Source organism: Aplidium turbinatum, chromosome 18 (genome assembly GCF_918807975.1).
Source record: "Aplidium turbinatum chromosome 18, kaAplTurb1.1, whole genome shotgun sequence".
Taxonomy (NCBI): Eukaryota; Metazoa; Chordata; class Ascidiacea; order Aplousobranchia; family Polyclinidae; genus Aplidium; species Aplidium turbinatum.
The window spans coordinates 6,519,797-6,583,666 of NC_137489.1; the positions used below are offsets into that span (position 1 = coordinate 6,519,797).

Below are 63,870 nucleotides of genomic sequence, written 5' to 3' on the forward strand. Positions count from 1 at the left end.
TAAAATCAGGAGACGCAATACGCCTCTCACAACCACCCAAATTACGTGTAGCTGGGAGATCAAAAACTAGCGGCGCAGAAAATTGTGAAGGGGGCAAAACATTACTTCTGATAGCGGCCCCGTGACCTGTACGCTCTGGGGGAGGAGTTCGGCTATAATTCGCAGGCCTTGGCTCTACAGCCTTCGGAAGACCCTTAGCCGCGGCCCCGAGACCTCCTGAAACAGCTGGAAAACGTGTAGATTGCACTGGTCCACTTACAGATTGAACAGGCGTCTGGAAAAGGTTATGTAAATTAAACTGCGATTGATGTTTATTTCTGGAATGGCTAGAAGAGCCCTTCTTAGAACTACGCCGGGAGCCCAACTCTGATCGAAAGTCAGCTAAAACTACCTCTTTACGTTGTTCAGCCCTCAACTGAGCGTCTTTGAGTGCGAACTCAGCAGCTCTCGCTTCTGCTCTCGCGGCGGCCTCAGCAGCTCTCGCTTCGGCCTCAGCTCTCGCAGCGGCCTCTGCTCGTACGGCCTCAGCAGCTCTCGCTTCGGCCTCAGCTCTTATGGTCTCAGCTCTCGCCATGGCCTCAGCAGCTCTTGCTTCGGCCTCAGCTTGTATCTGGAGCTCCTCTCGTCTTAGCTGTAGGTTAATTTGTGCCACTATCCGAGACGAACTCGTAGACATCCTAGTGCTTACATTTGAGGCGCTATCCTCAGGATGTATGTCAGCATCCAACATATCTGAGAACTCACTTACTTTTTGTTCAAGGTTATTTTTTAACGAGTTAAATTCGGGGTCTACCCTATCACGAAGTTCTGCCAAGATTGCAGAGTTAACAATTTTAGTCAAAAGAGCATGGAAATGTCGTAAATCCTCTTCCAAAGTAGAGAACTTAGATCTAAAATTTAACAGTTCCTGCTTATCACTCAAAGAACCTAGGGCTAGAGAAAGTTCCCCAATTTGAGTCAACATATCCCTTCTAAGATGCCGGGCCTCTCGAACTGACTTAGCCTCATCGTTACTGGGTCCCTCCCCAGAATGGCCTGCCCGACCGCAAAGAACATCATCAGGCTTAAACTCAGTCGAGTCGACGGCGGTCGAGTCCTTGTCGCCACCGAGTGTAGACATATTAAATGTTGGGGCTAAATTTAACAATTAAAAAATTAAGTTACACAAACACACAAAATTAAGTTATAAAAAACTTAACTGCAAAGACCGTAAAAATACAAAAAGAATTTAAATGCACAATACCGTAGTTGTACGGGTATATGAAGTCCTAGAGTTCCACAAAACTTGCTTGGATTCGTTCACTTGAATCTTCAAGCACAGATCGATTGTCTTTAATCTTTTTTCTGCAAATGAATGTTAATGTTGTTTTTTCTTCAGAACCAACAAAGAAACGCCTTTAATTTTTAACTTGAAGTTCTTCAGTACCAACTGAGAAGAAATGGCTTTAATCTTTTGCTTCTGTAGACTACCAACCAACAAGATCTTCTTTTATTATTTTGCTTTAATTTCTTCTTGACCTACCAACTGACAAGAACTCGTCTTTTATTATTTATGCCTTCAAGTGCTTCTTGGCCTACCAGCTAACAAAAACGTCTTTTATTATTTATGGTCACAGCGGTAAACCATAATCTCTTCGTGGGAAAATTGTAACATAAGATTCCCGAATCCGTTCGTCTGTATGTAATGACCGAAAAAGCAACACTCCTTCGAAACGTCTTTTCAAAATTGTATTTCTGTAAAAATAGCCTCAAAGCTGTCGAAATTGGATGCAACGCCGTACACCACTAAAACTTGTCACTACAGAACAGATTACTTAGATAAAAGACGGAAAATTTGGCCAGCTAGCAAGCACCAAGCAAGCAGTTAAATATGCGACTGACTTCCAACAAACAATTTTACGAATGACTAGAATAATTTGCGATATCTCAAATGCACGTAGACAGTAACTGTGACGCAATAATGAAAGACATTGTCACGCAATTCAAACCGTTGTTCAAAGGTAGTGATGCAATATTTCATCAGGTCTTACGACCGATGGTGCAATATTTGGACATTTTCTAGCAATTTCCATGACGTAAGATGCCAGCTAGGTTAAGTAGACCATAATGGTTTTTATATGACGTTTGATTTGGTGAAAATTGTCGGGAACAGCAGCCTACCATGAAACCATTATTAAAATGTAAACCGCCGTCGCATTGTATCGTTGTATATATTCAATTTTTATGATTATTGCACTTTAATATAGCATAATGGACCTGTGCGAACGTATATTTTATAATTTTTCATCATGGTGGGTAGCCCACTTCATGCCCACAGAAAGCCCAGAAAGTTTATTTCAAGAAATGAAAATAAATTCCCAGATACATTTTCATGATATGATAACATTATTAAGATAAATTCAATAAAAGATGTCGGGAATCGGTTGTAAAGAAAAAAATATGAAGTAGGCCGCGCACTTGGGGCCTAATCGGAAACATCAGATAAACTCACCTTAAGCCCACAAGCCCACGAATGCCCATGGAAATCCCACGTGGGCCCCACGAACTCTTGCTGACTGGGTAAATGGATGTATGCTCACGACATAGGCGAAGCACAATTTGATAGATTTTTATTTTTGATTTGTTTTGGAAATGCTCTCAGAGCGCACCAAATTGGAAGTGTTTTTCAAAAATTTCTGGGGGAGGCCCCCCACTCCCCCAGACAACCCGCTGGAAGTGTTGCCTTCGGCAACACATCTTCCGGCTTCGCCCGACAGTTACGCCCTTCGTGCCTACTAGTAGGCCTACTACCTTGCTGCAGCATATTTCCAAGTTGCTTTCCCAACGGTTTAAGCCACCGAACGTCACTGCTATACATGAAGATTGCATGATAGAATTAAGCTAACTATACGGGACTTAATCACGGAAAGCGGCGATTGCTGCAGTGCTACCAACTTATGTTTGTGTATTTTTGAAAGTTCTGTTTGTGATTGATTGATTGAATCTTTATCCTCGGACTGGGAAAGCTTCTTGCAGAGCTTAATTCTGGCAGTTTCACATACTTGTAGAGGCTTTGAATTACTGACGCAGGCCTGGGCACCGAGATTGACAGAGTGAAGTTTCCGATTGTTGAAGTCTTGTTGCCGGGGAACTATTCCATCCATTAGATGCCGCTGAATGGAGAGCAGTCCTGAACGTGCGTTGCTCAAGCGCACACCCCGAGAGTAGAAAGCTGTTACAGTGCTACTTGTTCAGTCGATAAGTTGTTGTTCAGCCAGAAGAGCTGAAAAATAGAAGCTTGAACGAGCCCCCCCGGAGCCCCCCTACATCAAGCATTTTCATATTTTGGGGGTCTGAGCAGGGGTGCATTCCTAAAATTTTTTTGGGGGGGCTCTAACACTTAGCTGTGTTGTTATAGACAAAGTATGTATAAGTAATTGGTGTAGGTTAGCCAACAATGTTTACCTTTTTAAAAGGAAACACTGTTCAGTATGTTTTTACTTCTGAACATCATGTCGAAAAACAACCCATGCTAAAACATAGCTTGAAGTACAGAAAAAGGTAGAAGCAACAAAACGTGAAAGCGTGGTTGAATCCGATATAAAATTATAAGTTTGAAATTTGGCTTGGTTGCTACACTGCAATCTCCTTTGCTTTTTTTTTACTGCGTAGGCCTACACTTGAAACTCGATTTGCATGAGCTAATTCCAATCTCTTAACTCAATTGTAAACTTATTTGTATGAGCCAATCCTAAGTACACTTGCAAAAACATTGACTGCAATAGGAAAGTAAGGAAATGCAATTCTTGAAATGAGCGCTTGTGGTTGCAGATTTGCTATATAAGAACCAATAAGCTGCCAATGTGACAGTTACACTAAAATCTCATTTAGTTATTAACGAACAGTTTAAAAAACTTCAATTACAGCAAAAGTATATTCCAAGTTGGTGCAAACGAGATTACACAAAACAAACAGCCTGTCTGCCAGGTCTTTGGTTTTATGGGCTAAGTTTAAAGCACCACGACAGTCCTTGATTTTAGCCAGCAAACAGTTTTTGCGGAGATCTGAGTTCATTCATATGGGTAGCTTAGAATGCTTAACTTGAACATCCACAGCCGACCGATGAGTCTGCAACCACTTCTGAGTTGCCGCAGTGCCATTCCATAAATGAGGAGGTGGTCCATTGATGCTGATGAACAACAATGCTGAAACAAGTGATATGGTCAGCCGTGATCGTAGCTGTGTGATGACCAAGTTCATTTGTGAAAACCCACGTTCGGCTTCAGCAGAACTTATAGCAATTATGTTTAGTAGCCTACTACGTTCTTGAGCAACTTTATCGTATCTGGTATATGACAAGGATTGTCAACATACAATCGAAAATCGGAAATAGGAGTGATGACATGAAATCTCTCCTATATTTTTCGTAATCTCTGCTCCCCTTCTTGCCATGGAACTTCGACTGCAGCAGGCCATAACTCTGGTACAATAATTCCCAGGCTCTTCACAGAATTTTCATTGTTGGTGTCCACCATCCTGCTTCCAATGTTCTCAACCAAAGCTTAAATAAACTGATTACGATCAAAAGAAGGGTAGGCTAGTCTCTACGTCGAGCTTTGAACTGGTCCAATGTTGTGCCTTTAAAGGAGTAGTTTTTTGTACTTCCGGGACTCAAGTTAACAACTTCATCAAACGAATACTTTCCTTCTTGAATAGCTTTTTTTATTTGAAGTAGAGAATTAACAGTCCATTTGACATGACGATTAGCTACTACAAAGTTGATATTCCCAGTCTGGAGAGCTTCTGACAAAAGTGATAATTGGCGATTGCTATCAACTTATGTTCGTGTGTTTTTTTGCAGTTCTGTTGTGAGAAAGCTGTTAAAGTGTTACTTGTTCAGTCGAGAAGTTGTTGTTCAGCCAAAAAAGCTGAAAAATGGAAGCTTGAACGAGCCCCCCCTGAGCCCCCCCTACATCAAGCCTTTTCGTTTTTCGGGGGGCTGAGCCCCCCCGAGCCCCCCCAGGAATGCAACCCTGGGTCTGAGCTCCCACGAGCCCCCCCTCCAGGAATGCAACCCTGGTTTTAAAGTTTGTGTTTTGTCGCTTCTTTCTTTTTCTAGATCTTTGCTATGTTGACGTGTATTGTTTTTCCTGTGATGGTCAGAAATAAAAACAACTGAACTGAGAAAATCTTTATCCTCTGACTGAGAAAGCTTCTTTGAAAGCTGCTTTGATATAAAGTTACGTTGATAAGGCGATGATAATAAGACTCTCAATTCCAATTGGTTCTGACTTACCCCTGACAGGACGAATAGATATGTCATGGAGAAATTCGAAACGTTGTTTTGCGAGAAAAAGTAACACCTCTAAACAGTTGTAATGGTAGGCTACACAGTACACAACAGCTGCTTTTGGAGTTGTGCAATCTAACAACACACGTATTTTAAGGTTTATTTTGATTTCGACAGACTATTATAATTTTAGCAGGTTTTTCCTAAAATATGCACAACTTACAATATTGTTTCTTTTTATCACTATTTCTTGTTTACAACAGTATTAAAATTTCCTCATGTTGCAGAGAGACTTCCAACTCTAGCAACTTTTAGAAGACCAGTTTTGTTTTCTTGAAAGATGCATTATCGCTTTTATGATTCCCTGCCGCCAAATCTCTAACATAATCCGGTTTGGCTATCCAAGCGTGAAAAAGTCTTCAACCCTGACGTTTAGTATGTTTCAAAGATGTACAAAAACAAACGCAAGCAAAACAAAGAAAACGTACTATAGTCCGGAGCTGGTGAGTTTGACACATGCTGAAATACTGAGTTGAACTTTTTTGTAGAAATACTGTACTTAAAGGGGTTCTATAGAATTTTTTTTTATAGATGTTCCACCTCCCAAACCCTGGGTAACATTCCGATTTTGTTCGGTTTCTTAAGTCGATAAAATCGGAAAAATTTGGAAAAAATCTCGATTGGTCCAAGCATAGGCATGTTATATATCATTTTAAAGAATTTTCTGTCCAGTTTAAGAAAATTGAGGTTTTAAAAGTTTTAATAAATGTAAGTTTAAGTTATTCACAAAACCCTCTGATCAATTTATCCATGGCCACCTAGTAGATATGGCCGGCTATGTCACATATGAAGGCCTTTTTACAACGGGCCGATAGAAAAATACTTGAAATTTTGACGAACAAAGAAACTGCTCTTACTGGCATAGGGTAGGTATAACAAGGCAGATATTTTTTAGACTTGTTAGGCGTTTTTAATGCATTTAACAGCCTGACCTTACATTTAGACATATTGCATTACCAAACTACATAATGAATGGTGCAAATTAACAATTTGTAAATGAACAAACATCTCAAAATAAGCAAGGACATGTGTAAGGACATGCGAAAATAATGATATATATATGTTTTATTCAATGAAGTGGGGGGAACTACAAAGACGATAATGATCATGGTGACGGAAAAAAGACATCCCATAACTACAATAGAATCTTAAACTACTTTTGCCTTTGCTTAAATGCTACAATGTTATTCTTTCTTTTTGACTCATTTATAACCTTTTGGTAATTATTATAATAAATATTAACAATACTTTTCGATGCAAAGTGGTTGCCCCAGACCACCTGTGTGTCACATGCAAACTTTACACCGGAGAAAATATATTTTTTGAAAACATAGGCTACTGCATAGCTTTTCGACAAGGCAATCCACATTTGCGTACCTTTTCTTCAACAACATCTAAAGCAGCAAAAGCACTATAAACAAAATCAGAAAGTGGCTGAGAAGACACATTGAAGCCTCCCCTTGACAAAAGCTGAAAGTACAAAGGAGCTTTAGCTGCAGAATCAGCTGAAGTAAACTTTTGCACATTGCACATTTGGAGCGTTTAACAAGTTTTTTGCAATATAATCGGCTATTGTAAAGCTAACTTCTGCACTATTAGAATATAATGTTGCATTAAACATTTCATTGGCAACTTCATCCACATCTTCCTGAAACTTTTCAAAGCTTGAAATGCATGGATCATTTGCAGCTAGATCCTCTTTCCAAAATTGAATATCCCTTTTCAACAAATCTTTTTGCACATGCAAATTTCGATCTACTAACAGCTTCAGCAAGCTTGGGAAAGCCAGACAACTTGTCAGAAATATTGTTGTAAAAAATCAAAAAGTTTTATTCCCGACAGTATAGCCTACTGAAAACCATCTGGGCAGTGTGCCTCAGTTATGTCACTGAAAATAAGATATTCTGTTTTTCTGCGAAAAGTCTACCAGTTTATCAAGTTGTTTTATATGAATTTTGGTGCTTTTCGTGGAGGTGCTGCTGGAGTTGGTAAAGCTGATGGAGTGATGGCGTTTTAATGCTTGAATTGAGTGAACTGTTGGAACTGGATTTAGATGCCACTTGAGGTTATTTTTTTTACAATAACTTATAATTTTCTCTTTAAAATGTTTCATACACAAAACAGACTTTTTGTAGGCTCCCAGTTACATCGGTTAACAAATTTTATCCGTTGCGGCAGCAACACTACACTATATCCAGAGGAAAAGCAAACTTAGAAATATTGGTAACATAAGTAAAGTAGCCTGATTTGCAACCAAACGCAACGCATTTGTTAGGCATTTTGTCACTTACCGTAATTCCTATAAAATGCAATGAAACAACCAGTAGGGTGGAGTGAAAAAAATAAAAATCACTAATTCAAAAAACGTCCCCTCTCAATAGTTGCCTTTGGTCCCAAAACTAAGTTTAAAAGTGTTTTTGGGAAGTTGCCTCGAATACTCAGGTGACAACCTTGACGCAAAGGTCATGAGGGGGTCAAATCCCATAAAAATGCCATAACTCTGTGAGCGGTGATGTCAGAGAGCTAATTTTGATGCCAAAAGAAGCAGAATGTGCACTTTCCTATCTGTCTCAAAAGAAGTTTTTTTCGAAATTTTGCTAGAAATATGGTTATTTGCACAAAATGTAATTTTCAGGTCAAATATGAATAACATATGGCATTATGCACAGTTTAACATCACCATAATAAGTATGATATATCTCTAACCAATGAAACACACATTTGAGTGGTTTTAGAGCAAGCACAAGCACAGGATGGTAACAACAAACAAATATAAAATTGGGTTTCATAATATTACAATAGCTTAGACGACAGACGTTAAATGCCAGTTTTATGCAGGGGGGAATGGTATCGGCAGGAGGACCTAAGATTGAAATTGCTTTTTGGTATTGTATTGCTTCATCAGTTTTCGTGACCGAATCTTTAGCCTAATCAGACCGTCACGTCTGTTGAAGCCAGCTACTGCTGATGAAGCTTCGGGTACAAGCTTTGTGTGGCACTCCACAGCTTAATTGTGGCATGGGTGGCGCATAATGATTTTTTCGATCACAGATGGACCGAAAAATTTTCTGATTTTTTCGATGTTGCAGTTACTCAGGTGTGGAATTGCTGGTGGTTCGTTGGTTTGGTCAGAATTTAAGTTCACAAGTTTGTAGTAAGATTTAGCATGATTGAATTTTCTCACATGGACAGAAGCTACGGATTCTTCCCCATTGGATGGCTCATTTTGGACTGGTGCAGCTTCGCTTTCAGGCACTTCATTTTCGATTGAAAATTGTTCAATGACCCCCCTCAACTAAGGATTTTGTTCACAGCTAAATGACGAAAATTATGGGTACAGAATCTGTATGGCCGTAATGTTGGGCACTGTTGATGAAGATCTCGAGCTTCTCGAAGTTGGAGGACTTTCCCATGCAAGGTGGCTGACCTTGGCCTGTCGCATAACCCGTTTCTATGTTTCTATACAACGACCAACCACAATATTGACAACAATTGCAGAATTTTGCATTAGGGTTTACTTTCCGGCATAGTTTGAAATCAAGCACTACCACACGATCACAGATGGACCGAAAAACTTCTTCAATATGCTACAAAGAGTCGTCAAATTTTCGAACAATAAAGTCAAGAAGATTGCACTGGATGTCCTTAAGCAAAATGCATTCTTTGCGCACCAAGAAAACATTCTCTTGGGGATGTTGGCAGATGAAACAGTTCGTCATTTAGCTGTGAACAAAATCCTTAGTTTGAGAGGGGTCATTGAACAATTTTCAATCGAAAATGAAGTGCCTGAAAGCGAAGCAGCACCAGTTCAAAACGAGCCATCCGATGGGGAAGAATCCGTAGCTTCTGTCCATGTGAAAAAATTCAATGTTCCAGCAATCAACGTTCATGCCAAATCTTACTACAAACTTGTGAACTAAAATTCTGACCAAACCAACGAACCACCAGCAATTCCACACCAGAGTAACTGCGACATCGAAAAAAATCAGAGAAGAAAAGCTCATTATGCGCCACCCATGTCACAATTAAGCTGTGGAGCGCCACATAAAGCTTGTAACCGAAGCTTCATCAGCAGTAGCTGGCTTCAACAGACGTGACGGTCTGATCAGGCTAAAGATTCGGTCACGAAAACTGATGAAGCAATACAATACCAAAAAGCAATTTCAATCTTAGGTCCTCCTGCCCATACCATTTCCCCCTGCATAAAACTGGCATTTAACGTCTGTCGTCTAGGCTATTGTAATATTATGAAACCCAATTTCATATTTGTTTGTTGTTACCATCCTGTGCTTGTGCTTGCTCTAAAACCACTCAAATGTATGTTTCATTGGTTAGAGATATATCATACTCATTATGCTGATTTCTTGTGGAGTGATTATGTTATGGTGATGTTAAACTGTGCATAATGCTATGTGTTATTCATATTTGACCTGAAAATTACATTTTGTGAAAATAACCATATATCTAGCGAAATTTCGAAAAAAACTTCTTTTGAGACAGATAGGAAAGTGCACATTCTGCTTCTTTTGGCATCAAAATTAGCTCTCTAACATCACCGCTCACAGAGTTATGGCATTTTTATGGGATTTGACCCCCTCATGACCTTTGCGTCAAGGTTGTCACCTGAGTATTCGAGGCAACTTCCCAAAAACACTTTTAAACTTAGTTTTGGGACCAAAGGCAACTATTGAGAGGGGACGTTTTTTGAATTAGTGATTTTTATTTTTTTCACTTTACCCTAACAACCAGTCCATCATCTACTTGAACATGTGAACTTCAGATCATGACCAATTCGTGGTCATGTATAATTGTATAGGCTATCCTACATGCCAAGATATGCATTACGATTCATACATTGGTCAAAGAGTTACAATATTTTGCTGACAGAAAACGATTGGTTCATCTGGTTTAGTTTTGCAAACATGAAGTTAACCTGCTTTCCTTTCGTCAACTGACTACAAAGTTAAAGTAGGCTACAGTAGCAATTAAAAAGTATGAGTATGCTGAAGTGAAGATACAACTTTGCCTGTAGCCACTGCATATCAGAAGCTTGATTTGCTCAGTAATCAGCTGCATAATTTCGGTACCGTGCATTACTTTTCTGTGCTATGTTGCTTGAGAATATCACATGAAAACTAACTGCACAAGTGCACATATTGTGCGACTATATTGTTTTCCTTTTCACTCTAGTTGCTAGACTTGCCTATGATGTGACTAACTGCGTATGAGTTTACTTCATGGTTCACTCCCATCAAGCAAAATGTCCAGCTGCGCAATATTTCAGCTCTCAATTTACAAACTTTCCTTACATTGAGTCAACGTCCACAAACCTGCGATTCATGTCTACATACTCATAAGGCAAAAGTAATGTGTTTTGTCTGCCGAACTGCTACGAAATAGTCGGCCCGGTATTTTAAGGCTTCAAAATGTGACATAGCCGGTCATCTCTACTAGTATGGTCATGATTTATCACATTCACTCTCATTATTCAATTTTATTTTTTGCTGCTGGCGCTAATATGTACAGAATGACAAAGTAAACATACGAATTTGACACCAACAAAGGGGAAAGATGGCAAAACCCAAAAGTTAAAAATATACATCGATAAAACAGTACTAGCTAAACTACCACTATCTTAAAATTGTGCTATCTTAAATTAATACCGTATCATACTGTATAATATTTGTTCTTTTTTTTTTTTGGCAAACTGTGTAAAATAAAGTAGGTATGAATTTATTGTATTGTGAAGTTCATTTTAAACTGCAGTAGAATGTCTTGTCTTCATCACTCTAGTTTGGAATATTTGAATATCACTAACAAGTTTATCAACGTTCTCGTTCAGCCCAAGCAAGTTCATAAGTTTTTCGGTACTCTTTTTGTCCATCAGCTTCACACCACACATTGCCCTCACCATCGTTATCTCAATTCTTCTTAAAATCGCCAATTTGTTTTCCCGTAAGTACCGTACCATATCTCACTTCCGTACAGCATTACAGATCTCATGCAACTAGTATAAATGCTCCCTTTCATTTTCAATAGAAATCAACCACAAAACAACTCTCAACACTCTGAATTTTACCCAACCAGACCTTAGGGTACTCTTGCAGTCACTGTCGCTTCACAACCACTTTACATGAAAAGAAAATTTTGTAAATGCAAAGCGAAATGCAGTGTATTGACTGCTTGCCTGTGCTGCATTATAAAAAGAAAAAACATTGCTTGTTTTGGTATTGTTGCTTTTGAAGCCATATTCTTGGACTGATAAAGTCTTTGATAGGTTATTACAGGCAATTTTGAATACACATAGCCGGTTGCCGGGATTGGCAGAGTGAAGGGTCTGATAGTAATTACCGGGGAATTAGTACTCCATCCACTAGGTGCTGCTGATTAGAGTGCATTTCTGAAATGCATTGCTCAAGTGCACACCACAAGAGCCAAACTAACTCATATGTGAACCATAAATTGAAAGAAGTGCAGGCTGCACTTCTTTCAATTTTGGGCTTATTTTGTCATAAAGTAAGTTAGATTTACAAGATGGAACTAGGTTTTAGTGCCATGTGGACAGCAACTGTGTTGCCATTGGGAAAATTTCAAACTTGTTGAGTTTGGTTTATTTGTAGCAGGTTCTGATTTTTACAGTACCGATATATTTTATAATTTTGCAATTTTGAGAATTGTTTTTAAAATATGGAAAAGCAATGCCTTATGCTCCAAGACACACCAATATATGTTGTCATTCCAGCCTCAGGGCTTGGACTTCGTTGTAAGATGAATCCTCCAAAACAGTTTCAGTTAGCAGGGGAAAGGCCTATTATTTCTCACACTATTTCTGCTTTTGAGAGGTATGGTAATTTTGTATCAATATGACATATCAACATCAATTTACGTAACTTATTTTATGACCAAATTTATTTCACTGTATGGAAAAATAAATGGCTTGGGTGAAATGCAAAAAATGTGTTTTAGCATTCCAAAGTGCTTCTTTGGCATGAAACTTGGCTATTGATGAAACGATGATGGCTGTGAAACTTGGCTATTCTTTGGCATGAAACTTGGCTATTGATGAAACGATGGCTATTGTTATGAATAAATGTGTTTTTAGTTAGTGGAGTGCAATAAAAAAAAAAGACGGAGCTGGTATACAAGTCCCCCCCCCCCCCCCCCTTGGCAACTCATGACAAAGCGGAATTGACCAAAACATGTGGATTGAAGTGTGTGAACAGTAATAGTAAAGTAGTTTTACCCTATATGTTTGGTTGAGTGAGACTGTCTTTGTAATGAGTTACCAGGGGGGAGGACTTGTATACCAGCTCCAAAAAAAAATATTAAAACTTTAATATTTTTCAAATGTTTTATGTAACAGGATATCCTTTGTAAAGACAATCGTAGTCACCACACCGACATCAAATGAATTCACATGTAAGATGAACAAAATTGTTGAGCAGTGGGGACATAGTAAAGTAAATTTAACCATGGGAGCGGATTCAAGACACAGGTTTATAATTGTTTATGTTAATAACATAGCCTGTCTATAATGTATGTGCATGTGCTCGAGAAAAGAACTTTGAATTTTGTAGATGCTCTGCTTTTTTAAAAGTTATTTGGTAGAATTAATACGGTATATAAGGAATATTATTTGTGTGAAATGTTCCTGCATAGTGCTTGTCATTTTCAGATCAATTTTTGCTGGTTTGCAATGTTTGAAAAAAATCCTACAAGTTGACAATCTTTCAGAGGATCTCAATTGTGATCCTGTTGTTATCATTCATGATGGAGTTCGGCCATTTGTTGACAAAGAATCCATATGTAATGTGGCAATAGCAGCTTTGAAATACCAAGTGTGTTGTGAAAATTAGGATATATATATTTATATAGTTAGTGATGATATCAACAAGAAGTAAAACTTTTATACAGATAACACCTCAAATAAACATGACAATTATAGTACTAACAATCTTTGCAACAAAAAAAATTAAGAAACTCATCTTGTCATACAGTGGCGTATGCAGAAAGTTTTCATTGAGGGGAGTTTGAAAAAAATTCATGAGACCAGTCTGATCGTAACTGACATTTGGTTCACGGCTGAAACAAAAGTGGGCCTATGAAAGGTCACTAAATGTACACTTGTCATTGTGGTGATGATTAGGGCTACAAGATGGTCGAGAAAACTTCATGAGCATTAGCATACATTTTTTTTGTGAACAATTTGTTGGTTAATGCAAAAATGCAATTTAAATTGTTAATGCAATCCATTGTCGATTCAGAATTTGGCCCATGTTTCCTGTGTAGTTCGAAGACGTTTTTCATTTGAATTTCGTTAAGATTGCATTATGTAGCGAAAAGGAATTTAAAATATGGTTCTCATTGGCATTTCATATTTCTTTTCAGCGCGTTACGAAACCAAGTTAATGAGATCTCGAAATCAAAGAAGATAAAAAAATTTTCTGTCAAAATGAAACAAAACATTGTTTTAAAAACGTTTCAATGTAACATTATTGCTCATGCTTCTTCTTCTTCTTTCGTTTGAGACTAGATCAAATTTCAGGGCAGGTGGTGGAGAGCCAGGTGAGTGTAGCTTCGTCCAGCGTTGCTATACCATGCGTTCCATTTGGTGCCTTGTAGATGGGACATTCGAGAACGACATGGTCAGCAGTTTGTTCCTCCGCGCCGCATTTGCAGGCCGATGAGGGAGCCAGACCCCACTTGTGCATGTTGGAATGGAAGCGACCGACTCCGGTTCGGATTCTGTTGAGCTTGACCCAAGTCGGCCGAGGAAGGTCCATACCAGGGGGCGCGCTCATGCTAGGACCTAGGAGATGTCCAATCAAACAGTGGAAACTGTTGCCTACTAAAAAATATGCTAGCCATCAGCGAAAAACAAACCAGTTATTCAAGTTGGTGGTAAGCCTGGGTCCACAATAGCCTAACAGTGTAGCTTCAATCAGCTGTACTGAACTTATAAACAACAAAAGCAAGCAAATAATTTAGAAATTTCTATGCCAACTACTCAATTTTTTCCTTTTTTGTTTTGTTGCAGATAGTTTCTTGGCTATAATTGCTGTATCACAACACAAATACATGTTTACAAAATTTTATTTATATAAAAACTAAGAAAAATAGAGAATGATGCATTTAAATAAAGCCATGATAAGCCGTAAAACACTACAAAAATTTCAAATATCAAGCTCAATAAGGGGGGTTTAACTCCCCCTCCCCCCTTGCGTACCCCACTATTGGTCATAATATTTTAATATGCTTCAGTGAAAGTTAAATGCTATCATTATATAACTATATGATACAGTGTGTTTCTATACTTTAATTTTTCATCATTATTTCACGAAGCACTAAAGATTATTATGATTTAAAATCAATAGACTTATGGTACCATGGTTCTAAAGTAAATGAATTGATCGTTCTCAGGCAGTGTGGGATTGCTACAGTAATAGAGCTAAACAATTTTATTCCTGTTTCTGCATTTTTTTCCAAAAAAACAATAAACATTTGTTCTTTAAGCCTTTAACTATTCTTTGGTCACATTGAGTTGCAGCAACAGTGGGCTAATGGCCATTGAAATAAATGGAAAACAAATATAAACAATTGCAAAAATCAAGGTGAACAATTAAACATTTACTAGGGAGTGGAAGATTGTGTGATTTCAGATTTGTCTACTTAGCTTTTGTAGTGGAGTATAAATAATTATATCAGCAACATTATTCTCCTTCAGGCAGCTGGTGTTGTACGACCATTAATATCAACAATTTTGTCAATGGATGAAAATAATTTCCTCAAGTCTACTTTGGACAGAAGCATGTATTGGGCAAGTGAAATGCCTCAGGGTTTTCGTTTCAGCAAAATTTATCAGGCTTATGTAAAAGTAAGTGGATAAATTATTTTTTGATATCACATGGTGTATACCAGGGGTGGGCAAACGTTTCGACTCAAGAGTCCAAAAATTCTCAAAATTTAGCATTTGGGCCATACAAGATTACAAGTATGTACTGGAAAAAGAGTGTATACGATAGTTTTGTTTTAATGAGTTTTATGAGCTAATATTGTATATACTACTAGTTGAATGAGCTAAGTTATTGTACAATAATTTACTTTTGAAACCTGTATCCTTAAAGCAACACACTTTGCATCAGAATTTGATTCAATAGCCTGCCAGTATGAATAATATTCTTATCTTAGGTGAATTTTTTGCCAAAGCTTAACAATTTTGTGTTGGACTTCACATCAGAACAGATCTGAAATGTCTATATGTGTTAAGATCTGTGTGTTATGTTGAGAGAAAGTCACCTGTTCTGTAATACTTTAGATAGAGCTTAGCAGTTAACTAGACCAGGGGTAGGCAAACTTTTTATCTCGAGGGCCGCAATCAGAATCGGAATTTGATCGAGGGTCGCAGTATGTATTAAGATTATAATCCCAAAACATAAAGTCCAAAATAGTCAAGCCACAAGCTTTTATTTGTTTTTATAGTGACGAAAGAAACGGAGATTTTATATACAGTACACGACACGTGTTACATAAAAGATATAAAAAATGTTTGTCTCAATTATTTAGTTGAATACAACCCGCATCAAGATAACACTTTGCCAGACATACTTTGAGCGAATTAAACAAAACACATCTGTGAGCGAATTAACATAATCAGAAAAACTGTCGCAATCGGCGCTTTTCTCTCTACCAACACCAAGAGTCTTGGCCTTGATCCAAGACTAAAACGAAAAGGAAGTCTCATGATGCGACAGGCCGAAGTCAGAAATTTCGATTGTGACGTAATCGGCTGTGTAGCAATGGCTGCTTTGACAGTAATAATAAACATGCATTCATGGTTTCATGCAAGATCACAATGTGGCTGGGGAAACAAACTACTGTACTACAGTACAATGCGACAAAAAGACTAGGCTACAATTTATCCTTATCAAGATGAAATAAGTATATGAAGAAAAGGTTTAATTAAGTCTTTGTAGTAATTAAAATTTTCAAGCGATTTTAGGATTATTTTTTCTAGATAATTGCTTCAGGCTTTCGCGGGCCACACAGAATGTTGTTTCGGGCCGCATTGGGCCCGCGGGCCGTAGTTTGCCCACCTCTGAACTAGACTATTAGCATATGTTTGAAAATCTATAAATAAATATTCAAAAATATCTAGCAGTGACAAGATAAAATACATCCTTGCAAAGTTGCAATGACATGTCGATTGTGTATAACTTCCATTTGTTTTGTGGGATCAACTAAATATGTGCATGAAGACAAAACATAAATTGGTTTGATGCATTAGTTGGTATCAACATCTGGTGGGCCAGATTTGGCTGGTAGGCTGTAGTTTGCCTATGTCTGGGATTGTCTGGTGCATATAAATGTACTGCAATCTAGGCTACATCTTCTATCTATATAATATAGTTTTTCAATTGTATTTTCAATCCACAAGTAGATACATTCTTCAACAATCGAGTTATATATTGAAAGGTCCCTCTTGGTGCCCAGGGTGGTAATCTGGAGTACATACAAGAAATTAGTCGATAGTTTAGGGCTTTGTGTCATGTTGGCATGGAAAATTGGGCATTTTGTGTATCCCATCTCACCTTTTAAAATTTGATGTAGCCAACACTGGTTCAGAGTCAGTTTAGTGTTTTACACTTCGTTCCAGGGGCGTTTGCTCCCAGGAGAAAGGACTCCAATGGCAGAACCCTCATTTCAATATGAGATACTGCAGCTGTAATATGTTTTATTGCAGTCTTCAGAAAAAGAGTTAGAGAATGGCACGGAATGTTTGAAACTGGTAGCTGAAAATACAGGCACAAAACCAAAAGTTTTGCATGGCAACGAAAACTTGTGGAAAATAACTCACAGCAAAGATGTCATGTTAGCCCGACATATCTTTTCACAATGTAAGTGACAAAGGCTGTCCATTAACTTTGTTGATTTATATAACCAATTTTCCGATTATGGGTAAACCTTAATTAACACCAAAATACTATTGTGTACAGTACTATCTTTTTGCCTGAAATTTTCGCATAAACCAAGTTTTCCTGTGAATTTGATTTGTTTTAGTTTTCTAGTTGCGGAAAGAAACACTTTTGTTGTTCCTCTGAACGGCAGTTGCAAAGATTTTGCCAGACACATATTTTCTGAAAGTTGGAAATTGTCAGTCAACATTAAAAGTGAGTGAACGCACATCTGCAGATCACATATACTACTTATGTAAAAATGTTAACATTTTCAAATACCCGTACAATCGTCGTTTGTAACCGGCTATTCGTGTTTTGTTCATCCACTTGGTAGCAAAACAATGCAGACCACTTGCCTTGCGTAGCTGTTTTTCTACCTTGACATTGCTATACTTTTTTTTATAAATAATAATTGCAGAAAATTTGTTTATGCAGCAACAGCTTCAATTTTTTAAAACAGAAATAGAAGTTAGGGAAAAGCAAGTAAAAATTTCTGGGAAGACTAAACTGATCATCACAATAAAATATTTTCTCTGCCATTAATGTATAACGTCGACACATAGCCACGAGCTCACTTTAACTGTTGCAAAGTGTAACAATTTTTACTATTTGCCAGGAAATAATCTTTTTATAAGCCATTGTATTGGGATTTTTTAGTTTATTTTTCAGTTTGTCAACGTCTGCAAACGTTGAATCAATGTAAAAGAAATGACGGATTTTGTTGTCTGGAATGTTTAGCCTACTGCTGCTATTTCTTCACAGCGACACTTGTAGACCTCAGTGATCTGGATCTTGCAGAGTCTTGCCCAATGAGCGCGGTGTTTATTACGAATGGAGTGACTACTTGGAAAGATAGTTTGGACGATATCTTCCAAACAATATGCTATGATAATGTAAAAAGGTACTATATTTTTTGCAATATCACTTAAATTGGGGTTACTTTTCTTTTAAAAAAAGTATGCTATTATGCAATCATCTCATTTTTGCACTCAGGCAGCAAGCAATGCAACAGCGAATATTGCTTGTGATTTTCTGCCTGCACCAAACCATCGATGCATTTCAGCTGGATCATAACGCCTTGCGGCAATACTTTCAGCAAACAAACAAGTGGTTGACGAAAAACGAAATATTTCTGTACGGTTTAGTAATGGAAAAAGCTCATGACCTTGGTACGTATAGTATTTCATTTGCTTGCAATAAGTTACTTTTGTCATTGGTACATTTCAAACAGCGCGGCTCTTTGTGACAAAAATCCACTATTTTAGACAGACAGCGTATTCCTACTGCTGCGTTGAAAATTTAACCCATTCAATGTAATTTAATTTTTGCTCCTTGTCGACTTTGCGAAGAACTTTTTGCTGTGCGTTTCACATCATATTTTGTATCACTCAGTCAAGGTCGATTTTTGGAAAAAAGACGTTCGATTGATTTGATAGTTAGTAGCATTGTCCTTTTTGTTTCAACAGAACCTGTCCGTGGCTGCCTATCCAAGTTGCTTGGAGAGACAAATTTAGAATTTGCTGGTCAAGTATTTTATTTCTAGCTTGGCTTCTACCGTTAATAAAAATTGCTATAGCCTAGACAACGTGTCTTGGCGTCCTTGCATGATCTTGACAAGTCATGGACCCTTACCTATATGTTACTGAAGTCTTTACATCAAGTTGAATGTTGTGTAGTGTAGTATACCGTTACGTGCTAGATTTTTTCGTATTACCTTTTCTAATCATACTGACACAACCGCCGTGAAATTATTTGTTGCTGCTCGCATTGTTTTATTTATTAATGTTAGTGTTTATGTCTCGTTTAAATGTGATTACTGATTACGTCATCCATCGTCATATTACCTAACATTACTGATGCTGGTACAGTCGAATTTTACTTAGTTGCATTTTGTTCACTGATAATTTGGTAGCTGTATGAACCACTGAAATTATGAGAAAAACGTGTTTAAAGTTGGCGCAGCAGTTAAATAAAGCGACACAATTACAAATTAACAAGTAGATAAAATCAGCCAGGTTCGGAAATTTGTTCACCACAAATGTGGCTTCTTCGGTATCTTGCCTCAATAGCCCAACGGGTTATCCTATTGATGAAGACTATGGGCAATGGGCATACACTTCGCATTTTCCCAAACTTATCAAATAGCCTAAAAACTGGATTTCAAAACTGGATTTCAAAACATTAAAAACTGGATTTCAACAATGCAGCCGCTACATTACTAAGAAAATTATTTATAGGCCTAGTTAATTAGAGTTTTATATTGTCAAAAAGTTTATTGTAAATTTAGAAAACAGTTAGCAGAGATGTAGGCTACGTCTACGCCGCATACATGCGGCGTAGACTTTTTGTTTACGCTAACGCTTGCGGCCACATTTTTTTGGATAGTTTGCGCTTGAGGCTACGCCGTAAAGTTTTCGCGGTTTTTTAGCGCAAAGCGTCAACGCATACTTTTTAATGTATTTTTTTCGCTACAACACGCCAATAGGGAACGTTCAAATATTACGTAACGCTTTTTTTTCCGAATTTTTGACCCCCCCCTCCCCCATGTAACGCCAACGTAACGCTTTTTTCAATCCCCCCTCCCCCATGTAACGCTTTTTCAGTACGAATTCAGCACAAAAAACTACCATTCTGTACTCGAAAGCGTTGCGTAACAGTTTGCTTGAACCCCCTCCCCCCCAATGTGACGCTAACGTAACGCTTTGCATAAACCCCCCCCTCCCCCTCGAAGGCGTTACGTAATATTTGAACGTTCCCATACCTTCCAGCGCTGCAGTTAAAAGAATGTTTTCAATGGGCAAAGACATATTGGAACCAAAACACAGCAAAATGTCAGATGATCACTTTCAGATGCTTGTGTTTCTTCGTGAAAATTCAAAATAAAACTTGTTTGTTTTGAGTGGTTTATACCGTGTGAATGTTTGGCACCTAGCAAACAAAATGAGTTTACGCTAGTGTATGCGCTGACGCCGCCAACTTTTTTTACAAGTTACGTTGACGCATACGGCGTATGTTTTTTCAAACGTTTGCGTTTACGCTGACGGCGTCAATATTTTTTGAATGCGCGTACATCACTGACAGTTAGTAGGCTAATAATTTAATAAAATTGTAGTAGCCTAACCAAAAAGTACCGTATGGTAAGTTATTAGGTACGGTAGTTGTAGTTCCACTTGCGCTGTAGTCCAATTCAAAATGAAAGCGTGTGTGTTGCCAGGGGCGCCGGAACGGTTTTTGACTGGGGGGGCAGGATTGTAAAAAAAGGGCACTTTTGTTGCTGAAAGACCAATTTTTTTTAAAGATTTAGGATAAGATATACCGTACCAATAATGCTCATCATCGAGTAGCCTAATAATACAAGTGTCCGGTATACAATGAACAAGAGCTATCCACCCCGATAGCTCAGTTGGTTAGCGCGTGACTTCTGGAACAAAGAAGCTTCAAGATCAAGCGGCGCTGGTTTGACTTTCGGGGTGTGTGCTTGAGCAACGCACTCTCCATTCAGCGGCATTTAATGGATGGAATAGTTTCCCAGCAACAAGACTTCAACAATCGGAAACTTCACTCTGTCAATCTCGGTGACGCGTGAGCGATTCAAAGCCTCTACAAGTATGCGAAACTGCCAGGATTAAGCTCTGCAAGAAGCTTTCCCAGTCCGAGGATAAAGATTCAATCAATGGCACGGAAGGGCATCATGCTATGTTATAATGATGTAGGCTAATTAACCTTCTGTGATACAGAATTTTTTTCGTGAATATTATTTTGAGGCAAAATTGAAAGATTATAAAAGGGAATAGCTGAAATTGTTATATCGTATTGCAAAATGTGCTGTAGCTTACATGACCATAAAAGGGCATCGTTGCTCCCCTGCCCCCCCCCATTCACAGAAAAATTGAGGGCAGGGGGGCATTCGCGTTTCCGGCGCCCCTGTGTGTTGCAAACTTGTGATGTGACCAGAAAGTAATATTTGCAAAAAATGCAAATGCTGTTTGATTTTGTGTCAATACATTTGTACCATAAAAGCAAAAGAGGCCAAACACAAGCATTAAGTGGCTAGAAACATGGAGTGACCCTAAGCATATAGGCCAAGGTATGACAAAAACATCAAGTAGCCTAATGAACGAAATGCTGCACGAAAAAATTGCAAGTGTAGATTCTAAATTAAATACAGTAATAATAAGTTTAGACTACCTACTTTAGTTGTTAAGAGAAATATTTTAGATTAAAATATATCAATGTGCTTTCGTTCAGTAGGCTATAGCGTTGTGCCGACGGTTGTTAGGCCCATGGGCTACAACCGTACTTTTTCTTTTCTGAAAATAGATAACTTAGTTGTAGCCTAATACTCAGTCAAAAAAGTACTTTTAGTACAAAATGTAAGACTAAAATGAGCAACTTTTTGATCAAAACATTCAAAAACTGTGTTTTACTACTACGATTTCAATTTGTGAAGTAGTTTGTTTTCCACGTCACGCTTAATTGTTCGGCTGCGGGAAAGGTCTATTTAACTAGTAAACATGAGCATGCAGTGAACATCCAGGCCTAATGCTAATAGAAAAATGCAGGTTATCATAACAAGGTCAATTAAATTACTATCAGTGCCAATTTTAATTTTACGATATATAGAGATTATTTACGATAAACAGAAACCCTTCTATTGTCAGACGTAATAGAAGCCTTCGTATCCCCTGCTTTAGATATCCCTGCCAAAACTTTGCAAACTCTTAATCTGGATTTGTGAATAATTGCCAAAACAAATTTGCATTTCTGGTTTAAATATAAATATTTCTGTGATTCAACAATTAATACAATAAAACTTCGAGCATCAAAATCAAATGGAGTTGTTCTGCGGCATAATGTATTGTCCGGCCAAAAATCATAAAACTTGTCATGCGAAAATTAATTATTCATCCGTAACCGTGCGGTTGAGTGACTTGATTGTGTTGTTGTTCTTGCGTCATCAGCGGAAAAAGATGGACCAAGGCCAAGCTTTTGAAATACAATTGACGTGGCCTAACCATAGACATCTTATTATAACTAGACCGCGCATCGTCACTTCTCTCGTTTACGATTTTTGAAGAAAGCAGGTTCAGACGTCAGCCATTATTAGTGTACCTATTCCGCGCGTTTGCCAATGCTTTTGTAGGGACCCGTAATGAATTTTCATTGTTTTGAATTCAATTCAATTTATTTTTCCTTGTCAGAATGCAAAACAAATGATATTGTGAAAAAGAAATACAGGAACAAAACCAACAAAAGGAAAAGGTGGCAAAACTATTATGGTTTAAGACGTGCATGAACGGATTTAATATTGCGGTATATGAATCGATAAATATACAGTAGTTAAGCACGGCCACCAAACCTGATACTTTAAAACAAGTAGAAGTAGATGAATTAATTAGTTAAGAATCAGTCGCCTCCTCGTTCCTGAAACAACTGGAGCGCCAATTCTTAAAGCAATGAGAACACGACTGAACACAACTTAACTTTCTACAAAATGTAATTCTCCTATAATATTTGCGTTTCTTAAAAAACTCAGTTGTTGTGAACAAATAATTGACAAAACAAATAGTTTTCTATGCAACAACACAACCGCAGCTTTTACCAGGATTCTGTTCAATAGAGATTGATGGCTTTCGATTTTCTCCGTTGTAGCAAAACGTTGCATTATGACGTAAATTCGTGTGATTTCATCAACAATAACTTTTAAAGAAATAGCTTCAGTTTCAAGTTGCTGTGAAATAACAACTAATAAATATCTCCGCAATTCACCTAGTATGACGAAATCTTTATATGATTTCACCTTTGCTGTTCTACAATCGCAAACATATTGTTAGAATTTGTTAATTTATGCTGCCAAAATGTGCGCAAAGATAACGTTATGTGCAAGGTGCCGCTTTGAACTGAGTTCACACACTTTACCTGTTCAACCCAGCTTCTTATCATTTAAAGATAGAAGTGGACTTTTTAAACCTTCTTTCAGTGTTGTATATATTTGTGAAGAAACTGAATTATGCATTAAACGGTTACTAACTACCACAGCTGGGAGATTACCTCTTCATCCAGGCATTGTGGAAGCTATTGCGGTAGCTGTGCTTGGAAATATAAACCATTCCAAGATATTTACTAATCTCACGGATCTTGTGTTTGAATGCACCGTTACCGATAATCACATTTTTACGCTAGTCAAAACTGTGTCCAAATGTTATTTAAAAATTAGGTTTTACCACATTGGTAAGGAAACCTGCAAGCAAATACAAGGCAAATTGGTTCGTAAAACGCTTAACAAAACAGTACTTTTCAAACACCAATAAACTACTTCCTTTCGACATCACATCAGTATTGGTGAATATTTAATTTGTTTTGATTTTGTTGAGCTATAGGCCTACGTTATAGCCGCTATAATATAGCGTATCATTTGCTTAGGTTTGATGTAATACACTGTTTGTTGCTGTTTTTACAATAGGCTAATCATCAGCTCAGCTGTAACGCCAAATTGAATACGGTAAGAGTTCTGCTGAACTGCTGGAAATGATGCATTCAGTGTATCGTATACGTGCTCTCGCATCGCAGTGTTTTTGCTTTATATTATAGACTGTATGTATAATTCTGTGCAATTTAACACATGCTTTTATTCATTTCATAGATGAATAAAACCTCTATTACACCAAAGTTCTAAATTATAGTTAACAAGTTAGTTTTCTGCAGAAGCGCAACCAGCTCAGAAATGTTATCGTTAACAGCGCAGCTTTCACGCGAGTTTGAGACACTAACAATGGCCGCCGCCTTTTTTCAATTTCTTCAATCGAAATACGAGAAGCGCAGTCTAGTTATAATAAGATGTCTGTGGGCCTAACTTTTAGGCTGAATTTAAATAGACGTGCAAAAAGATTTAATTATATACTGAACGACAGTTTTACAGCTAAAATATCCTGAGTAAAAGAAATTAATTTTTTTCATAATGCAATAGCCTAATATGCTGTGTAAATAATTGCAGTCAATCAAGAAAGTACCGTGAGCTTTCTAAGGCAAATTTTCATTGTGCATACTGTATGATACCTTTATGTATGATGCATTATGTATTGTATAATAACTATTTTTATATGCTAGAATGTATATTGGGACGCTGTGCGATACTACTGGGGCTTTGAACTGTTTTATTTTGCTTCAGGGTTGAGTACGGTAACCTTTTTAGGTGCTGGTTTAGGATCGGCCGCCTTGGTTAGTGACGTCACAAAAATCTGCGACGTCATGCAAAAAAACGCAACTACTTTTAGGAAGGGTGCAAAAACGCGGAATAGAAGTAAAAGCGGAATGCCTATTGATTTTTAAATATTTGTAGGCATTATTATTGATCTAGCGCTAACTTAAACTGTTACTATTTTGTACCAATTCTCAGCAATTCATTTTTACAATAAAAATACTTGCTTTATTAACGTAACAACTTTCACGTTTATATGTTATCTACAAAACGAGCAATCGTGGTTCAGTATAAGCCGCCCACAGTTTACTGTGATCGATGAATACTGCCTCCACCAAGTATGCTGTAGCTTTCTCATTTCTGCTCGGATTTTAACAATTTTACTATCGTTGGATGGCATTATGCTTCATCTACCCGAATGGATTAATTGCCAATCTAAAGTAGGCACTATATTTATGTAGCGCTAACTTAAACTTTACTATTTTGTACCAATTCTCAGCAATTCAATTTTTACAATAAAAATACCAAACCAACACAAATTAAAAGAGTATGTTTTGTTTTATTAACCTAACAACTTTCACGTTTATATGTTATCTACAAAACGAGAAATCGTTGTTCAAACGTAACCGCTCGACGAAGCTTTTTTCCAATGCATTTTTATAGGCGATTCAATCGTGGTTCAGTATAAGCCGCCCACAGTTTGCTGTGATCGATGAATACTGCCTCCACCAAATATGCTGTAGCTTTCTCATTTCTGCTCGGATTCTAACAATTTTACTATCGTTGGATGGCATTATGCTTCATCTACTCGAATGGATTAATTGCCAATCTAAAGTAGGCATTACATTTATGTAGCACTAACTTAAACTTTACTATTTTGTACCAATTCTCAGCAATTCATTTTTTACAATAAAAATACCAAACCAACACAAATTAAAAGAGTATGTCTTGGTTTATTCATATGTTAACTTTCACATTTATATCTAATCCACAAAACGAGAAATCGTTGTTCAAACGTAACCGCTCGACGAAGCTTTTTTCCAATGCATTTTTCAAGGCGATTCGATCGTGGTTTAGCATAAGCCGCCCGCAGTTTGATGTGATCGGTGAATAGTGCCTCCACCAAATATGCTGTAGCTTCTCATTTCTGCTCGGATTCTAACAATTTTACTATCGTTGGATGGCATTATGCTTCATCTACTCGAATGGATTAATTGCCAATCTAAAGTAGGCATTACATTTATGTAGTCGTTTATGTAGTTTACGTTAGTTTACGTTAGTCGTTTATGTAGTCATTTATGTATTTGTATAGTCACCCCTTGACATGTAGAAAATATGGTGTGACTTTGGCCACTTTTGTATGATGTTAATCCACTTTTTGTCGTTTATTACAGGATTTTAGTTGTGTTAGTGATCCATTTTCATCAATTTTGGCTTGATGGAGTGCAGATTAATATTTCAAAAATTGACATGCCTATAGGAAATACAAACGGAAACCAGGTGCCAGGCCATATATTAGTGGTACATTTTCGTTCGATTAACTTGATATTTGATACGTAATCGCGAGTGCTGATTGTTGAAAGTATTTTAAAAACTCTGAAAGGGGCCAGTGACACCCCTTTTTGGGGTTGGCAATGAGCATGTCTTGAAAAAAGATTACTGCTTATAGTTTTTTTAAAACACTGGAGTGAAAACCACTTATAGTTTTTTTTTTTTTCTAACTCTACGCATGGACCAAATGACTTCAAACTTGGTAACATGTAAGGGCTCTTGATAGCCCTCAATATGGGTTAATTAAAGTTTTCTCCCAGAACCATTGTAAAATTAAAGTAAGCGGTGTCTCATAACTGGACCAAAGTCACCCCATTCTACTTCTCGTATTAAGACAGGCGATGTTAAACTGCTTCAAGACGTAAAATTTGATGCTGTTAAGACTACTGATTTCTGCATCATTAACGGGTTTCTATTGTTTAATCTTGAAAAGTGGTGCTGCTGCGTTTGGCTAAATGTGTAGCCTACTATTTTTGCTTGACCAACTGAATCTTGACTTCAAAAACTGCGTAGGCCAAGCACATTGATCCAACATGTCTGGAATAATTAAAAATGTTCAAGCAAGATTCAATTAAAAGGAATTAGTAAACACTTTTTGCCTATTGTCTGCATATGGATATCATTGCTTAAGTCTGTTTGGAGTTCATGGTGTTGTCCAAATGTCATATCACTTTTGGAGTAATTGATGTTATAATAGTAAAGTTTAAATTAGCGTTAGATAAATGTGCTGTATACCTTGGACCAGTGGCGTATTTAGAAATTTTGTTAGGGGGAGGCCAAGACATTGTGTCAGTCAGCCGCGCAGCGGCTGAATCGGCGGCTGGAGTCCAATGGGGGTCTGGGGGTAGTACACACGGGGTAGTCAACGGTAGTACACAAAAAGCTCAAACTTGATGAAAATGGCAGTTAATTGGTTTAAATTTATTCTACTTGGGTTGAAATTAGACTTGTTTGAGCCTTTAAATAGGGGTGGGGTATATCAAAATGTCATATGATGCGTCAGAACGGGGGGAGGGGGTTAGCTGAAACTGTCAGATAAGGGGAGAGAGGGTGCAAAATCAAGAGCGAATCCGCAGAAGTAAGTTACTGTTCCGATCAATGAACCAACAAAAGATATGAAACACTTCAGAACATAAACAATAAGTTAGTCCTCCCGACCTCGAATACCTTTTGAACATTCTCTGCGATTCGCAATGACAATTTACAGTTTAATGCGATGGCTGTGCTTGGCAAATATATCAATGACTGCATCATGCTCGAGTACAATATCCTTATTTAAATACATCTGAGCTAGACCATCCAAACGTGGCTCGGTCATGGTCGTGCGGTAATAATTTTTCAGGTACTTTAGTGAACTGAAACATCGCTCATTGGAGGCAGTTGTAACTGGAAGCGTAGCAAAGATTCGAAGTAATAATTTATGGGTAATCGGATAAGTGCCGAGTTGTTCAGCCGCTTGATACGCATCCACAAGAGTCGCAGGTCGTTTATCCACAGAAACTGCAAGCCAATTCGCTCTCCATCTTCGCAATTCAATAGTAGCTGCAAAGCAATTGCTTGGTTCAACATCCAGCATTCCATGGTAGAAGTCGAAAATCTCGTCGATCGTGCAGTCCTCATCTTCATGAATCAATGAAGGCAGAAATGTGCTGACTTTAAAAGCTGAGCAGTGCTCATTGAATCTATCGTGAATTTGTGCCATGCAATTGTCAAGAAAAGGAAGAAAAACTGTTGATAAGTTACATTGCAAAAAGTATACCCCGCCCCCCGCGCTAGGATGAATCATCCAAGCAATTATTGCGCTACAACTTTTTTTTTTGCAAAATTTGTATTTTATTTTTTTACCTGATCATTAGGGGGAGGCCATCGCCCTTTATCCTCCCCCCTAAATACGCTACTGCCTTGGACAATGGACATGCAACCAATTGATTCGGGTAGATGCAGTATCGTGCTTTCCAACGTCAGTAAAATTGTCAAAAAAGCTTCATCGAACGGCTACGTTTGAACAACGATTTCTCGTTTTGTGGATTAGATATAAATGTGAAAGTTACCATTTGAATAAAGCAAGACATAGGCTACTCTTTTAATTTGTGTTGGTTTGGTATTTTTATTGTAAAAAATGAATTGCTGAGAATTGGTACAAAATAGTAAAGTTTAAGTTAGCGCTACATAAATATAGTGCCTACTTTAGATTGGCAATTAATCCATTCGGGTAGATGAAGCATAATGCCATCCAACGATAGGAAAATTGTTAAAATCCGAGCAGAAATGAGAAAGCTACAGCATATTTGGTGGAGGCACTATCACCGATCGCATCAAACTGTGGGCGGCTTGTAATGAACACTCGAAACTGATCGCTTTGTGTTTGCATTGTTTTGGTAAAAAGCTTCGTCGAGCGGTTACGTTTGAACAACGATTTCTCGTTTTTTACATAACATATAAACGTGAAAGTTGTTAGGTGAATAAAACAAGACATACTCTTTTAATTTGTGTTGATTTGGTACTTTTATTGTAAAAAATGAATTGCTGAGAATTGGTACAAAATAGTAAAGTTTAAGTTAGCGCTACATAAATGTAATGCCTACTTTAGACTGGCAATTAATCCATTCGGGTAGGTGAGGCATCATGCTTTCCAACGATAGGAATATTGTCAAAATCCGAGCAGAAATGAGAAAGCTACAGCATATTTGGTGGAGGCAGTATTGATCGATCACATGAAACTGTGGGCGGCTTATACTAAACCACGATCGAATCGCCTTGAAACAGGCATTGGAAAAAAGCTTCGTCGAGCGGTTACGTTTGAACAACGATTTCTCGTTTTGTGGATTAGATGTAAATGTGAAAGTTAACATATGAATAAACCAAGACATACTCTTTTAATTTGTGTTGGTTTGGTATTTTTATTGTAAAAAATGAATTGCTGAGAATTGGTACAAAATAGTAAAGTTTAAGTTAGCGCTACATAAATGTAATGCCTATTTTAGATTGGCAATTAATCCATTCGAGTAGATGAAGCATAATGCCATCCAACGATAGTAAAATTGTTAGAATCCGAGCAGAAATGAGAAAGCTACAGCATATTTGGTGGAGGCAGTATTCATCGATCACATGAAACTGTGGGCGGCTTATGCTGAACCACGATCGAATCGCTTTGAAAAATGCATTGGAAAAAAGCTTCGTCGAGCGGTTACGTTTGAACAACGATTTCTCGTTTTGTAGATAACATATGAACGTGAAAGTTGTTAGGTTAATAAAACAAGACATACTCTTTTAATTTGTGTTGGTTTGGTATTTTTATTGTAAAAATTGAATTGCTGAGAATTGGTACAAAATAGTAAAGTTTAAGTTACCCGCTACATAAATATAATGCCTACTTTAGATTGGCAATTAGTCCATTCGAGTAGATGAAGCATAATGCCATCCAACGATAGTAAAATTGTTAGAATCCGAGCAGAAATGAGAAAGCTACAGCATATTTGGTGGAGGCAGTATTCATCGATCACATGAAACTGTGGGCGGCTTATACTGAACCACGATCGAATCGCTTTGAAAAATGCATTGGAAAAAAGCTTCGTCGAGCGGTTACGTTTGAACAACGATTTCTCGTTTTGTAGATAACATATGAACGTGAAAGTTGTTAGGTTAATAAAACAAGACATACTCTTTTAATTTGTGTTGGTTTGGTATTTTTATTGTAAAAATTGAACTGCTAAGAATTGGTACAAAATAGTAAAGTTTAAGTTAGCCGCTACATAAATATAATGCCTACTTTAGATTGGCAATTAGTCCATTCGAGTAGATGAAGCATAATGCCATCCAACGATAGTAAAATTGTTAGAATCCGAGCAGAAATGAGAAAGCTACAGCATATTTGGTGGAGGCAGTATTCATCGATCACAGCAAACTGTGGGCGGCTTATACTGAACCACGATCGAATCGCCTATAAAAATGCATTGGAAAAAAGCTTCGTCGAGCGGTTACGTTTGAACAACGATTTCTCGTTTTGTAGATAACATATAAACGTGAAAGTTGTTAGGGTAATAAAGCAAGACATACTCTTTTAATTTGTGTTGATTTGGTATTTTTATTGTAAAAATTGAATTGCTAAGAATTGGTACAAAATAGTAAAGTTTAAGTTAGCGCTACATAAATGTAATGCCTACTTTAAACTGGCAATTAATGCACTCGGGTAGATGAGGCATCATGCTTTCCAACGATAGAAATATTGTTAAAATCCGAGCAGAAATGAGAAAGCTACAGCATACTTGGTGGAGGCAGTATTCACCATCACATGAAACTGTGGGCGGCTTACAATGAACACTCGAAATTGATCGCTTAGTGTTTGCATTGTTTTGGTAAAAAGCTTCGTCGAGCGGTTACGTTTGAACAACGATTTCTCGTTTTTTACATAACATATAAACGTGAAAGTTGTTAGGTTAATAAAGCAAGACATACTCTTTTAATTTGTGTTGGCTTGGTATTTTTATTGTAAAAATTGAATTGCTGAGAATTGTTACAAAATAGTAAAGTTTAAGTTAGCGCTACATAAATATAGTGCCTACTTTAGATTGGCAATTAATCCATTCGGGTAGATGAAGCATAATGCCATCCAACGATAGGAAAATTGTTAAAATCCGAGCAGAAATGAGAAAGCTACAGCATATTTGGTGGAGGCACTATTCACCGATCGCATCAAACTGTGGGCGGCTTGTAATGAACACTCGAAACTGATCGCTTTGTGTTTGCATTGTTTTGGTAAAAAGCTTCGTCGAGCGGTTACGTTTGAACAACGATTGCTCGTTTTGTGGATTAGATATAAATGTGAAAGTTAACATATGAATAAACCAAGACATACTCTTTTAATTTGTGTTGATTTGGTATTTTTATTGTAAAAAATGAATTGCTGAGAATTGGTACAAAATAGTAAAGTTTAAGTTAGCGCTACATAAATGTAATGCCTATTTTAGATTGGCAATTAATCCATTCGAGTAGATGAAGCATAATGCCATCCAACGATAGTAAAATTGTTAGAATCCGAGCAGAAATGAGAAAGCTACAGCATGTTTGGTGGAGGCAGTATTCATCGATCACATGAAACTGTGGGCGGCTTATACTGAACCACGATCGAATCGCCTATAAAAATGCATTGGAAAAAAGCTTCGTCGAGCGGTTACGTTTGAACAACGATTTCTCGTTTTGTAGATAACATATAAACGTGAAAGTTGTTAGGGTAATAAAGCAAGACATACTCTTTTAATTTGTGTTGATTTGGTATTTTTATTGTAAAAATTGAATTGCTAAGAATTGGTACAAAATAGTAAAGTTTAAGTTAGCGCTACATAAATGTAATGCCTACTTTAAACTGGCAATTAATGCACTCGGGTAGATGAGGCATCATGCTTTCCAACGATAGAAATATTGTTAAAATCCGAGCAGAAATGAGAAAGCTACAGCATACTTGGTGGAGGCAGTATTCACCATCACATGAAACTGTGGGCGGCTTACAATGAACACTCGAAATTGATCGCTTAGTGTTTGCATTGTTTTGGTAAAAAGCTTCGTCGAGCGGTTACGTTTGAACAACGATTTCTCGTTTTTTACATAACATATAAACGTGAAAGTTGTTAGGTTAATAAAGCAAGACATACTCTTTTAATTTGTGTTGGCTTGGTATTTTTATTGTAAAAATTGAATTGCTGAGAATTGTTACAAAATAGTAAAGTTTAAGTTAGCGCTACATAAATATAGTGCCTACTTTAGATTGGCAATTAATCCATTCGGGTAGATGAAGCATAATGCCATCCAACGATAGGAAAATTGTTAAAATCCGAGCAGAAATGAGAAAGCTACAGCATATTTGGTGGAGGCACTATTCACCGATCGCATCAAACTGTGGGCGGCTTGTAATGAACACTCGAAACTGATCGCTTTGTGTTTGCATTGTTTTGGTAAAAAGCTTCGTCGAGCGGTTACGTTTGAACAACGATTGCTCGTTTTGTGGATTAGATATAAATGTGAAAGTTAACATATGAATAAACCAAGACATACTCTTTTAATTTGTGTTGATTTGGTATTTTTATTGTAAAAAATGAATTGCTGAGAATTGGTACAAAATAGTAAAGTTTAAGTTAGCGCTACATAAATGTAATGCCTATTTTAGATTGGCAATTAATCCATTCGAGTAGATGAAGCATAATGCCATCCAACGATAGTAAAATTGTTAGAATCCGAGCAGAAATGAGAAAGCTACAGCATGTTTGGTGGAGGCAGTATTCATCGATCACATGAAACTGTGGGCGGCTTATACTGAACCACGATTGCTCGTTTTGTAGATAACATATAAACGTGAAAGTTGTTACGTTAATAAAGCAAGTACAAATATTTAAAAATCAATAGGCTTTCCGCTTTTACTTCTATTCCGCGGTTTTGCACCCTTACCAAAAGTAGTTGCGTTTTTTTGCATGACGTCACAGATTTTTGTGACGTCACTAACCAAGGCGGCCGATCTTAAACCAGCACCCCTTTTTATTATGTCTTAACCCTTTAATGCCCGGACTACTTTCTACAAACAAAAAAAAAAATTTTTTTGTTTTTTAGTGACATTTGTGACCCAATAAATCCATTTTTATCAAAAATTTTATTTTTTGTGTTTTAAATAAAAAATTAAAAAATGTTGCCAAATGGCTACATTGGGCATACAGAGTGCGCAAATATAAAAATTCTTAGATACAAATTATCCTGTAAATTCGATTGCTGAAGGTCAAAAACCGAAGAAGAAATGTTATATGCATTTTACAAAGAGTAACAAGAAAACTAAAATGGCTTCAAGATTCTTTGGCAGGCTATTTGCAATTTATATTATATTCCTCCGGAGGAATTTTCTGACATTTCGATTACAGATGCTCTATCAAGGGATTCACTTCGATTGTCATAGCCTTCCTCGTCTCTTTTCTTCATATCTGTGTTTGTTTTTTTGTTTGTTTTCATATCTTTACCCTGCATTGCGGGAAAGCGGACTTGAGCGCTATGCATCGGTGTACGCCTTCCGACGTACTCCTGACCCACGCTGCAGCCGACGGCAATGTCTGTTTCCGGTTGTCTACTCTACTTATTACTGAAATTTGGTACTACCCATTACTCGAAATCGATCACTGGGTAGAGGCAATTATCGTAAAGTTTCTTGCCCAGAGAAACAACAGCAAGACATTGAAGTGCATGCAACAGCGTTTCAAATCTGTTGCGTGGCATTCAGTCAGCTATTAGAGAGTATCTCGTTCGTCTTTCCCATTACATCCTTTTCGAAGGCATCTTTACAATACTGATGTGTAGGAGGAGCACTCCTATAGCCTAAGCTTTTTCATTTCAGCAATAGATGTAATCAAGACATGTCCGTCTTTTTGATGAGCGTAGAGTTTTGATTCACGGACAATATTTCCAAACAGCTCGTCATCAAAAAACTCTAAAAAATACTCCAAAGGGGTTTCATATTCAGATAGAGTATACCCTTGATCCTCCCACTGAACATCCAAACTGGGTTTAAATACCTCCTTCTTCCACGTGCACTGGCATTTTGTGGTTTTACTGGTTGAGCGTTTTGTCGGTTGAACCTCTTTCACACTTTCCTCAACCACTTCAACTTGTGGCTGTCTTGTAGTAGAAGGCGCCGAAGATAACCTTGATGGAGAAGTAGGCATTCCGCATCTTCATCGGACTCATCCTCTTACTCTGAAATGTCACCAGCGGGCACAACTATCGCAATATCCCATTCAACACCAAATCTACATTATTTTCATCAATTGTAGATAATTCAGGCAGCGTTACAGTAAAGAACGTATCTGCATAAAAAGTAAAAAAAAATAGAAATTTATTCTATTCCATGGAATTTGGACTCTTTCTACGCCCAATGTAGCCATTTGGCTACATCAAAATTTCGGGTAACATAACTAAGATTAAAAACATTAACTTCAAAATTAAAGTATTTAGGCTAGTTATTTGTTGATATGACTTTGTGAAAACACACAAAAGTGCAATCATTTCTTCAAATAAACAAATCTGCAGTGCTCTGAAGCTGCCTCATTTTCTGACTATTTCAACTTTTCAATGGTCACCTCATCACCATGCTTTCTTCGGAAGGGTATTGTGGGTAATTAGTGTTTCCAATAAATTTCTTTGCTATTATTGTCTTCACAAGAGATAGAATGGTGGATTAAACCATGACAAGGAAACATATTTGTTTTTAAAAAAGTTACAGGGGCCCCTCAATTAAGGTGTGCCAATTGGCTACACTGGGCATTAAAGGGTTAATGACACTGTATTTTACTTGCTAGCCTTAGTGCGGAATAGGGGAGCATTGCAGAAGGCTAGTATAAAGATTAATTGACTCAATGTATTTAACACAGTTTATCTTCTAAGGTACACATAACAATTAATTTTCAACAAATTTATTACATCTTGTGTTTGAGAACTTCTTGAAATACATAAGAGTTCAAAGGGAGAGAGAGAGAAACCTTTTATTTTGTCTGCTGCAAACAATAGTATAAAATAAAAATAGTATATGCGAAAAAAAAGCTAATAGCTTATGTTATCAGAACTTTGTGCAATGTTTTTGTTTTGAGACCAGGTAAGCTACAGGTCATGACCCAAATCTTCTTGATAGTTGAAAATTATATGTTGTCATTATCCTTTGAACAATTCTTTGTCATTAATATTTAATGATAAAATTTTGGTAGAGAGATATCTTAAATTGTTGAAGCTTAAACAAACCAAGCAACAATATCGCATTTATCATTTTACAAAAAAGGCAGACTTTTTTAATAATGTACAGTACCTAGTACCTACCTACAAGGCTACACTACAGGGTGCAACCTATTCCGTCCCCTGAAAAGATCGAGAAAAAAATTACAACAGAGCCGAAGTTGCCACAAACATTTCAAAACTTTTGCTTTGAAAAGGTCAAGAAAAAAAATACAAAAGCGCCAAATTTGCTGATCGGAGTTTCCGAAACAGTTGACCATGCTAAGTATCTTGAAATAATAGTTGATAAACCAAACCTACCTCACTTTCGGGTTAGGGTTATCGAATTTGGGTTGGGGTTAGTCGCACGTATTTTGTGGTGGCCCATAAAAATTCAATGATTAATTCAAGGGAAAAGTTTTTAAATGTATGCGGAAACTTCGATCAGCGACATCAGCTTTGTTCTATTTTATTTCTCGATCTTTTCAAGGGTAGAAATTGGGGGGCAAAGTGTTTAGGAGACGGAATACTCGGAATAGGTTACATCCGTACCTACATCATGTCACTATCATCAATCATTTGAAAAACTGATTTACATTACCGGTACACTAAGAGTTATATAGTAGAGATAAGAACATTAAAACAACAAGTAAAGGTGCAATATATACGTTTATTTAGGTTTAATTGGAAATGTAGGATGAATACAGATATAGCCATGTGCATAGTGCATATCCAGGTTCTGGTGCTGTTCGCATTATCAAAGATGACCGGATTTATTTCAACATACCTTAATCTTTGTCCCAGCCAAAGCTGTTTGCCTCAGTCATAGTTTTGCTTAGTATTGATACTGCCTGGCTAAGAAGTTATGCAAGGATGTAGCTATATCTATTGCACTTTCTATACATTCACTGCTTTGTTTGAAATGTCTAAAAGTAAAAGGAAAATGAGAAAGTTAAGCTAGATTTTATGGTATGAAAAAAGACTATTGTTGTTTTTATAGAAGATTTGTTATTGAAGGTAATTGGATTTTCTTTTAATACTTTTTAGGAGGAACTATTATCAACTTTATATGTAACATTTATATATAAAATATTGATTTCATTCATCATGTGGCCTGGGAGATCAAGAAGAGGATTTAGAAGACAGCACAACATGGGACTTCTGCTTTTATTACTACAGATATGTCAAGCTGGCATTGATAGAATACCTCCAGTTACCCTTGGAACAATTGCATTAAATGCGGCTGTTTTTCTTAGACTTGTTCATCCATTTTTGGGAAGACATTATCCTCGTCCAATGGAGGTCTGTGCTGGTGTAAATCAAGTGTGGCACCATCAAGACTATTGGTATACAAATTTTTGAATAAAGATGAATTGATTGTAAATCAGATATTGATATATATTTTTGTGCAATGCAGTAACGACAAAGCAGTAAAATGGCACAGCATATTAAAAAAAATAGCCAACCAAGGGGATATTTATCGTTACACTGATAAACTTCTTCTGAAGCCCAATCTTTAGGTTTTTATGCTTAAAAATTGAAGAGATTCTAAACCACAAGACCCAGCCACTTTAAGTTGATGGTATGATGGCATTGTTGCATGTACCGTATATTAACTTCAAATAGAGAGTTGTCCATGAACTGTTTTTACAACTGTATATATACTTTCAAAATTTTGCCATTTCCTATTAGTTTGTTTGCAGACATGGCTGTTCATCAATTGAACTATCACAAGCAGACCAGTCACACACTTGTAGCTAGATTTGGCATTATCACACTTTTTATTTGTTTTAAAGGAGGATTTTAGAAGCCACTTTTCATCATGCTGACGATTGGCATCTTTATTATAACATGGTTTCATTTTTGTGGAAAGGAATGTCATTGGAGCGTCATTTAGGATCACGGAGATTTTTTTTCATGATTACTGTGTTTTCTGTATTGGTAAACATAGTAATGCTTTATCTTAACTATGCCTTGGCATTCATTTTACATGATCCAAGCTACCTTTCACAATGTGCAGTTGGGTTTTCAGGTTTGTGATTTTACATGATAAAATATAATTTGCAAAAACTAGTCCAGTGTCAAATTTAAATTATTAAGCATTTAGCTATCTGCTTTTGTACCCAGGATGTGCATGTTTTTGTACCGCACTAATATTTCATTTTTAATTTGGCTAGCCTACCTGGAGCTCTCAGTGCAAATGTAGCCTATCGGTTGTTTTGTTTTAAAAAAATTTATATCAAATTTTTCCTCTTCACTTTTTAAGATTAAAAATCTTTTTTGGTAAGGTCCGTTGCGCATATCAATTTGTTAAAAAATTCAAGGAAACTTTCTTTCCACAATAATGCTTAATGAGTGATATATCATTAAAATTCCAAAAAAAAACTAAACTGGCCAAGTCGTGCACTACCTGAGGTTTCATGCTAGGTGCAATCATCAGGCGTTATTCTATTTGAATAAGTGTTGCGTCTGATGATTGCACCTAGCATGCACCCTCAAGTAGCGCATGACTTAGCCAGTTTAGTTTTTTGGAATTATTAGCTCTGCTACTTGCATTGAGCACTTTGTTGCATTTGCTACAATTTATTCTTGCTTCTTGGAATATCAATAACGTTCAATATTTTTGATTGTCAAGCTTGCAAAAAAATACAAGCAAAATCAGTTATTATAATATTGATTGATGAATAGTATGTCTCACATTATGTCTTCAGTATGTGCAGTAGTGAAGTTTTAAGTTTAATCTTTGTATTTTTAGGTGTTGTGTTCGCTGTGAAGGTTGTTACCACCCAAATGATGCCCCGTGGAACTACATACATTATGGGATTCATTCCAGTAAACACTCGTCTCTCATGTTGGTTTGAGCTTGTCTTAATACAGGTATATTGGTTGAATCAAGGCCATGTTTGCAAGGCAGCCTGCAGGGATTCATAATTGTGGCATTATTTGTGACGGAAGAAATCAAATTAATCGATTAAATATCTTTGTGTGAATCAGTTTGGTCATGATCAATTTTCAGTTTGTCTCTTCCGGGTTCAACTGCTTGCTGACTTGCGGAATAGTCACTTTAGTTGTGAAACATTGTTTTGGGGTTCAGTTGTGAGTTGCTAAAGTGTAGATAACAAGCCACATTGTCTTGGCTTGCTTTGCATAGAAATCATCTTATGATGTAGAAGAGCTAGAGTCTCCATCAATGGATGGAGACTCCGCACAATGCCTAATGGAGTGATACAATAATATTCAATGTGAGATAGGAGTTTTTAATTAATTTGTGGCATTATGCCCACTGACACTTCAAATACACAGGAAATGGAATATCTGACAAGTAACAACAAAGTTGGTTTCTCGTTTCCTTGTTTTATGATATTAAACCTTACCACCAGTTATCTACACTAACACTACATTAATTTGCCGCATTACTATAATGCAGGGCATTGTGGCTTAGCTCAAATATCGAACAGAATGCTGTCAAGTATGAGACTGAGAGCAGATAATACCGAAAGCTTTTTGCTTATAGGTTCTTGTTCCTAATGCGTCATTCACTGGCCACCTGGCTGGTATATTGGTTGGCCTTGCGTACATCAAGGGGCCTCTGGGAAAAATTATGGAATGGCCATTTACAGGTAACGTGTATCTCTGTCTTGCCATGCAATTTTTTTAAAACGCTTTTTGTGTTATGTTCTGTGTTTGTAATGTCTGGTGTAAGAGTGCCTAGCTCCAGACCGTGCAACTTGTTCGTGCATTTTTAAACCAGTTTTCTTTATACATCAGGGTTCAATCAGTCGTTTTTTCGTCCATCATATACCTACCAAAGAGGCACAGCATCTTATGGAAGGCAAGTACTTTTTTGATCTTATATCAGCTGGTTGTTTTTTTTTTACTTTTGAAAGAAAATGTAAGAAGTTATACCAAAGCACTTGGATGATTGATATTTTGGTTGCTCAGACAGCCATGAATGTATCTATGGGGGGGGGGGGGGACAATCGCCCCCAAAGAAATAAGATCAGAGAACCATAATGTAACAACTAATAGACTGCAGAGTTAAACATCTAAGAAACTGGCGACTTAGCTCTAATATCTTGGTTCTTAATTTCTGCTTATTCTCTAAAATCACTTCATTGCATTATATATAGTATTGTGGGCCAACTACAGACCTTCCCCCTCTATGCGTTTTTCATATTTGATAACAGTAGGCTATCCACGTCTACGTTAATCTGTTGATCATACGGCCATACTCTGTTTGGTAAGTTTAGAAAACGTAGCAATCGCCGTTATTTGGTAGTTATATTTAATAAATAATACTTTTTTTAGCCAAAAATATTTGCCTTCAAAATGTTTGTTCCACCACTAAAATTTTTAGTCAAGCTACGTAACTACAGACGGTCTTGATACATCGGTTGGTGAATGAGATAATTTATGTTTATTTTATTTATTTGCTATAGATGTGTACCATACTTCAGATAATGCCTGATGTGTACAACTTTTCATCACAATTTTTTGTTTAGTTCTTCCAATGGCCAGTTCGATCGCTACACTGGCGGCTTGGACGAAGATGAGCAGATGCGAATCGCCACTGAAGAAAGCTATCGGGATAACCAACGTATTTATCTGCGCATTTTATTTTGAAAATTTTATTAAAACTATCATTTCTGCACTGCAATGTTAAAGCTGTTGCTACACAGCCTTGTGGTTTTTACAGCTTGTCAATTTTAATGCAATACGAAAACTTGTCGATTCAAAACAAGCTAACCACCGAATGCATTCAGGTAATGAAAGACTCTATCCTGATTTGAGCCCTGAAAATCATGATGACGTCACGCCGTCTGCACCACCACCAGAAACGGCTAACAACCCGCCACCATATGGTTCGAGCAGTCGTTTTTTTTTCTTCTGTTTTTAGTGTTGTTTTTTTTTTTCTTTTTGGCTATGGCACAAACACCAGCAGCAAAAAAAGTTTGAAAAATGTTGCACAACTGTAATGAATAAACGCGCAATTTTGTAAAGATCTTATTTAAAGTTCGGTGTGTTTTGAATAAAGTTAATGCTCTGGAAAAATTTGAATTAACAACCTTATTTCCGACATCCATTTCATCGCATACCTGACGTCAGAAGTAATGCATGTCACCATTCCCTTGCTTTTCTGTCTTCCTCCCTCACGAAATGTTTGTCGCCAAATTATATAACGCAGTGTGACAGCACTGTCAACCTCTTTCTACGGAGGGCGGTTTTGGTGCTTGAACAGCAGGTTCTGTCACAGCGAAGGAGTAAAAAATCACCGAATCGAAGAGTAATTCATTTAAAAGATTTTGCATTTCTACTTTAGTAACACATGAAACGCCAGGCATCTGACTTCGTTTTTTTATTGCAGGATGGAACATTCCGAATAATCCAAGCAGGAGTATGGATCAAAGTGAAATGCGCAGAAGAAGACTTGAAAGATTTGGAAATTCACAGACTAGTTGACAACAGATATTCAATTTTGTTTTTGTAGCGTTCAGTTAATATTTTCTTCACTGTTAAATATGCGTCGTTTTTCTTGTGAAACACTGCGAAAATGCGGCACTTCGACACAAGCTTGCGCTGTACATGTTCATCCAAGTTTAAATTTTTCATATGTCAATTTTTTTTGTCATTTCCGGCTTAACCCCGGTGGTTGAATATTTCGATTGAGTGAACGGGAAGGCAAGGCATTCACTCTTCATGTCCACCTTCAGGCATGCCTTTAAGTGTCCTGCCAAAGTGTTTACCGATCCAATTTTTTGTTCATAAAAATATGAAAAGTACGAAATCAGCAATACTTACACATTCATGCACTTTTTCACTGCTACCGCTTTCCAGTAGTTTGGCCCCCTTTGCATTGGTTGATGCCTGATTTTGTCATGATTGAGCAACTCAGCCTTCATAGCTTTAAACTGCTGCTTTGTCAAATATAAATGAGACATAAAAGGTGTGCATGATGAGGATGCAAAGTTAAAGGCGCCTTTCTGTGAGGTCAGCACAGATTTTCACGTTCCCAAGTAAGCTGCCATGACGTAATGGAAATTGAGAACCGAAGGGCTCGTTTAAACTTTAGTGAGAGTCCAATCTAGCACAGCCAGCCTTGCGTTTCGCTGTCCAGTCAACAGTTTGGGATTGCATAAGGTAAACAACAGTTCAGAAAGCCAAGTTATGACCAGTTCGAAATAATTTATCGCTGTCAATTTTTCCCACATTTGGCTGCCTAGAAATAACACGGTGGCTCACTGAGTTTGTGCAAGAAACCTAAAGATCCAGCGGCGCTAGTTCGGCTCTCGGGTGTGCGCTTGAGCAACGCATTTCCAGGACTGCTTTCTAGTCAGCGGACGGAGCAATTCACAAACAATCGGAAACTTCACTCTGTCAAACTCAGTAACCGTGCCTGCATCAGTGGTTCAACGACTACAAGCATGCGAAACTACTCATCAGAGGCTTCCTCAGGACGAGAATAAAGATTCAAACAACTGATGAAATAACACACAGTGCTGCACCTGATACCGTTGATGGGGGTCCAGGAGGTACTTTTGGGCCCGAGCCGAGATGATATTAAGGGCCGGAGAACTTAAAAAAACACCCCGTGTATCTTGATGTAGGGTCCAACTTTATTGGTACCGGGTCCAAATTATCCTGAACGGCCCTGGCTGCACCAAGCTAACAAACAGAAGAGCTTATTTTCTTGGCTACATTTACTGACACCATACATCGACAAAATGGTAATACAGTACAAGCTGAGACGTGAGTGATACTTGCATGAACGATTAGATTTGATATCTACAGAAAAACACCCTTTGCACTGTAACGACGATGTTAATGTAACCGTAGCAAAATCAGTCATTTTACATTGATTCAATGTAAAAATGACGGCTTTTGTTGTCTAGGTATAAAGACACATTTAAAAACTTTGCATGTAACAATAGGCGGCGTCAGCAGGCTAAATCACGCTTACAAACAGACGTTGATAACAAATCTGCCACGCATCAAACGTGTAAGAATTTGGTACGTTAAAAAGAAGCAAGACAAATTTGCAGAAAAAAAACATAATATTTCAAAAATCTCAACAAAGAGTGTAAAAACATTCTTCAACCTTAGTTTAAGCGAATTTGTGAAACACCAGAATTGTATTATTTACATGATGCGCGGAGGCTTTTAATGATCATACCAGAATAAACTGCACAAGCACTAAGATATACACAATCCAGAGAGCAAATGTCGTTTTTTTACATTCAACGTCTTCAGACGTTGAATCAATGTAAAAATCGACTGATTTGCTAACTAGGAACGCATCAAACCAATTAATATTTCAAATCAAAAATTCACTTGCAGGAAGGGAGTTTAAAATTGTTTAGATTCTTAGCTTAGACAAAAATTCGAGTATTGAACAACATATTTTTGTTTTGATTAAAACGTTGCATTATTGCTACATAGAAACTGACTGTTAATACGATCATCCAAAGCCTAGAAGTGTGTAAAATTTTGATTCTTGAAACTTGTGAACATGCTCCATGCAGCTATTATATTGCGTTAGTTAAATTGTACAAAACATAAAGCTGCAAACAAAGGCAAAACACGCTCGTATAATACACACAGATCACTTGACACTGAAACGAGTGTTTTTTGTCTTTATGCTGCTCGCAGACCATCGCCGTTGAAATATCCTTGGCGGGACGCGCCTTGTGCCTCTTGCACCAAAGGAAGGAGCGATCCACGCGTAGGAAGTGGCCAGTTCTCTCATAGAAGAAACCGCAAGCATTGCCGTCTACAGCGCACTTGTAATAATGTGAGCGAAGTCTCGAGCCATTGCGGCCGTCAACCAGCAATATAAGACGGTGTTGTAATTGACGCAGCCACGGTTTTGGCATGTTCACTTTCCATGTTTAAAACCTTTTCCATTGCCAGGTCCCTTTGGTTGTCTCTTCACTCCATTGCTGTGGCCATTCTGATAGACTTTGGATTGCTTTGGATAGCGCTTCAAACTTTCAGGTCTGCAACAACAAAAACAATAATTCAAGAAGGCGGAAGAAACACATGGTTTCTCAACTGCAAGCACTTGTCTGATAAGCTTGTAAATAATCAAACAACATAAAATGTACAGCATTAGGATGGAATGGAACAGAAGAAACTCGGCTTCAAACGAAAAAGTCCAACAGTTCATTAATTTTCAGATTTCCCGGTGTCAACACGATGATGAGGCTAAAACAATTATATTTAACAAAGCTACTAAAGAAAAACGGATTCTAAGTGCTATCCTTGATAGTACTTATATTATACTACACATCTATTATTTATAAGTAATACAGGAAACATTGTCAGCATGTTTGGCGACCCAAGTATCCTACAGTACCTTGAGTTTGGGTTATTTCCTTTCCCGGGGGCTTCATTGACAACCTCACCGTCCAATCCCATAATCCGCTGCCTGGCCTCAGCATAAGCCGCTTCACGCTGAGCGAAGGTCCGGACCGGCTGTTGTGCTGAAAGGCGCTTCCGTTGTTCTTCAGCAATGCGTTGTTCTTCAGTGCTTTTTTCGGGTCTTTTCAATATCTTTAGTTGAGGCATGAATGGGGTTCTGTCAATAAAGGAGGTAGTGCATTTGAGACGATGGAAGCAAAACATAGCCTACCACCACACATAGAAATAGAAACGTTTTGAATGGCAAATGTAACAACATTAACAACTAGCATGCATCACTCTTGGTCTTGCATCAGGCATGCTAATTCTTTTATAAAAAAAAGTATTTTGAAATACAGTAGTATACAATCCAGCTTACGTAAGTTTAAGTGGGGATACGTTTCTTTAGAGATGCTTTAAAAACGAAGAAACCTAACTATTGCAAATATTGCATGACTAATTGACTATGCTCCATAAACAAATAATCTGCTTAAAATGGGTTGTACACTGTGCAATGAAAAGACAATATGACAGGAATATCGGCTATTTTGGGAGGCACTGTGTCGCGCAACAGTCTTACGTAAATCAACTCTGTGAAGTCATTACTTGTTGTACTACTACTAAAACCATTTTAGTTAACTTTCACTTTTTAGCAATACAGTAAAACCGACCACTTATAAAATCTGAAATCGCTCGGAACGGAAATTAACTCATTACATCAAGTATCGGCTTCAAAGTCACTACGTCAAAAACACGATTTAAAAAGATTCATACTGTAGCAGCAGATCAAATTTAGTAATTAGGCAAAGCAAACACTTGCCTTTTATTGTCATATATATACCGATACTGTGAAGTGTATAATGTATATACCATTGAAATTAAAGATAACAATACTTTTGAGAAGAATTGTAAGTTAAGTAGATGCAAATGAAGCACCACTTGGTAACAGAACAACATGAAAGGGAAGATTAAGCATGTCACCTGTGCGCATCTTCTTCATGAACCACCGGTGGACGTGCCAGTATCCGGATCCCTGGTTGAGGACTTGTATTGTTTCTCTCTGAAGTTAAAATTTGTTCAAAACTATGAAGTAAAACAGGCTAAAAGTTCATCCTTTTGTGTTAAAGTACGGTACAAATAATTGTAAGATACCGGTAGATCTTTAACAACTCGGTCGGTGTTTTGAGTCGCAATTTTCACCAGAGCACTATATGACCTCCACTACTGGTAAGTGGTAACAAGTAGGCAATGCTTTTTACTCTCTGGCTTGAATAAACGGCAAAGCAGTATGCATGATCATTTGGTCACATTCAGAAAACTTATTGACATATATATATATCATAAACTCAAAAAAACTTTCTCCTAACAATACAATAAATCGAAGCAGGACATTAAGGCGCGAACAAAACGGCGCAGAGACAAAATGGCGCAGAGGCAAAACGGCGCAGACAAAACGGCGCCAAAGTCAATGTATTGAACGATAATACTGTGCAACCATAACGAAAGTTTATGTGTGAATAAGGATTTTTGGAGCTGGTATACAAGTCCCCCCCTACCACCCTTGGCAACTCATGACAAAGAGAAATTGACCAAAACGTGTGAAAAAAATAAGGAAAAAGTTCTGAGCTTGTTACGTTGACTTTGGCGCCGTTTTGCCTCTGCGCCATTTTGTATCTGCGCCATTTTGTCTCTGCGCCGTTTTGTCTCGCGCTGTTTTGTTCGCGCCTTAATGTCGTGGACTGACAATAAATTCAGTACATGACCAATTGTTCAGAAATTAAAGTTATAAATCTTTACAGCATTTTATTATACTGTTAACAAATGGTGTTGTATAATAAGTCACATATTGTAGTGACACAACTTCCCGTTTAGCAACTAATCTTTCTCCATCTTTTCAGTCTGTTGTTTGGTAAACTAGGCTACCCCAATGAGGCTTTAATGTCAAACCTTTTTGTGAAGACACACACTCATTTCTACTAATCTGCTTCTGCTTTTTATGTTTATCCTTGCTTTTGGGTTGAGGCTCATTCGGTTTGTTTAGACCTTGTTCCACATGCTTGTCAATGTCCTGCAAATGCAAATATAGTTTTGAAGAAGTAGAGATAAGATATTCAGTTATTTACTGCTACCAGTTATATTTAAATAGTAGTACTGTAGTATCATTGACATACAAAATCTAGTAACATCAACGGTTTTTTACCTAATATTAACATTAACAATTACCAAATAATAATTGCACTGCTAGTAAAAGGAGAATGGCAATTAGACATTCAATTTTTACAATGCAACAACCACAAACAATAATTGTAAACCAAACAGTCACTCCCACCACTTAGCTTATGCAATTGATAAAAAGACAGTAAACAATGAAACAATACTGTGCTGTAATGTGATTGATCAACATAGCCACACTAAGTCGCAACAAATTCCTTTGCAGCATCCTCAAATACTTTAAAACAAAAACTTAAATCTTACCCGGCAATCAGCAAAATCTTCCCAGCTGTCCCAGATATCATCTTCAGCCATTATAAACAAGTGTGTTTCAGTTTCACAATCACAGTGGTTAAAAATATTAATGACACAAACTCATCGTTTCTCTAGCCTTTCAAATCTAATAAAATGTTGGTTGAAACTAGTCTGATGATAAACATACCACAGCCTAACTTAATTTAATACATGACACCAATTAAGTTAGGACTCCTAATTCCACTTTAGCAGATATAAAATCAATACATGTTCTATCCAGTTGTAAACGTTTATCATTCAATCTTAGAATGTTTACACAAAAAAAATACCTTTGTTTAAAGGCTGTGGCTATATTTACACTATTGTGGCTCATATACCCAATAGCATTGCCAGATAAGGAATTCTGCCCTAATTTGAGAAAAGTTTAAAGCTGTTGAAAAACAAAAACTTGTATTTTTGAATTTTTTTAGTCCTGGGCAAAGATCAAAACCCTAACCTTATTTCTAATTCTAACCCTTACCTCAACCCTTCTTAACTTTAATCCTAACTCTGGCAACACCTGACTGTAACCATGGCAACAAGTGGGTAAAAATAGCCACTTCATTGTTTAAAATGGAAGATAATAGTTGGTGCTCATTGTGACCACACAATCAAAAGTGGATATATCTACGGCGCTGTAGATGTAGCCATTCCATGTTCACTACTTAATCTCTATAGCACTTTTACTGCGCGTGTGCACCATTATTGTGCTGGAGTGAAACCATGAAATATAATGTACAACACAACCAAATGGCAAGAAACTGCTACCACTTAGAACTGTCCAACCAAGTGATTTAAGCCACCAAGTGATTTGGAAAAAGTACATCTGAGCTGTATCGAACAGATGTCTGATGAAACTTTGCAGTGGCGCCGTATCATTAAGCCACATTGCCAAAAACGACAAATTACAATGCTATTGAGCCAGCTTTTGTGCTTCCCTTATATGGGAACTAATACCTCTGTTAAACTAATTACATACTTATATACACAAGCATGTAGAGATCAGCACATTAGCAAACAAGTAGCCTATATAATACAGGCCTCGAAACAACTTTTTTTTTCCGGCGGCCAAACGAGTCCGACTGAAGCAAGCTCTTTGGCGGCCAATCACAAGCACATGGCGGCCACCGGAACTTCGACACGCATCAACATATAGTCTTCAAAATTAGCACATTTTTACTTTGGCAGAAACGTTGCCGAGGCCAAACGACAAAAGTTGAAATTGCCTCGGCAATTGCTGTGAACGTTTATTACAAAACAATTGTACCAAAACATGTAAAACGAGAATCGAAAAATATACTAGAGTAGTCTATCAAGACCGCACTGTTTGATTTGTTGTGATGTAATAATTCCAAAAGTAGCGATAAAGCGAGCAACAAAATGCGCACATCGCACGCTGTTACAGTAATTCACGTTAAATAACTCACGGGAGGAAAAGTAAGTTAATTTTGGGTGGATTCAACGTTCGAGTCAGCACAAATCGATTTAATTTTTCGGTGGATTATATTGCGTAACAACAATGCCCAATAAGAAATTTACGTTTTTTTTACATTAATTCGACATCTAACAACGTTGAATTATCATAAAATAACGTTAACTGCTCAACCAGGCACCGGTAACAAATTAATAGCTCCCTGCGAGAAGATTGTCTCAATTTACGTGGGCTATACAATTGCGATACTTTGCTATTCTTGGTCAATCAATGATGTTAAAGCGGTAGTAAAGGAAAAACCTGACTTGGCGATTTTCCGCGTTCTTTGTGTTGAACATGCTACCATAAAACGATTTTCAATAAAATTTTGCCCCATTGCGGTCTGACCAACATTGTGCGCCTGCTTTTGTCAGAGCTTTCAAAGCCAGGATGGGCCTGAGCAACGAAGCGTGCGACTGTACAGTCTACGTAACAAAAGACTAGCTATCAACCGATCACGCAATAATTGTTACTGCCGGCGATTTGACTGTAGGCTATGTATGTATGTACATCAAAACAGCACATTTCTACATCAAAACAGCAGACAGTTTGCTCAAAACATCAGATGTGGTAACGTGGCTTTTGTTATTGCTGTCTTTTATTACGTATTTTCGAGCAGTGTTTGCACGTTTTGGTCATTTTGAAAAAAATGAAAATAAATGAAACACTGAATTTTGGGCCTTGCCAGCGCCATTGAAAACATTTTTTTTTCGGTAATTGTTTTTGAAATGGATTCTTGAATGTTCAGTTTATTCATTTTAATGCTTAATTCCGGTTTAAAATTTTCATTTAGTATGCCTTTAACAATTCAAGTATAGACAGTGTGTATCACAAGACCGCTTGCGTAAAATTTTCTCAGAACTTCATCGCGGACAAATGCGGCAGACGGAAGGGCGAGACCCGACGGACAAAATGTCAGTTTTTATAGGTTAATTGTGGCCATGGCCGCCTTCAGTTTCGAGGCCTGTAATATAAAGACTTGGCATTAACTTAAATGAAGAGATCTATTCTTGTGCTTTCAATGATAGAACATCTGTTAAAATTGAAGAAATAAATAAGCAAGTCAGAATTTAATATAATTAGTAATAGTATGGTAGTTGCAATTTTCATCCATGTGCCATTCAACTGCATTTGCAATAGTTCATTGTTCCCCCATATCTATGGTACCGTACTCGAGGCTTGTAGGTTTGAAGCCGCCGCAATTTTAGGAGAGAGAAGTACAATAGGGAAAGGGATGTTATTGGTCATCAGGCACGAGCGGCTTAAAACCTACAAGCGCCTCATACTCTCTTATAATAGTCGATTCTTCAATGTGACATGCAGTATGGTGATGCTATTTTCTGGCTACGTAACCTACAGGGCGGATTGTGGAAGAACACTGGCTATAGTTCCTATACACCAAGGCTACTCAACTAGTTTTTTTAACAAAGGTCCATTTTGACAAGTTGAATATTTTTGCGGTCCGGTGAATATTTCACATGCAACCACGAAAATTAAACAACCAGTACAAGCACCGAAACACTTTTCAGGTAGTATGTAACACAACTTGGATTTTTGTCTGACACAAATAAAGAAATAAAAAAGGAAAAAATGTATTGTGTTTCTTTGTAGTGTAGCTGTGTAGATCGCACATCAGAGAACACGACAAAGCGTTGGGGGGTCTGGGGGCGAAGCCCCCAGCTCCTTGGATAATCACAAAAAATTGCTTTTCCTTAATGAAAATCTGCTTTAAGAGGCCCTAAAATGTGGCAATGAAGTTATTCTTCCGGAAGCCCGAGGTCCACCTTCAACACACAAAAGGTCCGGATTCGGACCGCGGTCCGCCAGTTGAGTAGCCCTGCTATACACCAACAACAAATGTAAAAAAACTCTTTGTGATGTGTCAAACCGAAGTCCTACAAAATTTCTCAAGAGCAAAAATTAGGCCATTAAACCAGGGTTGTTGAAGAGCCAGCTAAAATAGACAAGTGTCAATATGTCAAAATACATAAGTGGACTGTCAACATTGATCGGTGCCCAGATAGCTCAGTTGGTAAATTTTATGTTTGAAAAACTGTTTACATTTTTGATTGGATTACTATAGGTTTATGCAACAAAAAAACTAATGCAAAAAAATAAAACCATTTCATTTGACAGGTTTGACCCATGGTTATTTTACGCTTTCTAAATCTACAAAATGTGACCAATGAGGCAACATCTCTAGCCATGTTTCTCGGCAGCCGATTTGTAGCAAGAATTGACAGCGATAGACACGTGTTTCGCCCATGAGGCTGGGCTTATCAGTATCGCATGTCTATCGCTGTCAATTCTTGCTACAAATCGGCTGCCGAGAAACATATTGTTGATTGGATGGTCTGAATGGCTAGCGTGGAAGCTACACCGTTATGGTTAGCAAATCGCAACTGCTCGCTGTACTGGTGAGTGTTCAGCCTTGTGCTGATAGCCGGGAAGAACGCCCTTTTCTTCACAATCTCTAGCCATGCCTTTACTTTTTTTAGGCCTAAGTGAGTTTCACCTTTAACAAAATTATAAAATTGCTTGCACAAAATATAATTGAATTTAGGCTATACATTACAACCTTTAAGATGTTAATAAGGGACTCTAATAAAAATTATTTCTTTTCTTGCAGTATTGAGGCTGATGGCGCTTCATAATCAAAATACGTTCTACTGTATTTGCATCCATATATGCTGTAGATTTAAGTATCCAACTATCCATATCACAATTTCTTTTTGCAGTAGGTTAGGCTATGATATGTACAGTGCACTTTTGGAAATTCATTCAGATTTGCTTCTAACAACAAACAGTCAAACTCGTAAGTTGGTAATTAGCGGGCAACACTAAAAGGCGGAAATAAGCAGAAATAACTTTAGAATTAAAACAGTCATAGTATTTAATGATCTCACAATTGCTTCTAAATAATATCTTTCAATGATATTTCAACATAACAAAATGTTCGGTATTGAGTTGTGGCTAAAAATCGCATTTCCGCCTTTTTCCTATTTCAATAAATTCCATTAAATTTCGAAATTTACTCCAATAACTGTGGAATTAAAACAGTCAAAGTACGGTATTTAATGACCTCACAATTGCTTCTAAACAATATCTTTCAATGATATTTCAACATAAAAGTAGGTTCGGTGGTGAGTTGTTGTTAAAAATCGCTTTTCCGCCTTTTTCCTGTTTAAATAAATTCCTTTCAATTTTCGAAATTTACTCCAATGACTGTGGAATTAAAACAGTCAAAGTATTTAATGATCTCACAATTGCTTCTAAACAATATCTTTCAATGATATTTCAACATAAAAGTAGGTTCGGTGGTGAGTTGTTGTTAAAAATCGCATTTCCGCTTTTTTCCATGTTGCAACATTTCATTCTTTCATGATGACGTTATCGCTATGTTAAACAATATGGACGCCACGATCATATTTCTGCGTTTTCTACATCGGCATTAAATCGCTACTTCTGCGGACAATACACCATTTCACGCCCGGCTTATTTCCACGTTCCGCATTTCCGCCTTTTAGTGTTGCCCGTAATTAGCAACATCTACAAGCGTTGAATCAATGCAAAATAAATCATAACGTAATAACATGACTGTAAAATATTGTAACAAACTTTTTTGCAATTTTTTTGTGTTGAAGTTATAATATTTACTATCTAATTTCCTCATTTTTTGATTTGCTTAATTCTCATTTTGTCACCAATTTCCTTTTTCATGAATTTGTTGATCAGATTTCCACAAATGAGAAAATTCCCTCATAAGTGGATTCACAGCTCTGCTCGCAGTCACTGCACTTACTCACGACAACCACAAAACAATGGCATTTAATATGTTGCAATACACGTCGTCTACTCGTCTAAGATTGTTTACAACAACAATTCAACAAGGTATGTCAATTTCTTGTAGAATGTATGAATCAATATGTTAGCTCTATATTAATGAAAGGCAGTGGCTATTTGACCGGCGCCAGTCTTTGAATCTGAAACACTATTTGACTGGTCATGACGTCACTATACAGGCACCTTTTTCTTTTTCTCTTTCAGAGCAAAAGACGAGAAGCGCATATATAAGTTCTAAATTCGACACTTTTATTCAAATCGATCCGTGGCGCGTGTGATACTTTGCCGGCTTCTATTCTAGAGGAAATGAGTTCGATACTGCCCGAAAGCGTTCTTTTTTTTTTAACTAAATTTTGACCCGAAGTGCATTTTTGTAGTCAATTTTTAATTTGAGTTGCATTACATTTACATACCATTACTATTTTTTTAAAAGAAGCATTGTATATAACTAACTTATTGAGAGCAAAAATGTATATAATGCTTCGTTAGGCAAACACGGTCACATGATCACATCAATCAATCATTTTATTTTTCGTCATTAACGCGTCCGGGACGAAAAAGATACTTAACTACAAAAATCAATATAGACCTACCAGCACGTTAATGAACGGGAAAATGTGGCAAAACCTTGAAAGGTTTACAATGTGCCTGAATGAAAAATTATGTAGTAGGCTATCAGTAGTTAGCACGGCCACAAATGGAAAATTACCCAGAGAAATTCTCAAATTCCAGCAAATTAAAAAACTCTAACTTTGTTACTCACATTTGAAAAGACATAAAAAATTGGGCTGTAGGCAACCCAAATTAAAAATTGACTACAAAAATGCACTTTGGGTCAAAATTTTGTTAAAAAAAATAAAAAATAACGCTTCCGGGCAGTATTGAACTCATTCCCTCTAGAATAGAAGCCGGCAAAGTATCGCACGCGCCACGAATCGAGTTGAACAAAAGTGTCAAACTTATATAGCCTACGCGCTTCTCGTCTTTTGCTTTGAAAGAGAAAAAGAAAAAGGTGCCTGTATAGTGGGTGCAACCTAGTTCGTACCCTAAACAGTTCGTACCCTCAGTTCGTACCCTGAAAAGATCGAGAGAAAAAATTAAAAAAAGCCGAAGTCGCTGATCGCAGTTTAATAGCACAAAGCCGAAGTCTCTGATCGGAGTTTCCGCAAACAACTCGAGGGTTAGGGCTAGCGGAAACTGCGGAAAAATATTTGCGGGAACTGCGATCAGCGAGGGTTAGGGTTAGAGAGCATACATTACTCGATGGTTAGAGTTAGGGTAAGCGGAAACTGCGGAAAAATGTTTGCGGAAACTGCGATCAGCGAGGGTTAGAGCATACCGTAGATTAGTCTATGGTTAGGGTTAGCGGAAAGTGCAGAAAAATGTTTGCGGAAACTGCAATCAGCGAGGGTTAGCGTTAGGGTGAGGGTAACTATTGGAAACTGCAACTAGCGACTTCGGCTTTGTGGTATCTCTCTCTCTCGATCTTTTCAGGGAGAAAATTTTAAAATGTTTGCGGAAGCTGCGATCAGCGACTTCCGCTTTTTTTAATTTGTTCTTTCGATCTTTTTAAGGTACGAACTGAGGGTACGAACTGTTCAGGGTACGAACTAGGTTGCATCCTTGTATAGTAACGTCATGACCGGTCAAATAGTGTTTCAGATTCAAAGACCGGCGCCGGTCAAATAACCACTGCCTTAATGAAACACAAGTTGTTTCCGAAAAGTAAAATATGGTAACAATACAATTCTGTTGAAAATACTACCAAAAAAATTCAAAATGCCAAAAAAGAGGGCATTTGAGCATTTTCAGGTGTCCTCGGAGAACCTTTTTTTTTTCTTAAAAAAAGAGAACAAATCTTAAAACAGGACATACCGTATGGTAGCTCTACAAGCATGCAAAATTGCCAGAAATTACTGAAAGGCTTTGTCATTCAAAGGATAGCCTAAAGACTTAAAATGAACACAACTAGATTTATTGTCTCTGATCTGTTAATGTTTAGTTAAACACAAAAGGCAGGCCTTAACATTAAAAATTTAAACTAATAAAACTAAGTCAGTAAACAGTAAAAACGGAAGGCGACTGTGCCATATTTCAAACTGATTGTCCTGCTACAATATCAATCATACACGTTATAACGTCAGCGTTTAGTCACTTCTACCTTTAGACCTCTGCTATGTTTGCCACATATTGTTTTTTGTTGTGACGGTCAGAAATAGAACAAACTGAACTGTTTCAAAACTAAAAACCAAGAGTCCATGAAAAGCCCTGCCCATATTTGCCAAATTCTATTTGTCACCACGGAACCAACGGATTCGGAGTTCGGACATAGGAAAAGAAAAGACAAACTTTATAAACGGAACAGAAGGAAAATAAAACGGAGTTTATTGTTTGGGAGATGTCATTTTTCAAAATATGCTACGTCCAGGATTTATCATTGATGCCTAGTTTCCAGCTGAAAAATTTACGTAAGGTAATTTACGTAAATAGCAGCATGACACCAAACATTTGTTTACTATAAATCAATATTGATATTTTACTTCCGCACCGTACTTCCGCATCAGTGACATCAAACAATAACATTTAATCTTTAGATTTGCTTGGTTTTAAACAATCTCCGGCCGATTTGGGTCAATTTAATAGAATTCGAACAAGAGTTGGCCGCTTCAATTCCAATATGCACAAGTGGGGTTTGGCTCCCTTATCGGCCTTCGAATGCCGGCGCGGGAAAAAAATGCTGACCATGTCGTTCTTGAATGTCCCATTAACAAGGCGCCAGATGGAACGCACAGCAAAGCAGAACTGGACAAAGTTACACTCACTGGTTTTTCCATCACCTGCCCTGAAATTTAAACAATTTTGTATCATACCGTAGCCTACGAAAGAAGAAGATTTGGTTTTATGAAAGAGATCGTAAACTGTTCAGTTCAGTTGTTTATATTTCTAACCATCAAAGCGAAAACAATACACGTAGCCATGGGCGCCGATCCCTATAGGACAGCAGGGACATGTCCCCACCATCTTTTTACATGTCCCCACCATCTTTTTTACATGTCCCCGCCATCTTTTTACATTATTTTTATAACGTAAAAGGAAAAATATTAACCGAATGTCACAATTTTGTTAGTCAAACGTTTAAAACTTGGAAAGCTATTAGTTTAGTTAAACTAAAGGTTTCTGAGAAATTCAAGCATCTGTAGCCTACCTGAATCTTTATTCTGAAGAGTCTTTGCCTCAGGCTGCATCAAAACTGAAACCAATTTTTCCAAAAAGATGGCTCATAAGTGCAGCTGCTGTAAAAGCAGTGCTTGATAGTTATAAGTCAGCAGCCTATAGGAAGCCTTGGAAGCAGCTGTGAGTCAATTTGATTTAAATGTACCAACTTTTGAAATCTTTTTTTCGTGGGTCGAGTGTACTTGGGTTGTTAGAGGCATTGTCTTTCATTCAGTGTATGGAACGTTTTAACAAAACCTTGTAAGGTTACACGGTGACTGTGGCTGGTATTCTTGAAGGTGTTGAACTTTGTAGTGCTCCACTGCAAACTCCACCATCTATGCAGTGAAGAAGAATTTCATCGTGTCTTTGTAAATGCTGAGAGACTAATGGAGGATTGCAACCTTGAGTCATTGCAACTGTTACGTCCAAAAAATATCCCAAATCGTCTTCAGCATGGACATGGCCATCGCCAACCTCCTCTGCTTCAAATACCGGAGACGAAATATCGGTCAGAGTATTTTGCACTCATTGACAGCGCGGCAACAAAATCTTACTAAGTTATTTCAAGTCGACCGATCTTGAGCACTACAAAATTCTACAAGAATCGCTCTTTAGTGGAAAGCTACAATCACATGTGGTAAACGATTATCCGGAGTTCTCTGATCTGACACAGAGTCCCTTGCACAAGAACTATACTTCTTTCGATAGCAGTTTTGTTTGTTTTTGTTTTATTATCTTTATCCTGCATTGTGGGAAAGCGGACTTGAGCGCTATGCATCGGTGTACGCCTTCCGACATACACCTGACCCACGCTGCAGCCGACTGCAATGTCTGTTTCCGGTTGTCTACTCTACTTATGACTTAAATTTGGTAGTACCCATTACTCGTAATCAATCACTGGGTAGAGGCAATTATCGTAAAGTTTCTTGCCCAGAGAAACAACAGCAAGTGCGGGTGGCTGGAGTCGAACATGCAGGCTCTCGACTGCGAGCCCAACGCGCTAACCACTCGGCCACTGCTGCCGACAATGTATAATGGAAAGTCGGTGGAAAATTTTCGAATGATATTCAAGAAGATGCCATCCGCTGTTGGGTAAATGTTTCCGCAAGTGGAACTTTTTGTGCGACTTTTGCTCATATCACCAGCCAGCTAGTGTTCAACTGAAGAGTCATTTTCAACTTTGCGACATGTCAAAACTTGGTTACGATCTACCATGAAACAGAAACTGCTAAATCATGCAATGGTCTTCCATGTGCAAAGCAAAGTTTTGAATTCGATCAACCTCCATGACCTCTCCAAGGACTTCGTTTTTAATTTGCCGGAGACTCGTTGCTGAGTGTTTAGACGTCTGCTGTCCAATGCTGACACTGACAATTAAAATATATAGCCTACACATCGCATTAGACTTGTACCTACCGTACTGTATTTGTTTGTTTGTCAGAACAGACCCCCGGTCAGCCAAACGTCCCGCTTGGGCTTTAACCAGCCAGCATAATACACGAACAATACCAATTAGCATGTTCTCGTTACTGTTGTTGCTGTGTAGCCTTCTTGCTGAAGGTGAATTTTTTCCATCATGAAGAGCATGCGGTCTGAGAGCAGAAGCAGGATGCTGGAGCAGAACGTGAAAGCCGTTATCATTATGTAAAATCAATACTGATTGGTCCTGCTCTAACTTTTACGAGACTATAAAATTGAACAATGTCTTTTTGAAGAAGGTGTTATCTACAGAAAACTATGATTGGGCGAATAAATAAATTCGCAAATGCTTGTACGCAGTGTTGGGTAAATTCAGTGCAATTGGGAGTTAGGCTACTTATCGACTTGAAAACCGCAGGCTATTTTATTATTCTTTCTTCTTTTTCCTTTATAGAAAAAATCTAAATTCGAATTATTTTGTATCGTTAACGTCAATTCCTTTCTATTTTTCGAACTGAAACCGATATTTAGACAGAGAATATGCGCATGAACTCTCGATGACAATACGGTCAATGAAGACAGCCGGGATGGCTTTAAATGTAGGCCTATGTAATAATATCGGAAAATGTAAAGTTAAAAAATCACAGCTAAGTGGTCTTGGTCTTTGGACGCGTCCCGTTTTGAAGTCACAAAAATATGGTAAGCCTAGCTCAATGGATTTCACGTTTTTTTAATCGTTGTAATTAATCGTAGATAACAATGTTTCGTCAATCGGAACCACACTGTCAATCTTGACAATCGAGTCTGTGTCAGTGGTTTAAAGCTTTTACAAGTATGCAAAACTGTCAGGAATTATCTGTAAGAGGCTTTCTCAGTCCGAAGATAAAGATTTAAATAAAATTTATAAAGATAACCGACCAAATTAAAAGAAACATAGCCTACTTGTTACAAGTGGCCTAACTTAATTGTTTTTTTTTATTTGTATTTAAAAAAAATCAACATGTAGCCTACATTCACCCAGTGAGCTGTTAATTGCAAATATTGCCGCTTGATATTCGGCATCTAATTGATGGAATATTTCTCCAGCAACAAGACTTCAACAATCGGAAACTTCACTCTGTCAATCTCGGTGACCGGGCCTGCGTCAGTGATTTAAAGCCTCTACAAGTATGCGAAACTGCCAGGATTAAGCTCTGCAAGAAGCTTTCCCAGTCTGAGGATAAAGATTCAATCAATCAATCAAATAATATTTTAAATCAAAACTTCCCATTATTTTTTATTTTATAAAAACATCATACCACTAAAGGGCGCTAAAGATCTTATATCAATAATTATTATCATTTAATAACTACGATCTCACTCTACATAACATGAAACACCAAACGTGTGCGCTTTGATTGAGAATCTCATGTCACTTAAAATTGTTTTCTTTTTACCACGTTTCATGCAATAAAATTTGGTCTTATTCCAAAAGACAAAAATAGTTTTCAACACCCTTTCATTTTCCTTGGACAAATCGTCCGTCGATAATTTGTTGTTCGGTGAACCGTCATGGTTTAGGAAAAACGGTAAAATTTTCTTTGCTGTGATGATCAGACAACCTGAGCGAAAAAATCATTTCTTCAACTGCAAAATGTATTTACACCAAACCATAAAGCGTCGTCAGATATCGGTATACACCTGGTCTTGTGATTTAAAGATACCTAGACGGAAAGAAAAAGAAATTTCTTCGTGTATTGCTTCAACATTTACTAACGTCACATCGACAAGTTTAACTAGTAATTTTAACGACTGTGTTAGTTTATTTTATCTCTGACCTTTTCACTGAGGCTTGCGTAACTCTCCAGAGCAGCTTTAGAGAAACCGCAAAATAGGAAGTGATGGTTACCAAATGAGTCATCTTCATTGGAAGAAGTGACATGTAAAAGAAGTTTGTATGATTTATGATCCGTAATCAAGGCGTGGAAAATTCAAATGAGGTTTTTCTGTGCCAGGACGCCATCATTTTTCAAATCATATTGTTTCCTATGATAAATAAGCAGTGACAAATAAAATGATTGTTAATCTATTAGCATCAATTTGAGTTTATCCATCACGTTATTCTGTGAGATGCCGACATCAATCAACATAATTATTCAAAGTTATTCATCTGCTTTTTCAAACTTTCAACAAAATTGAAGTGGTAATGTTTATTTTTGTTTTTGTAACAGTGATCTTTTTTTAAAGGAATTTCTTTAAAGGGTTGGATGTTTGAACATTTTTTGGCAAGAACAAAACTTTTGTTTAATAAAAGGTAATTCAAAATCAACAAAAACTAACCAGAGAAAAACGTAACTCAAAACAAACAAAATAAGCACTGCAATTTTTTCAAGAAAAAAAAATCGGCAATGAAACGAGATGAATTTAGCACAAAAAATGTTTGCGTCAAAGCAAAATATTTCGAAACATTTTCTAAATAGTTGGATTTTAAACAGCCCAAAACGTTAACTAATGAGTTAATAGTAACTAAGTAGAACTCTCTTTTTCCTCTGTTGCGGTGGTTGATAATTTTTGTTCTATTAAGAGTTATCGGTGGGTTGGTCTCTCATTCATGACATAGCCTATCACCAGGCCTGGCGGATAAAAGAACCTCTTACGACTCAGAAGCACTTGTGACACCTCTCAAATCCTCTTCGCCATTCCAAATTTTGTGAATAGCATAAATATCTCACTTTACCCTGTTTGCCCAGATACCATTACTTTTTAAAGGGTCCGTTTTTGCACTACCTACCCACATTTAGCTTCGCAACCTTAGATGACGAATCTTCCCACTCAGATGGATTATCCCAACGACGTCACGAATTAACGATGCTCTGGATCGCGTTGGCAAATCAGCATCTTCAATTGATGCAGAAAAGCAATTATTTAAAACAGTGCTACCCAACCTTTTTCAGTTCGCGACCCACTTTTAATGCAAGTTTTATTGTGCGACCCACAATGAGATATGACATCTTTATTATGGCATCTCTGATCGTTACATATTTGTTACATTGTTGCATAATTGTTACGTAGTAATAACGCAATAATTTCCAGATCTCATAAAAAACAGGGTGCACAATTCATGAAAATGGAAAGTCAACAAATGAAGTGAAGATAAGAGTAGTGATGGCGAAGGCGCAGTACTGTACAAGACCAAACTGCGGCTTGTGAGATCCATAGTAATGTCGGTATTTTTTAGAAAATTTTAACATTCAGTAAAATTTAGAAATGCTTCGCGACCCACCTGAAATAGCTTCGCGGCCGATCAATGGGTCGCGATCCACCGGTTGGGCAGCACTTATTAAAGTGGACAAAAAAGAAGCTTGATTTAAACGTAAATAAAATCTTAGTTAATCAAACGATTCTGTTGGGACATGCAGAGTTAATAAAGATACCGTGGCGTTAGAGAAATGTGGCACTCCGTCACAAAACAATGTAAAGTTATAGAAGAAGAGGACAGAATTTGATTAATTTCCGCTGCGAGTGCATCAACATGTGACAGTGCAACAACTCAGTCTGTTACAAAGCAAATGAAGACCTTTCAAAAAACACTTGAAAGATATTATTAGCAAATAGTAAGAATTTTTAAAAGAACAGCAACTAACAATCAACGCTTTTGATTATAATTCGCTACATGACGTTGAACTAAAAATGAAGAAAAACAAGAATATCGAAAAAGAAAACAAGTCGTGTTCTGTGTATATTTTTAACCTACATTGTTGTTTGGACGTAAATTAAACACAACAAGTACGTAAAATTACTTTTTAACTGACGAAATGTTTTAATTTTTCCGAGGTTAACTGTGAGGTTTGTTTATTTACTTCTGAGTCAAAAATTGGACAAGACAGTCAGAAAAGAGTCATTTAAAAAGCAACTGCGTATTTTAGGTTAAATACGACTTTTGTAGGATTGATGCCTGAGAGGAAATGTTCAATGTTTTGATGAATAATACCGAAACAAATCTGTAAATTACCAACTGTCTGGTGTGCCTTTTAATTGGTCAATTTACCCAGTCTTCTAGATTGTTTTCCTAGTTTAGAAGTTGGTACATTTTTTCTCAACAGAGTTGTAGTTTACTGCAACAAGCGTACTAGATGACACGGTAAGTTGTACGTACACAAGAAGATAAGTTATTCATTCTTTGAAATTATTTTAATCTAGACCAGAGTTAGTGATTGAAAATTTAGATTGGGCTAAGTGAACGGGATGGCTAAGAATCCTATCTCAGCTGTGATCGATTTCGAGTAATGGGTAGTACCAAATTTAAGTCATACGTAGAGTAGACAACCGGAAACAGACATTACCGTCGGCTGCAGCGTGGGTCAGGTGTACGTCGGAAGGCGTACACCGATGCATAGCGCTCAAGTCCGCTTTCCCGCAATGCAGGATAAAGATAAACAAACCAACAAACAAACCGCCAGTCGTGTCGTAGAAATTGTTTTCTAAAATATCGCCTTGTGCTCAAAAATGAACATTAAGTTAACGCGTTTTAAACGTCGATTAAACGTTGTCATTCCACAACGTATAAAGAAAGTAGTTTTGCTCTACACTGCAAGAACATTTTGGTACTATTTCTAAAAGCTACTACGCTTGAGCTGGATGACGTTTGCTAGGTATGTCCTGCGGATCATTTTTCTGCATGAAATAACTTTTTGTAAGTAAGCAGACTGCGTCTGACATTGACAAAGCAGATTCTCGTTGCAGGCCTCTGTTAAATTATTGCTGACTACTTTGTGCTACCAACATGCAAATGGATTGCTGGAGGAGAAGGCAGCCACCTTTAACACATTTTGCGCCATAAGACTTATCAAAAAACACATTATAGAATTCTTCTAAGTTTTAATAATTTCGAAAACATTTTTTAATTCTGTGACGTTTGAATAGTCTAGAAAGCACCATCTTGTTCATCACTCAACTCTTGCGAGGACTGGTTAATGAACTGGGACAAGATTCAGTTGTGTTGTCTTTTGCTCGAGCCTTGAGTTGGGTATCATCGGAAAAACGAAAGATTAAAAAACACTTTGATACGTCATCACAACATAAGGTGCCATGGGTAAATAAACGTAACTGTAATTTATAAACGCAAAGACAATGAAGCATTGGAAAGGAAACTTAGGTAGCACGATCAGGCAGGGCCGTTGAGAGAATAATTTGGATCTGGTGTCAATGAGAAGTCTGGTGCCCCAAACAAGACACTTTCAAGAAAAGAAAAAACAGGACCCCAAGAAATATGTGGTGTTTTATTGGTTTTTGTTCCTCTTGAAAAGAATCTATGCCTTTAAAAATATTCCGGGCCCAGATTGAATAGTACCCCTGGTAAACAGGAAAAGGTCCCATACTCAGTTAATGAGCTTTGCGGAATGAGAAGACAAGGTTCTCATTATACTCAGCTTTCAGCAGTTGAAGCCGGGAGTCGAATCAGGTTCGCATTATTAGAAAGCAAGCGCCTTATCCCCTGCGCCATCCAACCGCTGGACCCCTTGCACTACTGCATTCAGATATTGCAGTTTATAAGTCACAAGTCACAACAGGGTGATACAATTGAAAATGTGATATCCGAATGTGTAAAAATGATTTGCTAATGTATGATTTTATATTTCGAAACTCTGGTCAAATGAAACTACAAAAAGCGAAGTCTTGCGTGATTTATGCGACTTTAGTTGTAAGCTAAAATGCTGCCTCGGCTACTGTTGTAACAAAAACAACATATATTTCAATTTTATAATGAAAGGCTAGAATGAATTGCTATACAGAAGGCCATATGCATAACAAAGCGATAAACTTAAAGAGATATAGCCTACTGTCCCTAATCTAATTTCATCGACTATCCCCAACCAGGGAGTTGTGTTTGTAGGCCTAAAGCAGGGATGTCCATTGTCCAACCTTTTATTATAGTAGGCCGCACTGTTACTTGAAATAATTCAATGGGCAGAAAAATGGATACATAAAAAAAACAATTAAAAATCTTTAATTTTATGTTTGAAAAATGGGAACAAATAACACACACACACAAAGAAACCGAAATTTACTTCTGTAATAGTCTATGAAATCAATGAGATTTTCGACATTGTTTTTTAGCTAAGATATTATCTACATTAGCATTGACCATTGAAGGAGGTTGTCTTGACTCTGAGGATGTTTGCTGAGTGTTTGTCGGTAAGTCTGTTTGAAAACGTTTGAATATGTATCGTGTACGAAGGCTGTTGAGGTGCAGCATAAATCTCAGAAAATTTATGAGATGAAGAAAAATATTTTTAAATGTTAGTATTTTTCAATTTTTAGCAATTTTGCTAAAAATACTAGTTGGAGTGAAAATGACTAACGGGCCGCACAAAAATCTCAGGCGGACCGCAGGTTGGACTTCCTGGCCTAAAGCTTCAAGACGATGACCTTTCTTGCTTTTGAAGTTGCACAGTCATGAATGATATTGTTAAACATTTAACCATTTTTCCATGAGTAACTTCTTATCAATGTTGGCCCGAATTTTCGTGGGCCTGAAGCTTCAGTTTGTTCAGCTTTATGGATGATCCGCACTGTCTTAACACAAAGGTAAAAGTGACAGTCAGTATCAAATGTGTAGTGACATCGTGAAAGTGACGCGTACAGTACTGTATGACAAGGGACGGCGTCTGATGCCAGACTTTTCATGAAACGCGTAGCTTGTTCGTTTTCCGAAATTTTGCAACCATGTGTGTCTTTAAATGTTAGTTCAACGCAACAGTGATAAACTTTGTATCTCTGTCTGACAAATCTCAAATGATTAATTATATTTTTGTGATTACAGAGAAGAAATTCAAATATTTTTTTGTAATTTTAATCAAAGTGAACGGCAAAACGGTCGCTGCGAAAGTGACAAATCTGATGAATAATGCATAATTTAGTTACAATACTCACAGAATTTAATCAATATTGTATATTCGGTGTTTAGGCTTTACCAAACTCAAAAAGAATGTAGAAATTCTGAAGACTCACAACGTTTTCTTTAAACTTTAATTCTATGCTTTTTTATGAATGAAACAGCTCACTTCTTGTCTCTTGTCTGAGAATACAATGCCGAACTACAGACCACTCTCTTGATTCGTTTTTAGATTTAAAGTAAACAGAAACGAAGAGAGACGAAGAGACGATAAATTGCTTAAAGAAACACTAAATGCTCTTTGCTGAAAGGCTCCAAACGTAATAAAAGAGAAAAAGGCGCTAAATGGTGCAAGTCTGATTCAACAGGACAGGGAAAGCAAACGGCTATCTTTCGCCCATTCACAAAACCAGAGTGAAATTGCTTTTTTGTAATCAGGTTTAGGTGACCAGCTGTGTTTAGAAAGTGCTCAAAACCCATTTTGTCAGGAAAGTTTCGAATTTATGTTCCTCAGACATGAAAGGAAATGCTCACAATGCCTTCTTGCAAACCATTTGCTGACCACAATCGTGACGTAGGTAGTGAAATCTACTCCTTTGGGAAAGCAGCATAAAAGCAGACACGTTGAAAATGTAACCGCCTTTTATACTGACGTAGGTCATGACTGATGGGACATTGTGACAGCATAAGAAGTTCCGCCATTTTGTATGATTGATTGATCAGAAATCCAACTGCATAGTAGTGCTTTTGAAAGGGCTTTAGTTGACTAAAATCTCTGGAATCTGGAATGTTCTCAAAGAGTTAGATAAAATGCTTCTAGCCTTGTAGTTATTTTTAAGGCAGAGGTATGGTAAGTCTATTTGGCTTAGGTCTGTATTTAGCTTTGTTTATTTTGTCGGCCAGCTTGAAATTATGAACATTTCTATATATTGCATTTCTATTTGTATTCTAGGCAACATCCGCAACAATGTTCTAAGTTTAGTTGCAATTATTGAAGGACCATAGGTGATAATTATTGCGACAAGATGAAATCGCATTCCCTAAAATTTATCTTTTCAGGGATAAATCTGCGTGAAGCAATATTTTTCAAACTTCTATTTTCAAAAGATGTTTTATCAGATTTTTGTGGTACTTTTCTTCGCCTATGTCATATTACAAACTATAGATTGCCTAAAAGGTCCAAGATTTTTACTTCCGATTTACAAAAATTTCTATTTGATTAGTTTGTTTGCAAGCATTTGACGTAAAATAAGCAAATAAAGATGAAAATGTGCTGGAAATGCTTCAAGGTTATTCTTATGCCACGCCGAAATGGATAAATTATTTCACTAACATTTTTCCCTGAAGCACAATGGATTGATCCTTCGTTGAACATACTTT

General features: G+C 37.3%; 3 protein-coding genes across 3 annotated transcripts; 2 read left to right on the forward strand and 1 right to left on the reverse strand.

Moving 5' to 3' along the window:
• Positions 1 to 11,963: 11,963 nt before the first annotated feature.
• On the forward strand, positions 11,964 to 19,289 carry LOC145787816 (D-ribitol-5-phosphate cytidylyltransferase-like). The gene is made up of 9 exons (XM_082599650.1): positions 11,964 to 12,171; positions 12,693 to 12,824; positions 13,005 to 13,167; positions 15,054 to 15,203; positions 17,070 to 17,223; positions 17,395 to 17,496; positions 18,046 to 18,184; positions 18,277 to 18,452; positions 18,750 to 19,289. Exons 1-9 carry the CDS (start codon positions 12,017 to 12,019, stop codon positions 18,824 to 18,826), a joined length of 1,248 nt encoding a protein of 415 aa, XP_082455776.1. The 5' UTR covers positions 11,964 to 12,016; the 3' UTR covers positions 18,827 to 19,289.
• Positions 19,290 to 35,817: 16,528 nt separating this feature from the next.
• LOC145787663 (rhomboid-related protein 4-like) lies at positions 35,818 to 40,694 on the forward strand. The gene is made up of 8 exons (XM_082599456.1): positions 35,818 to 36,111; positions 36,562 to 36,797; positions 37,521 to 37,642; positions 38,280 to 38,385; positions 38,534 to 38,597; positions 39,268 to 39,362; positions 39,529 to 39,627; positions 40,131 to 40,694. The coding sequence occupies exons 1-8, from the start codon at positions 35,873 to 35,875 to the stop codon at positions 40,223 to 40,225; spliced, it is 1,056 nt and encodes a 351-aa protein (XP_082455582.1). The 5' UTR covers positions 35,818 to 35,872; the 3' UTR covers positions 40,226 to 40,694.
• Positions 40,695 to 41,458: 764 nt separating this feature from the next.
• LOC145787696 (SUZ RNA-binding domain-containing-like) lies at positions 41,459 to 45,773 on the reverse strand. The gene is made up of 5 exons (XM_082599496.1): positions 45,638 to 45,773; positions 45,110 to 45,230; positions 44,144 to 44,222; positions 43,119 to 43,340; positions 41,459 to 42,759 (listed from the first exon to the last, which is right to left on the reverse strand). Exons 1-5 carry the CDS (start codon positions 45,686 to 45,688, stop codon positions 42,639 to 42,641), a joined length of 594 nt encoding a protein of 197 aa, XP_082455622.1. The 5' UTR covers positions 45,689 to 45,773; the 3' UTR covers positions 41,459 to 42,638.
• Positions 45,774 to 63,870: the final 18,097 nt, after the last annotated feature.

Bases quoted from the DNA above. Each gene is read 5' to 3' on its own strand.
- LOC145787816 (XM_082599650.1), top strand. From the start codon at position 12,017: ATGGAAAAGCAATGCCTTATGCTCCAAGACACACCAATATATGTTGTC. The intron at 12,172-12,692 runs GTATGGTAATTT...TTTATGTAACAG, and splicing joins ACTATTTCTGCTTTTGAGAG to GATATCCTTTGTAAAGACAA. The intron at 13,168-15,053 runs GTGTGTTGTGAA...ATTCTCCTTCAG, and splicing joins TAGCAGCTTTGAAATACCAA to GCAGCTGGTGTTGTACGACC.
- LOC145787663 (XM_082599456.1), top strand. From the start codon at position 35,873: ATGTGGCCTGGGAGATCAAGAAGAGGATTTAGAAGACAGCACAACATG. The intron at 36,798-37,520 runs GTTTGTGATTTT...TTGTATTTTTAG, and splicing joins ATGTGCAGTTGGGTTTTCAG to GTGTTGTGTTCGCTGTGAAG. The intron at 37,643-38,279 runs GTATATTGGTTG...TTTTGCTTATAG, and splicing joins TTGAGCTTGTCTTAATACAG to GTTCTTGTTCCTAATGCGTC.
- LOC145787696 (XM_082599496.1), bottom strand. From the start codon at position 45,688: ATGGCTGAAGATGATATCTGGGACAGCTGGGAAGATTTTGCTGATTGC. The intron at 45,231-45,637 runs GTAAGATTTAAG...TTGCATTTGCAG, and splicing joins AAGATTTTGCTGATTGCCGG to GACATTGACAAGCATGTGGA. The intron at 43,341-44,143 runs GTGACATGCTTA...CTTTATTGACAG, and splicing joins CATGAAGAAGATGCGCACAG to AACCCCATTCATGCCTCAAC.